This window comes from Schistocerca americana, chromosome 3 (genome assembly GCF_021461395.2).
Source record: "Schistocerca americana isolate TAMUIC-IGC-003095 chromosome 3, iqSchAmer2.1, whole genome shotgun sequence".
Classification (NCBI taxonomy): domain Eukaryota; kingdom Metazoa; phylum Arthropoda; class Insecta; order Orthoptera; family Acrididae; genus Schistocerca; species Schistocerca americana.
The window spans coordinates 402744309-402816397 of record NC_060121.1 but is presented as its reverse complement, the minus strand read 5'-3'; the positions used below and the strand labels follow the sequence as shown (position 1 = coordinate 402816397).

The 72089-nt window shown below is 41.2% G+C and overlaps 1 protein-coding gene across 2 annotated transcripts; it reads right to left on the bottom strand.

Annotated features, from left to right (window-relative positions):
- Nucleotides 1-28059: 28059 nt before the first annotated feature.
- Nucleotides 28060-49860, bottom strand: LOC124605421. 2 transcript variants are annotated; one of them, XM_047137076.1, is made up of 2 exons: nucleotides 49559-49860; nucleotides 28060-28246 (listed from the first exon to the last, which is right to left on the bottom strand). In XM_047137076.1, exons 1-2 carry the CDS (start codon nucleotides 49807-49809, stop codon nucleotides 28174-28176), a joined length of 324 nt encoding a protein of 107 aa, XP_046993032.1. In that variant the 5' UTR covers nucleotides 49810-49860; the 3' UTR covers nucleotides 28060-28173. The 2 variants fall into 2 exon arrangements, with proteins under 2 accessions (XP_046993032.1, XP_046993033.1); XM_047137077.1 differs by lacking the exon at nucleotides 28060-28246 and adding an exon at nucleotides 28556-28781.
- Nucleotides 49861-72089: the final 22229 nt, after the last annotated feature.

Sequence of the window (72089 nt, the reverse complement as noted above, 5' to 3'; positions counted from 1 at the left end):
GTTCTGGAATATATATGGTGTGTTGTTGGTGAACTTTGCTGAAAACGGGACCACTGTGAATTCTGTAGTCTAGATTAAACTTTGATAAAGTTTCGTCGTGCCCTTCGTGACAAGCGCCACAACATAAATACTGACGGTGTCAGATTTCATCATGACAATACTCGTCCCCATGTTGCTGCTCCTGATAGTGAGAAAATCGACAGATTTGGGTGGGAGATGCTCCAGCATCCACCATACGGTCCTGACCTAGCATCGTCGGACTTTTATCTGTTTGCTCCGATGAAGAAATTCCTGACCGGCCAACGTATAGCGACAGATGCGGAGGTGGAATCAGCAGCCCGCAAACGGCTGTACTCCAACCGAATGAACTTCTACGAATAGGGCTTATTGAAAATGGTATCACTATGTTAGAAATGTGTTGAGAACGTTGATGACTATGTAGGAAAGTACGTAAAAGTTGTATGTTCATTTGTGATTTTTTTGTTTTGTTAGCTATAAATCTTTTTGGTAATAAAATTATAGTACTATACTTTCCGATCTTCCCTCGTATTTTATTGTGAATTGAATCTTCATAGGGAGTTAGAGGTGTAGCCATTTTCTTCATGGTAAGATGAAACTAGTAATATAACCCAAAACAAAAATTCCTGAACAGCCCTACAGTATTTATATCGCAAACTACTTCTTCCAAATACATGCGTCCTCATTTTGTTTCTCAGTTTCTATATATTTCTGTTATAACTCTGGATATTTGTACTTTATTTGCACAAACACACTTACACACGCGCACACACATACACAAATACCATCAATGTTTTTGTCACTGTCATGTCTGGCAGTGTCGCTGAACACGGTTAATATACGAAGTATCATCAGCTTTATTAACAGAACTTTGTAAGAGGTAGCTTGTGGTTATCATTTTGTCACGTTGCAAAGATGTTAACGGGTTTGCTTGATAGCTATGTCGACCTATAAGAGAAATATTTTCATGAAGAAATTACACTGTAGGACAATAACCAGACTACTGTTCATTACCATCACAATTAACATCACTGGTATACGATCTGGGGCAACGCGAAAGCTCTCATAGTATCGACACGTGAACTGTATTAAGTACAATAGTATACTTATATTTAAAGTGGTGTCCTGTATTGTTTTTCTACGAAAATCATCGGTAAAGTGTACTCTACAAATACGCAGGTCTCTCTATTGCTAACTGGTGTTTATAAAATGCTACACACGTGGTAGGAATAAAGAGGTGAAAAATATCTGACAGAACTGCTTCAAGACACACAGAAAGAAAATAAAAGAACTTGACACACGTTGAGAACTTGAAATCATTTTGAAGAACGCAAGATTGGTTGGTTTCCATCACATAAAGCACGGTTTCAGGATTTAATTTGATAATTAACTATTTAGTAAATTATTAGCTGGAACGTACGCGCGCTGCAGTATTTTGGATCTTGTTTAAATGCAACGCGCATCGATTGCACTTTGGTACAATATGTTGACTACGCTTCTAAGAGGGAATGGGGACGATGTGAAGGCACGCGTCTTTTCCTTGACACTGTTGTTGTGCAGATGTTCCTGAAACCTCGCTCCAGTCTCTTCTATCGCATGGGGTACCCTTGGACTCAGTTTGCGCACGGAGAGGAAATCTCAATAAAAGGTGACCGGATCTCTGTTTCACCAACAGACCGAGCAGCGCAACTCGTGTACTCAGTCGACAAGATCTCGCCGAGGAAGCTCGTAGTTTTCTGGTCCGGTGAGTAACATACTCAGCAAGGTAGAAATTAAGCCTTTACTGTGTTTGTAGCCGGCTGCCATCAATACCATAAAAAATCCTATTGGAAGTAATTGTTTTTAAGATAAGGCGTTAATACTGTAAGTGAACACGAACTCAATTTGAGGCAGTAGTCTTATGTGCAAAGGAATTCGATAGTAGATGGAGCTGATCTGTCATATTAGATCTTGTGGATATGGCTGAGTAGCAACGGAATTAAGTAATTTGCATGACGGCGGTTTCTTCGGTGAAATTGTTTAGGGGTGTAGCAGATCCGGAAGCTATGAAGAACGACATTCTAAAATTTTGACAGCAGGGTTCCCATTGTCCGAACAGTATTTGTTGTTTGCGATGAGTTGGATTTTTTAAATTTCTAAACAGTACAATACAAACCCGGCGAAGAAGATAATGAAGCTTTTGAGTGAGGGCAGCAAGAACAGCAGACGAATATCGTGTTGCTTCTAAGGACATTTTATGGGAAATATACAACGGCGGAAACGCCGTAATTGCTTCAGCTTAATGTACCCACTAATTTTTAGAGAACGTTACACCAGTATATTGCATCATGAGGTAATAGCGTTTGCACGGTGACAGCATACAAAGTACGCCACGTGCCAAAGGGCAGTACATAATGTATCAGGCAAAACAGAAACTCCGCACCGCACCAAAGACAAATAACTACTCAAGACAATGCTAACATTAATGAGCATCCATCGCCAGTAGTATACACCAAATTCACTCATAGGAAGAGCGTACTGCTACAATTGTTAGTTAGAGCTACGACATTGGTGCTGACATATATTTTCAGTGAAATGAGTGGCATAACGTGTTACTTCACTCCAATCTTCTGGTATCTGTATAACTAAAAGGTTAAATTGGTTCATGCTCAGTCCAAGCTGCCTATCTAACGACTTGCAGGGGCAAAAATATTTGATTTTATTGACCGAAATTAAAAATTGGAAATGCTGTCTCAATCTGCTCATTAAGAGTTATAATATTACATTAAAGGTTTAAGACAGTACGAAATATATCAACGTGTAACTGTGTATACGTATTGACGCAGCGTAACACACAGCGTCCAAATTACCTGGACTCTATTCATATAGTGCTCGCACTAAAGAATTAGAACACTTTGAACAGAATTTGAAACCTTTTCTAAACTTTTTCTCGGTTAAGTGCTTCAAGTCAAATACTTAACCCATTAAGTCATTTACAATGTATTAAGACGTTTGAAGCTGTTTTGTACGTGAGAGTTCTTTCCCTTAAGGAATATTTGAACAAAATAAGTGGGCCTACAAATTGAAAACCTCCTCCACAATCGGGAGACACTACCTAACTACTGAATTACACATCCCATCCATCAACTTTTAGAAACTTAAAGGTATTTTTTACAGCTAATGGCATTTCTCGAGTGAATGAAAGAAAAGACAGAATTACCCAAATGTGAGGAAGAATAAAGCGTTTAAAATTTCTTTGAGTCCATTATTTGAACAATAATGAATAAGTTGTGCATTTTCAGTTGCTCCGTTAGTTGACAGTGCTTGCTCCTTGTTCGTCAATAATCATTTCTAAATTAGATTCTACGACTGCTGTAGGCATTATTACGTGGCACACAGTTGTTTATATTCCATCTCTGGTGTTCTCCTGTAAGCTTATGAAATCTAAAATTTCATTCTAAGCGGGAGAAATTTCTATGCATTAACGACGTGCCTTTGAAAGCTGTTACGAATCCTTAGATATTTCCTACGGACTAATATCAGTACGAAATGTAAAGATACAAGGCATTGAGGTCGAATAACAGCTGATAGCAGGCTTGTAATGGTTTCTGTTGGCTGACCTCAACCGTTTTGCTGCGCCTCTTGCGCTATTTTTGTTTGAAATTTTTGTCGCTTTAGATTAGCAGCCGCTTTCAGATCATTCTCGGAGAATGAGAAATTAATGACTAGGAATGTTCTGATAGCACATTTACATAGTGGCAACTGAGTGTCCTTGACCAATCGGGATTAATACGCAGTAACGTTTATTTGTTCCAGACTAGTACAGCAGAGGAGTGTGTTAAGTATGAATCTTTGCTTTTGGAAAGGAAATGTCCAAATCAACTGCAATAAATGTAATAGTTTTGCAACATTTATTTCGCCATCATTGTCATTCTAAAGCAACCAGCTAATACAGTACTGGTGAGACTATCTAAATATATGGTGGTTGTCCATGTGAATAATTATACATTGGAACTATGCATTGGTACTTACATATAGTTTGATTTGACCTCCATATAGCATCTATAGTAAACTGTCATCATCTAATTCGTAGTGATTACGTGATATGTAGTAATTATAAACGTATGGAATATAATTTGACATATTTTTGATAGTTCGTTTACTTCAAAATACGATTTGACACTTGTTTGACAGTTCGTTTAGTATGATGCTGGAAGTATAATTAGCTAAGTAACGATAATGTTACACATCACCGATCGAATTTTACTGTGAATTATATCTTTGATCCAAGTATACCCAGACCAAAGACATAATTTTCAATCCTGCCGGCCTGTAATTCGATCGATGGTAAAAATCTGGAAATGTGGTTGCGTTACTCGTAGTACTTAGGAAAAAGAACATCCTGGTGACTTGGTCAGCTTCAGTGTACACTATCTGATCAAAAGTATCCGGATGCCCCAATTTAACGTGCAGTTAATCGCAGTATGTCACGAGAAGCGGACCTGACAAAATAAAAGGAGGCCGGGATTATTGTGTTGTCAGTAGAGAAGCAACAGCAGAATGGGTTGATCAGAGGAGCTCAGTGATTTCGAACATGGGCTAGCCACACGGCATTTCTATTTTACCGTTTTCAATAAGGCCTATTCGTAGAAGTGGACTGCTGAATTCACCTCCGCATCTGTCGCTATACGGTGGCCGGTCAGGAATTTCTTCATGGGAGCAAAGAGATGAAAGTCCGAAGGTGCTAGACCCGGACTGTATAGTGAATACTGGAGCATCTCCCACCCAAATCTGGCGATTTTCTCCCGATCAGGAGCATCAGCGTGGGGACGAGTATTGTCATAATGAAATCTGACACCGTCAGTATTTATGTTGTGGCGTTTGTCAGGTTAAATTGGTTCAAATGGCTCTGAGCACTATGGGACTTAACGTCTGAGGTCATCAGTCCCCTAAACTTAGAACTACTTATACCTAACTAACCTAAGGACATCACACACATCCATGCCCGAGACAGGATTCGAGCCTGCAACCGTAGCAGCAGTGCGATTCCGGATTGAAGCGCCTAGAACCCCGCGGCCCCAACGGCCGGCGAAGTGGAAACACGAAGCAACAACCGCAATTGAACCAAATTTCTGTCCATTTACTGGCAGACAGGGACCGTCGTTCATTGTGGAGGAGTGTTGTAAAAAAGTGCATGAAATCAGCTGGAAGAACCATCCATGAGTCCCAGAGTGCTACCAGTAATCCAATCAGCACAGTGGCTGTACGTGGAGATTTACAAAGAATGGGGCAGAATTGTCGAACAGCTCCTGATGAGCCACGTATTTCTATGGTCAATGCTAAGCGCCGCTTGAATGATGTAAAGGGCGACGCGACTGAAAACGGTTGATTTGGTGTAATGAATTACACTACATCCTGTGTCAATCCGATGGATGGGTTTCGCTTTGGCGACTGCCTAGGAAACGTTACTTGCTATTACGTGTAGTGTCAACAGTGATGTAATGTACCGTTTGGATTATATTGTATGTTAACCGGGGACCTAGAAACGACGGAGAGGCTCCGACCCCGCTGCAGCCGCAGTGATCCACAAGCCCACGACGACTACTGCAGTCCACTTCACCCCTCCACCGCCCCACATCGAACGCAGGGTTATTGTGCGGTTCGGCCCCCGGTGGACCCCCCAGGGAACGTCTCACACCAGACGAGTGTAACCCCTATGTTTGCGTAGTAGAGTAATGATGGTGTACGCGTACCTGGAGAACTTGTGTTAGACCGCACGGCCAACCGGGCGGGCTCACAACGATGTATAGTGATGTACAGTGATGGTCGTGTTACGGTATGAGATTGTTTTTCGGGGTTAGGACGTGGTCTCCTTATTGCACATCAGAAAATGCTAAATGCGGAAGGTTGAGGACACATATTACTGCAGGGTGTATTGCGTACAGTAGAGGAATAGTTCGGAGACGACGGTAGTTTTCTTTCTTCAGCAAGAAAATTCACACAGTCACAAAACAGCACCTTTGAGGTATTTGTATGTGGACAGTAGCATTCCTGAAATGGACTGACATGCCAGAGTTCCGACCTGAACCCAATGGAAGCCCTTTTAGGATGACTTAGAACGTAGAGTTCTCTCCAAATCCCAGCGTACAACTGCAACACTTCGCTGGTTTCGATTTGAGGAAGACTGTGGTGCCATTCCTCCACAGAAAGTCGGACACCTCATTGGAAGAGCCCCCAGCAGAGTTCAAGCTGTCATAATGGCGAAGGGTGGACACATACCGTGTTAATATCCACTAACAGGTGTCGAGACACTTTTCGTTAGATAGTGTTTATACGTACCACCTAACTAAGCAGTGGTCCAAAACTTTTTTGACGAGTAAATGATGGAGACAATTATTTCTTGCAAACTATGGTTTGTCCTTGTTAGTTAACTGGGGCTAATAAGTCAATTGCAGTGGTTGGTTCAAATGGCTCTGAGCACTATGGGACTTAACATCTGTGGTCATCAGTCCCGTAGAACTTAGAACCACTTAAACCTAACTATCCTAAGTACATAACACACATCCATGCCAGAGGCAGGATTCGAACCTGCGACCACCGTAGCGGTCACGCTGTTCCAGACTGAAGCGCCTAGAACCGGACGACCACACTGGCCGGCTGCAATGGTTGTTTTCGTGTCACAAGCAATGCTGGTTACGTTGGTAAGGTATTGTTTCAAAATTCAATATGCAAACAATGCCAGCCGTTAAATTAATGGAGTAATGTTATTAATTGTCACCGACAGATGTTCCACTTAAGTAACGTAATTTTATTGTGATATTCATATTCTATTTGCGAGTAATTATTTTTATTTTGAGTCATCAATCTTCTCACTGGTTTGATGCGACCTTCCATGCATTCCTCTCCCCCACTAGCCTCTTCATCTCAGAATAGAACTTACACCCTACGATCTCAATTACTTGTTGGATTTGTTCCAAGCTCGTATTTTCATAAAGTTTTTACCCTCTACAGCTCCCTCTAGTGCCATGTCTTAACTCGTGCCCTATTATCCTGCGGAGAATCTCCTCCCTCACCCCTTATCTTACCAGTCCACCTACTTCTGAACATCCATCTGTAGCACCACATCTGAAAAGCTTCGATTCTCCTCTGCTCCGACTTTCCCACAGTCCTTGCTGCACTACCATACAGGGCTGAGTCCTACATTTACACTCTCAGAAATTCCTGCCTCAAATTACTGTCAATGTTTGATTCCAGTAGACGTCTCCTGCCCAAGAATGCCTTCTTTGCACGTGCTAGCTTGCTTTTTATGTCCTCCTTGCTTGGTCCATCATGTGTTATTTCGTTCCAAGGTAGCAGAATTACTTAACTTCGTCTACTTCCCCATCGCCAACTTTAATAAGTTTCTCACTATTCTCATTTCTCATACTCCTCATTACTTTTCTCTGTTTTCGGGTTACTCTCAATTGATATTTTGTACTTATTACACTGTTAATTCCATTCAACAGATCCTGTAGCTCCTCTTCACTTTCTCTAAGCATAGAAATGTCACCAGGGAATGTTATCATTGATATCCATTCACCTTGAATTTTAATCCCACTCTTGAAACTTTATTTTATGTCCATCATTGCTTCTTCCATGTGTAGATTGAACAGTATTGTCGAATGCTTGTCCTAGGTCGACAAATCCTATGAGCGTGTCCTGACTTTTCTTCAATCTTACTTCCATTATCAAGCGCAACGTCAGGGCTGAATCTCTGGTGCATTTACCTTTCCTAAAGCCAAACTCATCATCATCTAAAATATCTTCAGTTTTTATTTTTCGTTCTGCTACATGTTATTCTTGTAAGCAATTTGGATGCACGACTATTAAGCTGATTGTATGATAGTTCTCGTACTTTTTGCTCTTGATATCTTCGGAATGGCGTGAATGATATTTTCTCGAAAGTTTGATGGTATGACGCCAGAATTATAGATTCTGCACACTAAGTTGAATAGTCGTTTGGTCTCAACTTCCCGCGATGATGTTAGTAAATCTGAGGGAACGTTATCTATTCCTTTTGCCTTATTTGTCTTTAAGTCTTCCAAACCTCTTTTAAACTTTGATTCTAATACTAGATCTTCTGTCTCTTCAACATAGATTCCAATTTTTTCTTCCAACATGTCGTGGGACAAGCCCCCTCTCTTGTGGATGCCCTCAATGTGTTCTTTCCATCCATCCGCTCTCTCCTCTGAGTTTAACATTGAAATCCCCATTGCACTCTTAATGTAACAACCCTTGCTTTTAATTCCACATAAGGTTGTTTTGGTTTTTTATTATACACTTTGAGTTTTCACATTACACTGTACAGTAGTTTGAAAATTATGGATTATTTCACTCTTAATAACTCTTAGTTCCATGAATGGTCCCATTAAAAATGTATTTGCCATTTCATATGGCTTAGCGAAGGGGAAATTTAAAAAATATAAGCTGTAAATTCCGAAGGTTGTTCATTAAAAGGAACCCAACGATATCCTGATAATTTTTTTTGGCTCTAAATAGAAGTCAAGATTTTTAGAAGGGCGTACTTCAGTTTGTCTGTCCGGCTGTTCAAAACCATTTTCTCAGGAACGGGTAGACGTGTCAAGTTGAAATTTATGTCACATACGAAGGCTCAAATGGCTCTGAGCAGTATGCGACTTAACTTCTGAGGTCATGTGTCCCCTAGATCTTAGAACTAGTTAAACCTAACTAACCTAAGGACATCACACACATCCATGCCCGAGGCAGGATTCGAACCTGCGACCGTAGCGGTCGCTCGGTTCCAGACTGTAGCGCCTGGACCCGCCGGCCACTCCGGCCGCCCATACGAAGGCCTATACTTTTTTGGCGATATAATAAACGTTAGTTTTTAAGACAATGCAATCAATAGCTCGGCCATTTATGTCACGTATATTTACAGTTGCAAACTCACTCATCAAAACCTGTAGAGTAATTCTCCTTGGTCTAGAATAGTGAAATTCGGCAAGAAGCAAGGTTTCATAGTACAAACATAGGGAAAAAAATACGAAAATTATGAGTTTTTCATTTTATCACATGAAAGATTGTATTTCCTTTGAAATCTGTCTGTCTGTCCGTACGTCTGTTAAGCCCCCTTTTACTGAGGAACAGGTAAACGGATGAAGTTGAAATTTATGTCATATACTAACGTCATGGTCCTTTGACGGTGTAACAAACATTATTTTCAACATCAATGCAATCAAAAGATACTGCGCCGTGCGGGGTAGCCGCTCGGTCTAGGGCGCCTTGTCGCGGTTCGCGCGGCTCCCCCCTTCAGAGGTTCGAGTCCTCCCTCGAGCATGAATGAGTGTGTTGTCCTTAGCGTAAGTTAGTTTAAGTTAGCTTAAGCACTGTGTAAGCTTAGGGACCGATGACCTCAGCAGTTTGTTCCCAGAAGACCTTACCACAAATTTCCAATTTCCAAAAAGAGACGGCCATTTATGTCACGTATACTGATACTCGCAGACTCACTCATCAAAGCCTACACTTACCTCCCGTTGGTCTAGAATCACGAAATTCGGCAAGAGGTAAGGTTGCACACCACAACCAAAGGACAAAATCCGAAAATTATGAATTTTTAATTACATCAAACGAAAAATTTTTTGCCATTTGTTCTGTGACTGTCTACCTGTCCGTCCGTCTGTTAAGATCTCTTGGGAATTTGAAATTTATATCGCATACTAAGGTTTGCCTTTAGTGGTGTAAAAATGTTACGTTTCTAACTCAGTGCAATCAAAAGACGCGGCTATCTATGTACCATATTTTGATACTCTCACACTCACTTACTAAGACGTATAGATTATTCCCTCTTGATGTAGAGTCATGAAATTTGGCAAAAAGAAAGGTTACACAGTACAAGTATTGGAAAAAAATCAGAACATCGTTAATCTGTAATTACACCACATGAAAAACTTTTTCTTTTGTTATTTGTAATCCTACTTCTAACTTCAAATTAAAGCATTCCCGAAGGCCTTGGAATGGCAGGGGCCCCTGTCTTGCTGGTATCAGTGTCGATAAAAGTCAAAAATCGTCGAAATCCTCGAGTCCCGGAACGGGTGAATTGTCTACAAACATTATTAAGTTTGTACAGAACCCTCAGTGCGCGAGTTCTGTTCGCACCTGCGCAATTTTTTAACTTTTTTTGTTGTATTAGATACTAAGCACGGTAACATAAACGATAGTGTTAACGAAATTGTTGTCGGGTGTGTTGCAGGTTGTTGCCAGAATGGTACAAATGTCCCCCCGGCCGCTGCTCATTGTCCTCTCGCTGGTTCTCCTGGCACACCAGCCTTGCGATGGCGGCATTATCCTAGACAAGATCAGCAGCTTCGTCAACAAGTTCGTGCCGCTCCAGCGAACAACGACCACGGCGCTACCTCCGACTGCCTCCACGTCATCAGAGGGAGCAGCCGCAGCAGCCAGCCACAGCGCCGGCGACAATGCGACTACTGCAGCGCCGCTCTCTGGCACACAGCTCGCAGTGGACAACTCGACGCTGCCAGTGACGTCACTGCCAGATGATGTAACCACGGCCAGTTCGAACAGTTCACAGTCCAAAGGTTTCATCATCGCCCCTAACCTAGTCAAATGCGGCTCCGGTTTTAGAACGGGACATAATGGCCGGTGCCACAGGATTGTGTGAATGAATGATCTGCATCCGTTTCAGGATGTGAAACATCTTGTACATATTTATCATTCATCTGTTCGTCACCATTTCATAAAATAAAATACTGAAAATACTATGTTTCTGGTAATATTTTTTACTTTTTTTGTGTTTTTTTGTTGACATTGGTTTACTGAAAAGTACTGCCAACAGTGTGGTACTAATTTAAAAACACCTATTCAGAGAAACGAGAAGAGTATGAAAAATGATTTCGGATTAATTTGCAGTATCGCCACAGACTTAATACATGTTGCTTGAGAATTAGGTGGTCTGATAAGCTAAGGAATGAAGACGACGTCCGCAGAATCTGCAAGGAAAGGAATACATGGAAAACACTGACAAGAAGAGGAGACAGGATGATAGAACATCCGTCAAGACATCACCGAGTAACTTCCATGGCTGTAGAAGGTAAAAACTGTAGAGGAAAACAGAGACTGGAATACATCCAGCAAATAACTGACGGCGTAGGTCGTAAGTGCTACTCTGAGACGAGGTGGGAACAGGAAATGAATTCGTGGCGATTCTCATGAAATGTTTATGTAGGCAATAATAACAAATTAAATTTCATAATAAAACGGTACTATCTCTCTAACATCAAGAAAGGTTTTTACATTTTCGAACTTTCATTTTGCAGTAAAGCCAGAGCAACTGTGAGACTCTCCTAAGATTTTCGAGTAAGCTATTTCTCTGTGCTTCGGAAAACTGCAGTGAAACAGTAAGTGGATTACATCTCCTTCCATCTTCTGAAAGTCGCAAGAAGGGTTGTACTTGATGGCTAGGTTATGTATTTGTGAAGAACTTGAACTGTGATTAGTACAGATTAGTAGCAGGTAAGCTTCATTTCCCTAGTCGCCTGAAATTTTCGAGACCAGGAGAAGCTGCTAATTATCGGTTGGATCACAGCGTTTCTGGTGGAGCTAAAGTCTCATAAATTATACTGCTTTCATCATTTTTCTGATTTTACTGAAATATAATTTGTATTGTCTCAACGTAATGCTAATAACCTGAAGCTGTCCAACATATATGACGAAAGATTCGACAATACACTACTGGCCATTAAAATTGCTACACCACGAAGATGACGTGCTACAGACGCGAAATATAACCGACAGGAAGAAGATGCTGTGACATGCAAATGATTAGCTTTTCAGAGCATTCACACAAGGTTGGCGCCGGTGGCGACACCTACAACGTGCTGACGTGAGGGAAGTTTCCAACCGATTTCTCATACACAAACAGCAGTTGACCGGCGTTGCCTGGTGAATCTTTGTTGTGATGCCTCTTGTAAGGAGGAGAAATGCGTACCATCACGTTTCCGACTTTGATAAAGGTCGGATTGTAGCCTATCGCGATTGCCGTTTACCGTATCGCGACATTGCTGCTCGCGTTGCTCGAGATCCACTGACTGTTAGCAGAAAATGGAATCGGTGGGTTCAGGAGGGTAATACAGAACGCCTTGCTGGATCCCAACGGCCTCGTATCACTTTCAGTCGAGATGACAGGCATCTTATCCGCATGGCTGTAACGGATCGTGCAGCTACGTCTCGATCCCTGAGTCAACAGATGGGGACGTTTGCAAGACAACAACCATTTGCACGAACAGTTCGGCGACGTTTGCAGCAGCTTGGACTATCAGCTCGGACACCATGGCTGCCGTTGCCCTTGACGCTGCATCACAGACAGGAGAACCTGCGATGGTGTATCCAACGACGAACCTGGGTGCACGAATGGCAAAGCGTCATTTTTTCGGATGAATTCAGGTTCTGTTTACAGCATCATGATGGTCGCATCCGTGTTTGGCGACATCGCGGTAAACGCATATTGGAAGCGTGTATTCGTCATCGCCATACTGGCGTATCACCCGGCGTGATGGTATGGGGTGGCATTGGTTATACGTCTCGGTCACCTATTGTTCGCATTGACGGTACTTTGAACAGTGCACGTTACCATGTCAGATGTGTTACGACCCGTGGCTCTACCCTTCATTCGATCCCTGCAGGATAACGCACGACCGCATGTTGCAGGTCCTGTACGGGTCTTTCTGGATAAAGAAAATGTTCGACTGCTGCCCTGCCAGCACATTCTCCAGGTCTCTCACCAATTGAAAACGTCTGGTCAATGGTGGCCGAGCAACTGGCTCGTCACAATACGCCAGTCACTACTCTTGATGAACTGTGGTATCGTGTTGAAGCTGCATGGGTAGCTGTACCTGTACATGCCATCCAAGCTCTGTTTGACTCAATGCCCGGGCGTATCAAGGCCGTTATTACGGCCAGAGGTGGTTGTTCTGGGTACTGGGTACCGGGTACTGATTTATCAGTATCTATGCACCCAAATTGCGTGAAAATGTAATAACATGCCAGTTCTAGTATAATGTATTTGTCCAGTGAATACCCGTTTATCATCTGCATTCCTTCTTGGTGTAGCAATTTTATTGGTCAGCAGTGTACATTTTCTACAGTTTAAAAAGCAAAATACAGTAGATGGAGAGGTGCAAAATAGTGCATTTTATAAACACATATTTTATAGACTGTGGTGACACAAGTCATGGGATAGCAATATGCACACATACAGACGGCTGTAGTATCGCGTACACGAGGTATAAATGGTCTGTGCATTGGCGGAGCTGTCATTTGGACTCAGGTGATTTGCATGAAAAGGTTTGCGACATGATTTTGGCCGCACGAGGGCAATTAACAGACTCTGAACGCGCAATGATAGTTGCGGCGAGACGCATGGGGCATTCCATTTCTGAAATCGTTAGGGAATTCAGTATTCCGAGATCCACAGTTTCAAGAGCGATCCGAGAGTACCAAATTTCAGCATTACCCCTCACCAAGTACAACGCAGTGGCTGACGGCCTTCAATTAACGACCGTGAGTAGCGGCTTTTACGTGGAGTTGTAAGCGCTAACAGGCAAGGAACATTGCATGAAATAATCGCGGAAATCAATGTGGAACGTACGACGAACGTAGCCATTAGGACAGTGCTGCGAAATTTGGCGTTAATGGGTTGTGGCAGCAACTGCCCGACGTAAGTGCCTTTACTAACAGCACGACATCGCCTGCAGCGCCTTTCCTGGGATCATGACCATATCGGTTGGACCCTGGTGGCCTGGTCAGATGAATCCAGATGTCAGTTGGTAAGAGATGATGCCATAGAGCCAAGTGTCAACAAGGCACTGTGCAAGCAGATGGTGGCTCCGTAATACTGTGGGCTGTGGAATGGACTGGGTCAAAAGGCTCTAAGCGCTATGGGACTTAAATTGTGAGGTCATCAGTCCCCTAGAACTTAGAACTACTTAAACCTAACTAACCTAAGGGCATCACACAAATCCATGCCAGAGGCAAGATTCGAACCTGCGGTCGCTCGGTTCCAGACTAAAGCGCCTAGAACCGCTCGGCCACTCCGGCCGGCGGACTGGGTCCTTAGGTCCAGCAGAAGCGACCATTGACTGGAGGTGGTTATATTCGGCCACTTGGAGGCCATTTGCAGTTTACCCAAACAACGATGGAGTTTTTATGAAAGACAATGCGCCATGTCACCAGTCCGCAATTGTTCATGACTAATTTGAACAACTTTATGGACAATTCTAGCGAATGTTTTGGCCACCCAGGTCGCCCGACGTAAATCACATCAAAAATTTATGGGACATAATCGAGAAGTCAGTTCGTGCACAAAATCCTGCAGCGGCAATTCTTTAACAATTATGAACGGCTGTAGTCCGCAGCTCGTGTTCGTGCGGTAGCGTTCTCGCTTCCCGCGGCCGGGTTCCCGGGTTCGATTCCCGGCGGGGTCAGGGATTTTCTCTGCCTCGTGATGACTGGGTGTTGTGTGATGTCCTTAGGTTAGTTAGGTTTAAGTAGCTCCAAGTTCTAGGGGATTGATGACCATAGATGTTAAGTCCCACAGTGCTCAGAGCCACTTTTTTTTGGACGGCTGTAGAGGCAGCACGGCTCAATATTTCTGCAGGGGCTTCTAACGACTTCTTGAGCCTGTGCTACCCTGGTCAAAAGTAGACCCGGGATGATATTAGGAAGTCCCATGACTTTTGTCGCTCCAGTTTTCTACTGTATGAAGAAATACAGAAATCTGGTGGGCATAGCAAATATTTATTAATTTTTAAGACATTGTCAAACAGGTTTTGACTTTTAATACTTGTTCACCGTCTAAAATGTTAGGCTAATTTTGAAATACAAGTTAGTTTTGTGAGAGATGTAGAATGCAGAATTGTTTCATTTCCATTAGTTTGACTTGACTTTACTGGGAGTACTATAATTGTTTGTTCACTCATTCTTTCCTCGTTTCTAGCCTATGATTATGGTTTGGATTTACTCGCTACGAAGTCTGAATTCGAAAAAAGGGAAGACCCAATGGCCAGATCCCAGTTTTGGAGAAGTCACTGATAGCATTTCGTACGGTCACAATTCTGCCATACGTATCTCTCAAAAGCTGAGCGAACCTTGTCAGACTGACACTGCTGTTACAGTTTGTGGGAAGCAATTGGTCTGCTGTTTGGTTGTAATAGGCTGCAAGTTGCTTAAAATTACAACGACTTCTGACTGTAGCCTATGAGTGGTGTGTGGAGGCAGGCAAAGCACGATTACACCAAAAAGCTGAAGATTTAGCTATAGCAGGCAGGACGTGTACAACTGTTAGATCAATTATATAATGACATCAATTGTTAAAACATCTATAGTGATCATTATTTTAAAATATATCGGTACTATACGTAGAAAATGTGATTATGCAATTTATAAGACAACGTGATACTTTGTTAGCTGTTACTGCACATAGTCTTGGGAGACTGTAAGTGTTTCTTCGCTGTGTCATCGCTTGATAGGTACAGTTATATGCCATATAAATTATAAATACAGAGGATTAGCTTCATAAAGACATATTTTCTTCCTTAGAGAACAAAATAAACCTGAACCACTCGACGCCATAATTATCAATGGTCTGTCGAACTGGTCACGTGCAACGGCTAGATACAACCTAATACATATTCTGTCCAATATGAGGCATCACCACGGAGATAGTTTACTAGTTATGTTTTTATGGTAGAGTTTAATAGGCAGTACACAGTTTGTAAGACTTTACCCTACTCACTACGTATGATTCTCCACGTCAGTGTTTGATTGAGCATCTTTTCTGCTTTAGATTCCGCAGTTTTTCTCTTTGGGCCGCTAGAAGCGGAATCCTCTTAACACACTAACAACAAGTGCAGGTCTGACTATCGACGTATGAAGCTAATTTTTACAATAGAGAAGTCGGCGTGTTGACTAAAGGTCATTCTGTACTTATTGACAAATGATGCCCAAAGCAGAGGCTGAAGCAGCAGCTGATAGCAGGCTATGTTCTGTTCTAGCGACAAAAATGATATGTACTGCGTCCTTACATCGTAACAAGATTGACACTGATGAACGTAAAGATTCTGACAATGGAGTGTGTGTATAACAGATGGCAAGAGATCCAGGTCTATAACTGGATGAATAACGTCTTTATTCTGGTGTAGCATGTTATTAATTTAAACAATATCTAACATACTGGATGGATCATGTATCGAGCAGATCGACAATATTACACAGACGATTCAAGTTTTATTAAGGCCTAAAATATTGTTCTTTTAATTATAAATGGTTCAAATGGCTCTGAGCACTATGGGACTTAAGATCTGAGGTCATCAGTCCCCTAGAACTTAGAACTACTTAAACCTAACTAACCTAAGGACATCACACACATCCATGCCCGAGGCAGGATTCGAACCTACGACCGTAGCGGTCACGCGGTTCCAGACTTAAGCGCCTAGATCCGCTCGGCCACACCGGCCGGCTTTTAATTATAACTTCGAACATTATTAGTTTAATTAACTTACATTGATAGACATTTTTGGGATATGAAAGTCACGAATATAATTTCTTTTAACACATCATTGGAAATCTCTTGAGGAAACTAGCGATATAACACTTATTAAAGTTTAAAGTAGTAGTTAAACAGTGGAACCAAAATATACAAAACGTGGAGGGCAAGACTGTTAAAAGAAATGCTCCACAGCAGTACAAATTGTTTACGTGCAAAGCAGGCGAAACTGTACTGTGCCGAAACTCTTAGCCACGACATTTATCTGACAAGTATTTCGCTGATATTTTATTTTAAAGGTTTTTATTTAACAGGACGTCTATCGTTATATTCGTTCCGAGCATGAAAAATGCATGATTCGTTTTTTTTGGAACATAACACTTTGGGTTGACTACCGATACTTTCTGGTATATCCGCAATCAGCATCCAACAGCACGAAAAATAGTTATATTAAGTAGAGCAAGACTGTAAAGATTTTAGGCATTACCGGACTCCTCACTTTCATATTTTCATTGAATTGTCCGATTACACAACGACACCGTGATTGTTTTCAATATTGTCTCCATGTTTACATATACCACTGCTATCATAACTCCAGCATCTCTGTATATTTACGGCCTCGATAGTTTATCTGTTTTGTTGTATCCGCTTTCAGTGTACTTTGCAATACTGTTGAGGTCAACCTCATTCAATCGACAGATACGTTGACTTCTCATATTCTACTGTATAAAGAAAAACTCTCGAAGTGGGTATTAGTTAATAGAAAACGACAACTAATAGATGATCATACACTGTGAACAGTGCAGCTCACAAAACAATGTGCATGACATAAAAGGTTTTCACGGAACGGAAACATACTGAACACAAAAATATATATTATATCTGTAACTCTGTACTAGCGTACGAAGTTGACTTTTAGCCCAAGAAAAGAAATATTTACAGTCACTAGTTGCAAGATACCGTTCTTATCACCGCTATAGCTGATCTCAATTAAATTGCGAGCAGTTATTATCTTAAAGGTAGTGTAACAAACTTTTCGAAACTTGGTATTAATTGGAAGATACTCGTATTTTAATTACTTTTCGTCTTAATTACTTAGCCTTTTGGAAACTTATAAATCAACTATTTGTTTCAGGGTCGTTTAAGCATTTCCTTCGTCGACAGTAGACTATCACTGCTCCTGGAACCAGATCGTCCTGAATAAAAGTTCTGTGGAGGCAGTTCTTCCTCTTCGTGTTCGTATTAAATAGCTCGGAGCGGTTTTTTTACCGTCACATAGTAGAAGTGGGCGCTGAAAAGGTGCCTTCAGAGCACATATTTGATGCGTATGGATCCTTTTCTACTCTGAAAAAGTCTTCTAAAAATTTGTAAAAAAATCAAGTGTGCTGTTCGAGACATAATTGAATATGCAGTTTAAATCTATTTGCACTCAACATTCTGGGGCTTTAATTTTTGATACAGGTTCTATGTGCGCCAGCCCTATGATTCTAGTAAGGAAGTAGACTGGAAAATCGTTTCTTTGTTTGGGTGCAGGTGAAACTTCGCATGTAACAAGACTGGGAGGCACAGAGTCATTTTGATCACACGGTGTATGCACCTAAACAATTTAAACATCGATCTGCTGAGCTGTAATATTGTATGTGGAAAGTTTCGTTGGAGAATCGCCAAGAAACGTGGTTCTCTGAGATAAGAAGCTATTTTTGTAGGGTCGTACTGCCTGTTACGTAGGGGTATTATTATTTTACTGAAAGACTGCGGCATTTTTTCCCACCTAGGCTGTTATTTATTTAAACTTTTCATTCGCTTGAAACCACGTTTGCACACATAAGGCTGACCAAAGCAGCTGGGTACTCCTCGGTTTACGTGATCAAGTGCTGACGTATCGTTAACATTTTATTTCTTTTATTTATATTTCTAGTTAGGTAGCCGTATATAAGTACTGGTATAATCACTCTTTGTTTTTCAGCTTCTTGACAGGAAAATATGTTATTAGCATCCAGAAAGTTTTGCAATTTGGACAGCGACGGAAGATAACCGCCTCAGATTGTTGTCTATTTTTCTTTTCTGTAGCCGAGCATCATAGATATTTTTTATGCCTTACCGTTTGGTGTTAGAGCGTCAACTAGTGATGAACGTCTGCTCGAGGCTTGGGGTATTATTCAATGTTCAGCCATTAGATAGACAATCTAGCTACAGCAGGTACACTGCATTTCTGCCAGTATATTTTTGTTGATAGATATTTGTTTGTAATGAACAAAGGTGCATCATGTGCTAAGTAATTTTGACAACAGCGCAATTCACTCGTTCAAATGGCTCTGAGCACTATGGGAGTTAACATAGGAAGGTCGTCAGTCCCCTAGACTTAGAACTACTTAACAGTAACTAGCCTAAGGACATCACACACATCCATGTCCGAAGCAGGATTCGAACCTCCGACCGTAGTGGTCGCGCGGTTCCAGACTTAAGCGCCTAGAACTGCTGGCCACAACGGCCGGCAATTCACTCGTACTTTACCTACTATTATACAGGGTGTTTCCGTAAGAGTGTACAAAAATTTCACGGGACACAGAAGATACTCCACTGAACATTTTCAGGTAGGGAACCTGGGGTCGGAGAAGCCAGCTTAAGGAGATAATAGGAACAAAAAGCACATTACTGTGTACTTTTTTATTTACATTAGTTACCGTAAACGGGAAATACCCTCAATGACACAGTGAACGTACCGTTTGTAATGTATCTTACAAAATATACTAAAACTGACGGCTATCATCGTCAATGGAAGGATGAGAACGGCTAACAAGATTCCGACGCACCCTGACAAATATCCTTTGTGTGTTTCGAATCACATCACAGGCAGCTACAATTCTGGCAACTAATTCCATCTCCATATCCACTGGAGTCTCATACACAAGAGACTTTAGATATCCCCATAAGAAATAATGAGGCCGCCCCCGGTAGCTGACTGTTCAGCGTGACAGAATGTCAATCCTATGACCCGGGTTCGATTCCCAGCTGGGTCGGAGATTTTCTCCGCTCAGGGAGTGGGTGTTGTGTTGTCCTAACCATCATCATTTCATCCCCATCGACGTGCAAGTCGCCGAAGTGGCGTCAAATAGAAAGACTTGCACCCAGCGAACGGTCTACCCGACAGGAGGCCCTATTCACACGAAGATGGTTGCGGACATGTTGTATCCTCATGTTGTATCCACATCCTCTCACGAAATGGGGCTGACCCCGCAACACGAGGCAAATGAAGGGACGGGAAAAGTTAGTGTGTTTCAATTAGCGAGCAGTTATGGCCAACTGTGGAGGTGTTCTTCATTACATGGTACGTAGACAACGATTGGATGACTTCACACAGGAAAGAATCGTCAGGAAACTGGAATCAGGACGAAGCGACAAGTGTGGCCGAGGAGTTTGGTATTGCTCACGGCATTGTTTCACGTGCGTGGGAAGCGTTCCGAACCACAGCACTTCTGCCCGAAGGGGAGGGGGTAGTCGACCATGAATAATAACAGCACCAGATTATCATTACGCTGCGAAACAGGCAAGAAGGGACGCACGTCAAACAATGTGTGCAACTGCAACCAAATTTAACAGGAGTGTAGGTGGACTGATAAGCTAGGAAATAAGGAGGTTCTGCACGGAATCGGAGAGGAAAGGAATGTGTGGAAAATATTAGGAGAAGGGACAGGATAATAGAACATCTGTTAAGACATCAGGGTTCAAAATGGCTCTGAGCACTACGGGACTTAACATCTATGGTCATCAGTCCCCTAGAACTTAGAACTACTTAAACCTAACTAACCTAAGGACATCAAACAACTCCCAGCCATCACGAGGCAGAGAAAATCCCTGACCCCGCCGGGAATCGAACCCGGGAACCCGGGCGTGGGAAGCGAGAACGCTACCGCACGACCACGAGATGCGGGCGACATCAGGGAATGACTTCCATGGTACTAGAGGGAGCTGTAGAGGGCAAAAACTGGTTTGCTTCCAAATTATCGGCTAAAAGAGAGGTATTTGAAAATGTGAACGAAGTTTGTTTTTCCACGGAAAACCTCAAAAGACATTGCATATGCGGAAACACAGCAATTACTCAATGCCGCTGGTGCCATTTAACTTTATGTTTTCCATGTTTTTAAGAAAAATACCATCCTGCGACTTGTACTCGTAATGTCGAAAGCGACGATTAATTGTTCATCTTTCGAAATCCGTCTTTGCCGGTCAAAACTTGAAGGCAACAAGTCGTTTTGGGCTCCTTCCAGGTATAAGGGATTTCTCAAATCACGGGCAAGCATACATTTTCCGTATCACTTTATGCATTTTGTTTTTTACTGGACGATAGTTATGAATATTATATTATTTTTGATAATAAAAATTTGCAGACCGCCAAATAACATTGTAGATTTAATAAAAGTTCATCCGATAACACGTACTTTTCTCATTATATCAATTGTTATATAAATAGTAAAGAAAATGACTGTGTTAGAAATAAAAAAAACTGACGAACGGGACTCGATCCAGCGATTACGGGGCTCGGACGCTAACCACTTTTATTTATTTACTTTTTTTAATCTCATTTTGTTTGCTTTCGTTCGTTGCATCTGCTCGGGGCGGACGTCGTAAGACAATAGTTTAAGTTCGTCGTTGATAGGTTAATTCAGATTTTTTATTACAACTAACCCTCTGACCGAACACGCTGAGCTACCGTGCCGGCCCTCGGCTGCCGCCGCTTCATGGCAAAAATGGCCACGCACAGTTATATATTTGACGACCGAAATTATCTTGCGATTTTCTCAGTAACGCTTAAGAAGTACGCGGTACTGCTTACACATTTTGTTGTCCTCATGGAGTACTAAGAGTGTACGAAATTTACAGTAAATCCGCGTTCCAAACGTCGTGGCCTCCCCTTGTAAGTGGACTACGCCTGTCAGTATAGACTGACCACATTGATTCCACACGTCTAAAGCTCAACGCCTGACCTATTGCCCAGGGGAAACAAGCATTAATGGCTTGATAATAATTAGTCAGTAAATGAGGTAAATACTGATGTAATGTTGTTCAGTACGCTGTGCTCAGTAAGCAACAGAAATACCTGCACTTACACGTTTTGCACCCTGTATAAATGTAATCACTGTTATTAGCAACTGTCGGGTGTTTGACAATGGCAACAATCTGAACCAAAAAACAGTCGAAATGATTTGTTCCGATCGGTGTCGACTTCTGTCGATCGCTACTTGGGGACCAGCGGCCAACTTATAACACTTTTACTACGGCTGCTCTATTCGGGGCTCTTAATGTACTACTTTGTGTAGTTTACCAATTAATAATTAGATCGGTACATATACCACACTTGGTGCCGTTCTACAGTATTAGCTCCTTAGCAAAAATGTTTGTCAGTAGTGGCCGAGTGGTTCTAGGCGCTACAGTCTGGAACCGCGCGATCGCTACGGTTGCAGGTTCCAATCCTGCCTCGGGCATGGATGTGTGTGACGTCCTTAGGTTAGTTAGGTTTAAGTAGTTCTAAGTTCTAGGGGACTGATGACCACAGAAGTTAAGTCCCATAGTGCTCAGAGCCATCTGAACCATCTGTTTGTCAGTAATTCGAGCATTATTAACTTAGGGCCCCATATTATATTAATTAAAATATTAGTTTTGAGACGATTATCGGTGTATAGCACTGAAAATACGTTTTTCTGTCATCAGTTTTGACCTCTTTTCTTCAGAAACTTCGGTGTGTCTACCAAAAATTCGAAAAGGCGTCTCTTTCTTTTAAATATAGAACGGCCTAGCAAACCTTGGTCAAAAGCGATGATCCACATGTCAGACCCTCCCCTTATTAGTTGTATCTTCGGTGACATCTTTGTAGGGATCGTGATTACCGCTGAAACAACCGGTTTTCAGGTAAGCGTTTTTCTTTTCACGCCTGGTTAACCTGATTCTTCAAACCGCTCGAAATAATATGTTTCTGAAATAACCGATTTTCGGTTTTTTTGTTCGTGTTATTTCCTGTGAAAACGCGGAAATCTTATAAAGACTGAAAGATTTTGACTCTCTCACATTCAAGATACACGGAATCCAAATATCAAATTAAATAGGCAAATAAAAGAAAAACTTCGTCCGCCAACCATTCAGTGCTCTTCTCGAAAAGTTGTAGGTGGTTGAATACTGCAAAAAATCACCAGTATTCTCATGCTGACTCAAATATTTTGAAACTACGCTCAAAAATCGTGTTGTAATTACGAATAATTTGTTATTTATCATTTGGATTTGCAGCTCTTTGTGTTTACCGTGTTTGCAGATAAAATTATTGGAAGTAAGGTCCGCCAGTTATGCAAAACACCGTTTTGCCCATGTTTCCAAACATGTTTCAGCACCTCTGTGCCATCATCAGCGAGTTTCTGTTTTATTTAATCTGTAATGCGAAGATTTTGCTAAATGATTACAAAATTATGTGGATATTTATTCAAAAAACAATTCGTTTCTTTTTGTTAGTACCATCACACTCGGTTTGCATGGTTTTTCAGGACCACTTGTGTGTTATTTATTACAGGTAGCTTGTCATCTGCAACCAAACGATGTTTATGAGAAATTTTGTTGGGAGCTATCGATTTATGCTCTAAACGTGATTTAGTTAGTCGCGATGTTTCGCGCATCTATTCGTTTTTACTTACGTTTTTTTGGGAAGGCCTTTTTTTCTCAGCATCATGGTGACGTAAACATAAAACGTATTTGCACAAAATGAGGTCGTAAAAGCACGTTGAACTTCACCAAAACACATTGTAATTGTGGTTGTTGTGTGGCCCAGCCCAGTTAGTGTTCATTTGTTCACCAGTGAGTCTGGCGCCAAATTTGAATTTTGTTTACATTTCATCTTTGTGTGTGTGTGTGTGTGTGTGTGTGTATGTTCTGTACGCTTCCTAGCTGTTTGTGTTGTTTTTTACATGGCGTTCCTTTTGTTTGTGTATCCATTTATCATGTGTATGTATGTGTGTGTGTGTGTGTGTGTGTGTGTGTGTGTGTGTAGGTCGACTTTTTGGCTGTTTGTGTTGTCTTTTTTGTAAAGTTCCTTTAATATGTTAAATAGTGTGCCCTTGCAGAGTGTAGTGTATTCATTTATGACCTGTTTTCCTTCTGCTATTGGCTTCTGTATGTGGAAGGTTTCCTCAACAGTCAGTTTGCTGATAAGCTGTGGCTGGGTTTTAGTATCCTTATGTCTCTTTCTATTTTAGTTGGGTGATCACCACCCAGTACGCAATGCAACAGGAACATTATTGTCTCAGCAACCCTCTGTAAGTTCTTATGCCATGTGTTTGTTGCTCGTTTGTGTCGGCATTGTCATTAAAAATGTCGCTGATAGCTTTTCTCATTTTCTGTAACAACACAATATTTTAAAATAACGTTAGTTTTACGTATCAAAATTCTTTTTAAGTAAGGTTTATTTAAAAGCGAAAAATACTAGTACTGTTGCTTTAGCTACTTAATATTTCGGTTTTTCTGCTCGGTTATTAACAAAAATAAAAAAAAAACTTATTGTAACCGAGACCAAACAAATACTGAAAATACCGGTTATTCGGAACTAAAATATCGGTATCGATTTTAACCGATCGGTTTTCACATCCCTACCCCACTGATCGCTTGAGCAGCTGGATCTCTAAGCACCACATGACCTCTAACGGAGACAAATGCCGTATGAATATCAACAGCCAGCGGAGTCATGCTTATGGTACTCCCTTCTCGCTCCTGGTATTATCATTGTGGCTTATGCAAGTGGAACTGCTGACTTTCTATCTCTTGTCATTATTCATTTACATATCTTGTGTCGAAATTCCCATGATGAATGAGAGGCTTAATGAATGCGGAATGAATGTAATTACACATAACAGGCTAAAGCTATCTTTGTAGTCAGTTTCTGTAAAGTATCGTAACAGCAAACCATGACTAACGATAATATACTCGCAGATCATGTGTGTAAATTACGTACCTTACGCACAGTAGAAGAAAAACAGCTAACTACTTGGTAACAAGCAACTGTTCTTCCCTTTCATACTAAGTATCTTTGTAACTTAACTGATTTCAGATAGCAATACAGCTATTCACATGCTGCAGAATTTGACAAACTGTATGTTACGAACATTAATATTCACTATAATTATAATTTACGTCCCCATGTCGAAATGTTCTTATTAATAACACGATTGTCTAATAAGGTACCCTTTTATTACTTCAGTCGCCGATATCTTCCGATTTCCAGTCTGTTGACAAATTGTTACTGACTTTTGCACTAGAATATAAAACTCCGTTGTGAACTTGAGAATGGAGCAAGTAGTCTTTGTGAAAATTAGTTTGTTTTACTTTTAACATAAAAATTTGAATTTCAGAGTTCATACTAAATTCACTCTTATTATTAACTACAAATATCAATAGCTGGTATACGTGATGGCACGTAAGCGTAATAATTTCAGATTCCCTGAAAAGGTTTCCGCTTGATGTTTGTTTATCAGCTTTACGTAATATACTTTTTGCCTGCATCTGAAGCAAAAATATTATTTTGACCAAAGTTGCAAGGAAAGGGGAAAGATGGGTCCCCTGTTAGAGGTCGCTTTCTTATCTACACTTTCGTAAATTGGTGTCGCTAGTATTTACTTTAGTTTTTCAGAAAATTCTTCACTCATCTGCTGGTTGCAAAGGAACCTCAAAGAGGCACTATCAAGTCAGCATCTTGTTTTAGTTCTTTGGATGAAATACTATTAAAACGAAAAGTGTTATGGTTTTCGGTGATCTAATTTTGCAGCACTGCTCGTGGTGCACTTTTAAGTCTTGATTAGATTTTGCCCTACGTATTAATAAATCTCTCTTCCTAATACAGCAGATTTCGATCTCAACCGTTTTAATGGAAAACAGGATTCATAGTTTTTCAAGAATATTTTTAGAAAATAGTTAAATTTTCTCGCCTACTGGATGTCGTAGGTAAATTTCTTTTCATAGTTGTCTCCGAGTAGTGTGACTGTGTCAGCATTTTCGTGATTCTGTGAAACTGTAACTTTTCTGTACTTAGCTAAACCTGATCGATGAGATTACATCATTGTTGGCATTTGACCATGACCAGGTAAACCATTTATTGTGTGGCTGACATATGATTAATAAAAACGATATGGTTCAAAAATAAATTTTCAACTGTTATTTCGCTTTATTCTTCTGTTATTATTCTTAATGTTACTGTGTGAAGAAAACTAAATTTGAAAAGCAGTTACTTTAAATGCCCTCGTCCCGTATTATCCAAGATGAAATCAGTATTGAACTCACCATATGCAACGATTTTTTTTGTGACTGTCTGTAACTGCTTCATGTAACGTAAAACATTTGCTGTTGGCGCTGCTCCACACAGTCAGAACCACTGTCTAGTATGTTTCCAAATCGATTATTGAAGTACAGTACTAAGAGGGCAGTTCAGTGCAGTACCTGTCTAGATCTGTGGCCTGGAACTTCTTTCCACTGTTTGTGTATGTAGCCAACCCCATTTTCCTTATATTATAAATGTATTAATAGAATACTATCCGTTTTGATGCATCTCTTCAATTTCTGTGACTTACGAACCATGCTCTGTAATGCTTAATACATTTCTACAGTCCTACAGTTCGGAGTAGTTCCTATCAAAACTGAGATTCAGTTATGTCCAGTGTGTGGGCTCGATGCCCTGAGATCCGCAGATAGTACGCTTATGGTCAGGTAATTTTCCACGCGGAATACACGAAGATGCCCATGTTGAAAAATGTAATCGGAAACTATGTTTCATTAATGACGAGGTTGTGGAGCAGGTGCATATGGGCGGCACGGAGAACCGTTGCTTTAGGGATTACGGATGCATAAATTATTACGTAGATAAACAAGAAGATGGATTTACTTCTCGCTCGAAAGGTCCATAGCGACAATATCTCGTAGGATGTACAACGTATCATAACAAACGAAAATACATACACCAATTCCCAAAGGAACTGATATTCTAATGTTCCTTATGTAAGTGGAACAGTCCTCAAGAACTGGAATAACCAAAAATCTGAAACTTGTTTTTCTTTAAAAGCTAATACAAAAATAACCACAAAAATATAAATGAATGTACACTAAAAGCAATGTTACAAAACTTACTTATAAATGCCTGTCAAACATGTGTCACTGCAGTTCAACTGTAATCTCACCGAATGTCAAATGTCACCATACCAGTGCAGAATGTGTTGCGATGTAGCTAAGAGACTGCCTTTCTTGGTTATCATTCATCTGACTTAATTGCTGGAGCTTGTAACAATTTTCTTTTGTGTGCTTATCTCTCCTACTTGGTATAGTATCATGGCAGTCATTCAGTGACGTCATGACAAATTTCCCGTCATGAAAATTTCCAATAACTGATTCTGAGGAACTCAACTATGTTTCCTGTCTGTTAACGATTACAGCAAATATTTTTTTTTTCGTAACCCATATATTTTCCTTGTAAACCTACGATGAAACTATATATGTATATATTTTTTGCGAAAAAATGAGGGAAACCATGACATATGCTGATTCTTCTCATGTTGCAACCTGTTGCTCAACGTTTATGGGTAAAACTAAATTATGCTGGATATATTGGCTACAGTGCTGTATAAATATCTGGTGTGCTTTTGTGGCGTTTCATTGCAAACACTAACTTTCCAGGATTCTCTAATGCAGGTAATAATGTGCATATCATCGTTTTTTTTTTAAACATGGGCTTTAGTTTGATGGTAAATAGAAAAAGGGAACGAACTTAACCAGATGTCGAAAGACCTACAGATTTTATTCTCTGCGGCTTCTAAGGGTTCAGATTCAGCATGTTTTAGAGACCTCACGAAGAAAGCGTCTCTTTCGCGTCATCTATAGAAGGTTTGTGATTAAGAAATTCAGTACTGGTGTAACAAGTTGTACGGAAACTGACACAATTTTGTTAGTAAAGTAGGGTAGAACTTTGACGAAACTGTAAATTAAAATGGCGTAGTTGAAGTTAATATTTTATTTTTAACCAATTTCTGGAACTTTATAACTTTACCTCATTCGTGAAATATTTCAGAGGATTCAGAAACAGAATTAATCAGAAGGGCCTTGCACTAGGAAGATGTCACAGTCTTTTTTAATGAGTGTAAGTAAATATTTCTCCATGCCGATCTTCAGTACATGTGTCGAATCAGTGCCGAATGGATCTATCCCTTCGCTGTATCTGTAAGAGATTGTATCAAACAGCTCAAAGTCGATGCACTGCTGTTGTCACTGTACCTAACAGTAACTTAGGATGGTTTTAGACCTTATCAACTACATAAAAGATACAAAAACACAAGTCTAAATCTTCATGGTATTAGAGAAGTTTAGGACAGCAGTATTCGGGCGTTTGTTCAAATAAGAGAGACAACTGAGATTGACGTCGCCTGCAGTATGCATTTGGAGATTTTTAAATGTTTTGTTACCTGTTTTAATTAAAATACTTACAAAATAGATAACAGATTACTAGAAATCAGTTTATTTATACAAGAGGATAACAGTTAAACTATGAACGACAAAATTAGAATGCAAGTTCCAGCTCTGAGACTGTGAATGTTTGTACTACGGAGCTAACGCCTGAAGTCGCTGGAGATCTCGTTGCAACCACCGTTTCTCTCATTGCAGGTCACGTCGTACGTAACGCTGGAAAGGAAATGTCAGGAATTAATGACATTATAATAATTTACAGAAAGGGAATCAAATATAACGCTAAGTCCATCTGCCGAGTCAGTACGGCGTGAGTTTATTCCTTTCTGTCACCCTGGCACACCACCATACACTACTCTTATCATTGTATCAAAAAACGACGTGACGCAGTTTTTGCCTTCGGATTATCAATGGAAGACATAAAAAGGAAATAGTTTGTTATTATGGGATTAGAGGAGATCTGGGTGGGCGGTGTACGGAGGCTGGTTCAAACAGGATAAATGTGCGAGATATTAGATTTCCATGTTAAGATCTTTAAATATTTTTTATTACAAGCACTTACAACATAGATAACTGTATACTAGGTGACAGTCCATCCCTACATGAGTATCATAATTAAAAAGAAAAGAAAAACAAAATCATAAACCAAGTTCCATCTCTGAGAATGTGACTGTTTGTACGGCGGAGTTAGTGTACGATGGTCTGCGAGATCCCGTTGCAAGCACCTTTTCGGTCATCGCAGTCCAGAACGCTGGAAAAGAAACATTCATAAAAAATTATGGGAAGGGAACACACTGCAGTACAAAAGTCTTCTTCTAATACATAGTACTTCCTTTTTTATAAGAAATTACTAAAAGCAATTAGTCAGTAGTTATACGATGGTCAGTATGTGTCCCTTGATCGGTCCATGTAAATATCAATTTCAACTCGTCATTTATAAGACGAACTGATACCAGTACCATAAACGGTTCATAGTTGTCATTCTCCTGATAAGCAACAGTTTGCTTTGTTGTCGTTTACATGTTAGTTTCTGTATCTAATTATTAGAGCTCGTTGGCATGGTTACGTGTTACACGGTGGCGAGGAGTAATGGAGGAGACGCCCATTGTATCAATTACCGTGTTTCCTATCTGGAGACACCAGTGTTATAATACCTTGACGCAGAACTCCCGTCTCTGAGCACAGAAAATCAGTGTGAATGCGTAATACTATAGACTGCATCGTCCGCATAGTTATCCGGAAGTTGTCCACAGTTCTCTACGTCGTAAGGGATTATTTACTTATTTCTGGCTATGAAGCTTATGTCATTTACTGTAAAGGTATTTGAAGCACAGAACTATCAGTCCAGCACAATATTACAATATTTCATTGCAGGACGACTATATAGTCACAATAATTCGTTCCTTTACATAATTTACGAATATCACAATCTGTATAGTGTTTTTACTCCTGTAACTTAAAATAGAAAATCTAGTGCTTCAGATAACTGCCTTGTATTTTTACTGTGTGTATGCTGTAGGAAATTGAAAGGCATATGCGACGTTGTCAACACTTATGTGTGTGTCTCTGTAGCCAAAATCGACCAAATGTGGTACGACGTCGAGTGGTGACGTAACTACTCGTAGGCAATACTTCACTTCAGATACCAAGTAACTGATGTAAAAATGCATTTCGCTTTAGACGTAGCAGTACGTGCCCTTGTACATTTTATAGGAAGAAATCAGTTGCAGACATTCACACTACATTATTTGATGTTGCACTTTAGGAACAGGTGGTCAGCTTTCTGAATGTGTTGGAGATTGATGGATCGCTGTGGGGATAGGCGATTCTGAGGCTGCCTTACAAGAGACGTTCATAATCCACCTTCTGCCAGTACGTGCACCGTGGCGAGTACGTGCGGTGTGGCGCGAGCTATGGACGCAAGGTACTTAACTGCTTACACTCTATAGAGTACTGCAGGGTTACGCCTTACAAGCGTGTACGATCATATGGTGATTCATTTGCTACAGTCACCAGCTTTCTTATATCCTATAGAAATTTTCAAGTGATTTCTTCATCAAAATGTGCATAATTTTGCAACGCAAACAAATTTGAGTAATATTTTATTTGTGCTGGTTTTAACAGTGGAAATAGTCGCACCTGGGACTATAATAACCAATGTGCGATTACTGTTACGTCCCGCCGACGAAGATTTCAAGGAAATTTTGGAGTGGTATCTTCTCGCTATCGTCTGCTACCAACAAGCGTGAATGATGTAGCTTACCGTTTGTTTGTGCATATCACACTTGCAAAACTACTAGGTGCAGAATCGCTTGCTGTGCGCAGCTCTTTCCGATTCCAACATGATGGAATTCGTGCATATTTCCATTGTCGATGTGGAACACAGCCAACTATCGACTTTGAGGATAATTGGGTACGCCGAGCAGAGCTTGTTGGATTGCCACCGCGTTGACCTGATTTAACGCCTTTAATTCCGCGTCATTGGGGTTAGGATAACAATGGTGTGTCCATCGTTCGATGTCAGACCAAAACATAGATGCTAATTGCGCGAATCAATTTCATAGCATGGGATAGAATCACAACATGTCCGGATCAGAGCAGACGGTATGAACATTTACACTTGTTATCTGCAAGCTGCAATTGCTCTGTGATATTTACAAGTGCGAAATGTACGACTGCTTATATTCTTGCAAATGTCTGAACACAATTAACCGTTGCCTCTACTTGCCGACGACTTTACTATACTGTTTTGGCTAAATCTGTCTTCAAAAGCACAAGAAGGTCAGAACTAATAAAAAAAGTAAAAAATAAAGAGGAAGAAAACTGTTGTTACATACAATGCCAGTAACATAGAAGAAGATGTATAGTGAAATTAAGATAAGTGTTCTAAAATTAGGAAGCAGTACAATAATGATGAAGGTATTCGCAGCACCTTAGATAGGTTTCAGCATTACAGTGATTAGAAAAATGAGAAGGAATGTGTAATGTAAATAAAAATGTAACACGTAACCATGCCAAAGAGCTCTAATAAGTAGATTCAGAAACCAACATGTAAACGACAACATAGCAAACTGTTGGATTATCAGAAGAATAACAACTATGAACTGCTTTTGGTACTATGGCGGCATGTCTGTTGCTGCTCCGACAAAAGATGTAACAAAATGAAACGCCTAAAACAGTTGTGGGTTTGATGATATTTATGTTAACATAATTAAAAGTTATTATTATTGATTTTCATTAATTAGTATGAACGAGGAAACAGAAGAATATCGTTTTGAATAAGGCACAGAATGAGTTAAGGAAGATTGAAGCTACCAACAGAGCAGTATTGAACTGAACCAGTAAATTGAGAAGGAAAAGTTAATGGTTTACGTCTTACTAATCAACTGTATGAGCTACAATAATGAAATACAAAATTTGTATAGTCTGATGTGTTCGGCAAAGAAGGCAAGTAATAAAATCGTTTGCGGAAGTCCTAGACCCTTGTGTGGAAGCAAAACACTTATGTAGGTAATACAAGTGTTGCTCTTCATCTAGTAGAATGCGTCATTCGTTAGTTTTGGTGTTGTGATAGCTTCATCTGATCACATACGCGAAGGGAATGTTCATAGCAGTGGTTGCCAGCGTTAAAGTAAATATATACACACTACTCACTAATTACATAAACTGAAATCAAAGGTATATCTAGTTTCCTAATAAATATTTAATCCAGAATATTCAGTTCGTAAATGCAAATACGGCAGCACGGTGGAAAATCAATAGAAGAATATAAATTCCTTAATTCTGGAGACTCAATGCTAACAGAGATCGAAAATTACGAATTCTGATATGTTATGTTTGACAGACATGTTATGGAGGTGTGTCTAATTAAGGTTGGAAATAAGAACATAATGAGGAAAACGCCAAGGCTACTAAATAAGTTCTAATGAACATATGACTATAAATATGTTGTTTTTAGTTCTCTTGTGAAGAATATGCTCTCATTTCCTGGCAAAGTGCGGTACTATTCTTCATGATATGATGAAAAACATGGAATATCATACCCTTCATTAGCACGAGGGGAATGGTTTACCAAGCGACTTACTTCTACATCTAGAACCACATTGAAGCGCGTGGCAGAGGGTCCGTACAACTGTACAATATGTTAGGGTCTCTTTCCGTTACCTTCTCCTATGGACCGCGGAAAGAATAAATGCTTAAATACGACTTTGAGAGTTAGTCTAATTAGTCTAATATAGTCTTCAAGATCCCTATGGTTTCCATGCGGAGGGGCTATAGTATACTTCTAAATTTTTCACACCGGTTCTGTAAACTCTATAGGGGGCTTTCGCAGGGTAATGGGCGGCTATCTTCAAACGTCTGACAGATCAGATTTTTCAGAATATCGGTGACGCTTCCCAGATGGGAAACACAGGCGTTTTGTAAGAGGTCTCTTTTGTAGACAGATTGTATTTCCCCAGAATCCAAGCAACGAATCAAAGTCTGCCACCTGATCTACCTACAACTAAGCCTACGTGATCATTCTATTTCCTCTACCCACACACACTGTTACCCCAGGGGATCTGAATGAGTTAATTGACTCCAATTTTGACTCATTAATATTTTAGTTATAGGATACTATTCTACGTAACTGAAGTCTCACTTTCACATTTATGTTGCCTTTATTCGCACCACTTTTAAATCTTACCTCGATCTACCTCGATATTTGTGCAGATTTTTTCAGATATTACTTCGTTATGAACAGGTGTCTGAGGTTACTATTAATGACGTCTGCCGCGTCGTTAACATTCGACATGAAAAGCAACAGTCTCAGCACCCTGCCCTGGATCACGTCTGATGTTACACTTCTACATGTTCCGATGACACTTCATTCAAGATAATGCGCCGTGTCCTCACTAGCAAGGCAGTATTATTATTATTATTAATTGCGTTATCAGTCTTCTGACTGGTTTCATGCAGCCTGCCACGAATTCTTCTCCTGTGCCAACCTTTTCACCTCAGAGTGGCAATTGCAACCTACGTCCTCAATTATTTCCTACATGTATTTCAATCTTTGTCTTCCTCTGCAGTTTTTACCCTCCATACCTCCCACTAGTACAATGGAAGTTACGATGTGATGTCTCAGCAGATGTCCCTTCTTCGAGTCAGTGTTTTCCGGAAATTCCTTCCCTTGTCGATTCTGTGGAGAACCTCCTCATTCCTTACCTTATCAGTGCACCTAATTTTCAACAATCGTCTGTAGTACTACATTTCAAATGCTTCGATTCTCTTCTGTCACGGTTTTCCTACAGTCCTTGTTTCAGTACTATACAATGCTGTGCTCAAAACGTATGTTCTCACAAATTTCTTCCTGAAATTAAGGGCTATCTTTGATGCTAGTAGACTTTCTTGCCTAGGAATGCCCTTTTTTGCCAGTGCTGGTCTGCTTTTTTGTCCTCCTTGCTCCCTCCATTATGGTTTAATTTGCTATGTAACAGAATTGCTTAACTTCGTCTGCTTCGTGATCACCGATTCTGATGTAAGTTTCTCTCTTTTCTCAATTCTGCTGTTTTTCATTACTTTCTTCTTTCATCTATTTACTCTCAGTCCATATTCTGCACTCTTTGGGTTGTTCATTTCATTCAACAGATTCTGTAATTCTTCTTCGTTTTCACTGAGGATAGCAATGTTATCATAGAAAATCTTATCGCTGATATCCTTTCACCCTTAAATTTAATCCCACTCTTGAACCTTTCTTCTATTTCTGTCACTGCTTCTTCGATGTATAGACCAACAATAGCGTCGAAAGCCTACCTTCCAGTCTTACACCATTTTTAATCGGAGCACTTCGTCTGTGGTCTACCAGTCTTGTTATGCCGTCTTGATTCTTGCACACTTTGTATATTTCCCTGTAGCTTACCACTATTTTACATTGTTGAACGCTTTTTTCAGAAATTTCTACCACGTAAATTACCACCCATAAAAACTCGACAGCCCACAGCAAAGTTTCACTGCTGACGGACTTTCTTCTTATTTTATGATTGGTGTATTCAACAGACAACCACCATATTGGGATTCCTACCAGGTATTATCTTCACCTAACTCACTCATATGCAAATTTTTGCAAGGATCCTTATAGATTCCATGGGACTGAGGATTACTGGTGGTATGTTCTATGGGCCCCATGGTTCTTTCATGCAGCATCACAAATGAGGTGTATGCTCACTCGCTACAGGACACAATTTCTTACCTGACGAAAAAAGTATCTTTGGCCACACGGTCATATGGCTCCTACACAGTCGTTCCTAAGCTGAATTCGGCATTTCGGGGCAGATGCTTCTCGAGGCCCTTTTACGTGGTCGATGGATAGAATGAGGCTGTCCAATTGGCTGGTCCATTCTATCGTCCACCCGATCACGGGCCCACACGCGTTAGGTCTGAGTCTATGGAGTCGTTCTGAGGCATGTAGGTTGTGAAAAAATCATTCGTTTCCATTAGGATGTAGGCTGGTGCGTCTGCACGATTTCGTGTACGTAGATAGCTCGAAATCACTGAGTTTGTTATTTCCTTTCTGGGGGGGGGGGGGGGGGGCACAGTCATATGGAACTTTTTGAGAGAAATTTCCGCCATTTGATTGTTGATTCGCTGACATTGTGTACAATACAGTATGGCATATTTAATTGCTAATATATTACTGTGACCTGCATTCATAACTTCTTTCCATCAACTGACACTGACGGATGTCAATGTCAGTGTGTCAGTGCCAGTTGATGAACAGAAGTGATGAATGTATTGTAGGTCGCAGAAATGGTTTTTCACTTGCATGGTGTGTCTTTGATATGTACTTGTATCTGTAATACAACTGGTCTATAAGACAGAAATATGTTTTTTTGATGATCTGACAGACAGGTCAGAAATTTTTAACATTTGAACATCCACTTGAGAACGGCTACAAATCCGAAATCATGATTGTGTAAGATAAATGAACAACTAAGAGTCGAATGGCGAAGTTTCTTAAAAATGACAGCATATGACGTACATTAATTTACAACAGGGTGCTTCATACTGTGCATACAGTTGCTTTAATTGGCGATGCCTGCCTTTCTTGGCATCATTTGATCTATTTGTTCTCTATGTTAGAGACAATCAATATAAGTTTCTCCATAGACTATTATTCACCAGTTACTGTGCATGTCTGAAGTTAATAAAAGGAGACAAAGCTAAAATTTTAAAATATGAGACCATAATTTTGTGAATACGAAGATGGAATCAATAGGTTTTAAGTAAATTTTTCTAAATCGATTAGAAGGTGCACGAACAATCGTTTACACAGGGTAAGGAAGCAATAATTTCAAAGAACTCGGACTACGGTAAATTTTGTTTCTAAATAATGAAGCTTTGACTAAGTGCTGGTACGAAGCACTAAAATGGTGAGCGGTACATGTTAAATCACTGCTCTGACAAAAAAGAAATCATTCGGAGAGCCATATGTTTAGAATGGAACGAAATATAGGATTTACAGCACAATCTTGAATATAGTAGTGCTACAGTGATGTTGCAAACCCATGAGATATGGTGGTGAAGACGACAGCCGTGGAAAAGATATAGGCAGCTGTAACTAGTTGGATCATGTGTTTAAATGATGATGAGGCTGTTTGCCAAACGATAATAAATAATGTTAGACCTTAACCAAAATACCACCAACGAATGTTTGGGCCAAGCGTTCCGACTGTTCTTCCTATGAGAATGTAATCCAGTACAACGAAACTCTACTAGTATCTCCCACTCATAGCATGGTGTGGGAGTTGTTTTAGAGCAGGGAATGTGTACATCAGATGAAATTTGGCCCATGGTACACACGCCATCATCTCTCGCTGCGGAACACAAAAGGAACTTGATGTCTGACCATGTGCATCGCTTTGTTCGATTACGGCAATTTATAGACGACCTGTGACTGCAACATGACAATGCACCATCCTGTCGCTCTCGAATGCTTTGAGAAAGCACATGATGGGCGCGAGAATGCTACTACGAGCTTCTAGTTTACATGATCGTGATCCTATTGGGTACATATTAGACCCTATGAAGCAAGGTGTATACACCTTGGACCCAACTCCGACCAATTCTCGCGGTTGAGGGGTCATAGATACACCGCACAAAGAATTAGTCAACCACGGGAGATATCACGCTAGCATCGTAGTACACCACTTCTAGTGTTGATAGTGGCCTCGTTTAGTTGAGGATGGGAACGCACAAATGTCTTCAGGTGTGTCATATCCAGCTAAAGCCACTCATTGCTGGAATATTAACTGACATGTGTCACCCGCTGTTCGAAACAGTACTAGGTGTTTTCCATGGGATTCAGGTCGGGTGACGTAGTTGGGCAGCTGAAGTGCTATAGGACGCGTAATAGTTCGTCAGACACGAACGTTGTGTGCAACCCTGTTCACACGGCTGTCGTCATTTTTGAAGACGGGAATGTTCACACCATACTCGTCATTCAGATGCAGAAGACGTAAACTAGGGGCTCGCAGTAGCAGGAGCAGAAGACGTAAACTAGGGGCTCGTAGTATTCGGTAACGACAGGATGATGTCTTGTCATTTTGCAGTCACTGGTCGTCTAAACACTGCCGTAATCGAACAAAGCGGTGCTCATGTTCAGACATCAGGTTCCATTTTCATCGCCGAGAATGCGACATAAACATCCCGGTTTATGTGAGCTTTACCAATAATGGATGAGTTGAATTCCTGGACTGTTTATTTATAGCGTGTAGAATGAGACCCGCTTTACCGCTCACAACTGAAGGTGGTTTGTTTACGACACGATCAGTTTCGCGCTTATGTCCATCGTCAGGTAATTACTCATTCATTTTCATGTTTCTACATTCAGTGTTGGCGTTCACTGTTTAAATAAAAGCCGCGCGGCGTAGCCGTGCGGTCTGATGTCTCTTGCCGGCCGCTGTTCTAGGCACCTCAGTCCGGAATCGTGCTGCTGCTACGGTCGCAGGTTCGAATCCTGCCGCTGGCATGCATGTGTGTGATGTCCTTAGGTTAGTTAGGTTTAAGTAGTACTAAGTCTAGGGGACTGATGACCTCAGATATTAAGTACCATAATGCTTAGAGCCATAGATTTTAAGTTCAAAAATGGTTCAAATGGTTCTGAGCACTATGGGACTTAACATCAAACGTCATCAGTCCCCTAGAACTTAGAACTACTTGAACCTAACTAACCTAAGGAAATCACACACATCCATGCCCGAGGCAGGATTCGAACCTGCGACCGTAGCGGTCGCACGGTTCAAGACTGAAGATGTTAAGTCCCACAGTGCTTAGAGGCATTTGAACCATTTGTGGCGTCTTGCCACAAATTTCCAATTTTTAAATAAAAGGGAAATTATGTGACATTTGCTTACTAGATCCAACTGAAATAATTGGAAGTGGCGAAGTGACATGTGCTGAAATATTTGTATACTTATATAGCTAGTGTGTCCAAATCGTAATTGCACATTGGTCACGTTTTTTACACTGTATGAGAATCTAAATGTGTTTGTAAAAGAAAAGAAAAGACCTCCGACCGAACCGGCTATGAAGGCCGAACGATACCAACCGGCCGCCGTGTCATCTTCAGCCCACAGGCGTCACTGGATGCGGTAATGGAGGGGCATGTGGTCAGCACACCGCTCTCTCGGCCTTTTTGTCAGTTTACGAGATCGGAGCAACTACTTCTCACTCTAGTAGTTCCTCAGTTTGCCTCACAAGGGCTGAGCGACACGCTTGCCAACAACACTCGGCACACTGGATGGTCACCCACCCAAGTGCTAGCCCAGCCCGACAGCGCTTAACTTCGGTGATATGACGGGAACCGGTGTTACCACTGCGGCAAGGCCGTCCGTTGTGTTTGTAAAAAAGATGACAAATGTGCAATTACGAACTGGATGCTCTAGCTAAATACAAGTATACTAATATTATCAACACATGTCACTTCGCCACTTCCAATTTTTTCACTTGTGTCTATTTAGTCAATATCATGTAAGTTGTCTTTTATTTAATCAGTGAACTTCAACAATGAAGGTAGAAACGTGAAGGTGAGGGTATAATGACCTGAAGGTGGGCACAAGCTCGAAAACGGTAAATAAATAAATCACCTTCAATTGAGACTGGTCCCAATTTATGGTACTGAAAGCACTCCCAAAATGTTATAGAGTTACTAAAATAGTCTCAATATATAGTGAGCTTTAGGGCTCACTGAGATGCTGGTGGACTTTGGACCTAGCACTATTTGAAAAGATGCAAGTTTACGACTTGTCGCACCATTCTAAACGAGCCCAGTCCATTACTTTCCAAAGTAATCGTAGGTGCTTTGCGGCCTACCTAAGATGTGAATTTTATTTGCCACTGTGGACAATGGCCTTTTGCGACGTACTCGACATAAAATGTCCACTGCTTGCAGTTACCTTCGCAATGTTCACTCGGAATCTGTTTTGAGATGAAGCTGACAGTAGCAATTCTGATCAATGTTCAGTTAACAGTGAACACCTCAAGATCCTGATGAAGATCTCTGCAGAAGAGTCGCAACGTCGATCTTGTAGAAGAAATACGTCGCGTCTTAACTGTCTACAGGATTCAACTTCTTCCTGGTTTGAGACCGAATGTCATTGGCAAGGCGTGACACTTGCCACGGGTTCCTGTACACTAGGATTTTTCTACGATGATTTTACATGGCTGTGAGTTGTACATTATTCTTTGTAGATACGTCAGACAGCCCTAATTGGTATACCAAACTCTCCAACAAATGGGGAACATCTCGGGGTGATCACGGGAACTTCCAAACAGGGTAGCTCCTTCCTGCCATTCTGTTACACCTTGATTGTGACTTATGTTCCTATACTGACTCCATACAACTAATTTTCACATACATAACATCTCACTGCCATGTTAGGTCAAATGACCACCTGGTACAAGTTTTACATCATGTAATGTGTGTCTGCTCTTTGAATGGATGGATGGGTGGATAGGGTGGTTTTGGCGAACGACATCAAGGTCTTTGGCTGCCAGACGAAAACAGTAATATTTTATACGGTGACGTGATATCACGATGGCATTACAACGCTTTCGATGTCTCGTTGAGTCTATGTCACGATATGACTGCGTCAAGTTTCACTGAGTCATTTGTTCCTGAATGTGTAATATGTTACATGAACACCTATAACATGGGTGTCGAATATTGTAATTTACTTGGATGTTTGGTACAGCAATTGCGCACACAGTATTTGTAATTATCAAAAAAGTATCTGTAACGGTAAGCTCCGTAAGCAAAAATCCCATTGGCCTTGGTACTCACCTACCGCTAACACGTAGGCGAAAGCCACTTCACTACTTCCAGCCCTCGTCGTAAGACGCCAAAAAACTGACGAGGGAGGAAAGCGCCCAACTGTGCTGCTGGGGCGTAACTGAGAACTCTTCTAGCCAGCTTGAAACTATTCCCACCATTCAGCACACAGATCAAGGCATGTCACGAAAAAGAGAAAAAAAAGGTGAAGAATTCAAGAGGGCTGTTATCAGACGACAAGAAAAACATGAAGAAACAGTGATAGGGAAGCAATTGACAGAAGAACAACAATAACCACAAAAGAGGATAGGAAAGAAGTGGGAAGCAAACGAACAACAGAGAAGACCACTTCTGTGGAAGCAGATCTTCATTCAGATTTCATTCCAATTACTATTTGAATGCTAAGAAAGACTAAAAGTAATTCACTAAAGCAAAACACAGCACCAAGATTACAAATAAAAAAGTCGACAATCACGTAGAAAGCTCAAAAAGGCATTGCAGTAGGAACTAATGAAACTATATTGTGCTGATGATTTTTCTCTACCACATTCTGGTGTACGTGTTACGCACATTATTAGTTTCTGCAAACCAGTGGAAACATTGCCATCTATCAGAATAGTATACCCCTGAAAAATGTTTATTGACAAGAATATTACAAATGTTTGGAGAATAATTTTTAAGATAGTAAGTTTTTAAGTATGCTCGGAAACTCTACAGTAAGTAAATTTGTGGCACTTGTTTTATTTTAATTTCTGCTTTTTTTAAAATTAATACGTTTAAGGAGTTCTTGATATAAAACACATACATTAAATTAAACATGTAGATTTAAATGGATGTAAATGAATTCAGGGTGAGTCACTATCTGTTGCCACCTAGAATAACTCCGAAAGTATGATGGAGCTGCATGGGCCAACCTGGGCCGTAATATGACGTTGGCTTTTTGTTGCTAGGTGGGGTCGCTTCGAAGATATGAAGGTCAACTTGTTTTTTTAAATGGTATGCTACAGTTTAATACGTATTTTCTGATAGCGGCTAGCGAGACAAATCCAATGATGTGTAACAGTAAGGTCTTTGAAGGTCAAAGAAGGTCGCAAAGGTGGCATGAACGTCCATTTGCAGAAGGTGTACCAAGTGATGACCACTGGTATCAATGCAGTGCTGCAATACTCTTATCATGGATTGAGTGATATTCCTTATCACATCCGTACTTATCGAAGCACATGCTCTGACAATTCTCTCTCGCATATCTTCAGGCGTAATTGGAACCTCTTTATAAATAATATCTTTTACGAATCCCCACAAGAAAAAAGCCAGAGGCGTCAAGTCTGGCGAATGACCTGGCCACGACACATTTCCTCCGCGTCCAATTAATCGATTTGGGAATTGTCTCTGCAACTCATTTCCAGCCATCAGTGTAAAATGTGCCGGGCACCCATCGTGCTGATACCACATTCTGTTCCTTGTCACTCGAAGTATTTCTTCCAATAACTGACCTAATGTTTCTTGCAGGAATGTGGTATACTTCGCCTACCATTAAGATTTCCTTCCATGAAATAGGGGCCTATAATTATGTCCTCCAGAATCCGACACCATACATTCACCAGCCACGGTTTTTGGTGTGCAACTTTCCGCAGCCAAAATGGATTTTTAGTTGCCCAATAAAGCATGTTATGCAAATAACATTTCCATGGTTCGTGAATGTAGTCTCGTCAGTAAATAAAATCAAGATAATAAATCTGTCATCCCTCTAAATCTCAAGTTCAGCCCATCGGCAGAATTCAGTGCGACACATACAATCCGTACCAGTTAATTCTTGGTGGAGACTGATATGGTAAGGATGATATTTGTGGAGATGCAGAACACGAACAACACTACTCTGGCTCATGCCAGATTCCCTTGCGATTTGACGCGAACTAATACAAGGATCTCGAACCACAGTGGCAAGAGTACCAGTTTCCGTTTCCTCGTTAGTAGCTTTCCGACGCGTTAAAGATCCAGTTGCTCTCAATTTATTATACATATATTTAAAGGTACAACGTGTAGGGCGAGTACGTTGAGGATATCTTTCAGCGTATAAGTCTCTAGCTCTCACTGAATTTCGTTGGCATTCTCCATAACTGAGAAGCATATCGACTTGTTCTTCGAAGGAATACTTCATTCACATTCGCTTAATTTGACGATACTAGTCTTACCGTTGCTATTGGTGCTGTATTGCGAAACCGTCGAATGGCGTTTACATGTCAGTGGCACGTTAGATGGATACGCCGTATTCTTCGAATATTTACTATTTGCACGATATGCGAGGGAGAACTGTCAGAACATGTGCTTAGATGAGTGCAGAGTGATAAGGAATACCACTCAAACCTTGATAAGAAGATTGCAGCACTGCATTGATACCAACGGTCATCACTTCGAACATCTTCTGTAAATGAACGTTCATGCCATCTTTTTGACCTTCGTTGACCTCAAAGACCTTACTGTTACACGTCATTGGACTCGTCTCGATAGCCGCTATCAGAAAATAAGTACCAAACTATAGCATCCCATTTTTAAAAAAACAAAGTTGACCTTCCTATCTCTGATGCGACCCCACCTAGCAACAAAAAAACCAACGTCATATTATGGACTCCGTTGTCCCATGAAGCATTTGTCCCACACACTTTTCAGCTGCTATCATACTTTCGGAGTTATTCTAGGTGGCCATAGTTAGTGACTCACCCTGTATATAAGCACCTGACGATATTGGTGCTATCAGCATTAAAATATGTTTACCATCTAAATTTAGAGAGCAAAAGAATTGTTTTTTTCTTTACTACTGGTAAAGCAATCGAACCCATCAAAGAGTTCTCAAAAATGTTTACATCTTAATTAAACCTACAAGGAAGTGTGTGTGTGTGTGTGTGTGTGTGTGTGTGTGTGTGTGTGTGTGTGTGTGTGTGCGTGTGTGTGTGTGTGCGAGAGCCATTTTAAATAGACTAGTGTTTGTAAATTTACTTATCTGTGAGAAATGCAAAGCTGCGAAGAGCGAATACTATCTTGTCTCCATGCGCTATAATTCAGTAATCATAAATGTGAGACACAACTTCACGTAGGAGGCTAGCAACCATTCTAGTAAATATGCGTAGCTGAACTGCCTGGGTCGCGTTAGAAGTCATACAGCAGGTGAAGAATGACTTTGTGGATCACCAAGTACCCATGAAGCGTTTCGGAATTGTTTCCATCTGGCAACGTTCTTGTCCTTGTGCTACCTTTGCACTTGGATTTATGAAAATGGAAATAATTTCGAAACCTGCCATGTAAACTTTGTGATCAATAAAATTATTCTTCACCTGCTGTATGTCTTTTAATGCGATTCAGCCAGCTTAACTACAGACCTTCGCATATTCAATGATCATCATCATCGTCCACAACAACAGCAACAATAGTCGCAACTGGTCTGTCAGATCTAGGTTTTTTAATGTTTTCGTTAAATCGATGAAGGCGAAAGTAGGTGGGGCTGTTTTAAAAAGGACATGGCTGATTTTCCTCTCGTCATATCAGAGGTGGATCTCCAGTCGTTGACTGGATGTTAAGCCCTATTCTTCTATTTGCAAGATGTTCATGATTAACAACAACACCACAACCACCACCATCACCATCAATCACCACCACCACCACCACCACGACCAACAACAACAACAACAAGAAGATCACCAACAATGAAAAAGATGAAGGTTACCTCTTTGAGCTTTACAACCACCCACTATCGTGAGAGCCCGCGAATTCAGAGATCATCCTGTGGCGTGAGTGCAAAAAACAGGACAGTAAATCTTAAGTAATTTCAAGCCGTATTATTTTCCTCTCGTAAACAGCAACAACAAAACAAAACAAACGAAGACTTTCTATTCAGTCTGCACCATAAGAAGTACGGAATGAACTGTTTTATTCGAGAGAACAACGTTCATTTGGTCGCAATAAAAAAATCTTTCCCTGACGCTCCTCAGGCGTGATTGCGTAGTTGAAGTGGTGAGGTGGAGTGGGCACGGCAAAGTGGGGGACGTGGAGGGGATGATTGATATGAATATCACAGACGGTCTCTCACGCCAACAGTGCAGCATCTCATTGCCGACGAACCGACAGTCGCTAGGTAGAAACGCACACCACAGCACGCAACGAAAGCAGTATGTCAGTACCGGAAGATGTACTTAACACAGGCTGTTTCACAGTTCCTATTACTTGCTTCTACGGTTTACAGAGAGGAATTACTTAATAAAATTTTGATTAGGAATTGAGTTCCGGAAAGGTACCTCATAGATACAACGTAAATTTGCAGATTAGAACGTTTTAAAATCTCCCGCTTCAGTGTACGCATACAAACTGAGATGAGAGTGCCGTCGTCATTCATTGTGATTGTGATATTACATAACATTTCGTCAGGCTAGAGGGGGATTGACTGTGGTACTCCGCGGACGTGCCGCGCTCTCGACATAGAACGCCCTTCGTATTGTAGAAGAGAACCTAAAGACGAGTACTCGAAATATTGCAGGACACACAGGCCCGCTGTGTGTGCACCATAGGGATGGGTAAGGGGGTGGGGGACTTGAGACTTGAGACTTATTTTACATCCGAACGTTATATTTCCGGCCCTAGGTTCCTTGTAAAAACTTTATCTATTAAGTCCGCTCTACAAACATTTGTAGCCTGTAATAGGGATAGTGAAACATCCTTTACGTGCACCTATTTACAGACAATCAATGTCTTCCAGTGACTTCCTCTATGAAAGTAATTCTTTCTTTGGCTACTAATACGGCGTTTAATCTTCAGGGAAACCTTCACTTTAACTCCTGATACGATGAAATTGGAACTTGTTCCGTTCTCACTTTGACATGATTGCTCTTTTTTTTTGTGTGGATTGTGGAAAGGCCTGTCCAGCAAAGAGTGCAATACTATTGAAAACATGATGCCCTGAGCGAAGTGCGGCAGTGGTACGACGAACTACTGTTAAATAATCGAGCGCTGGAAACAATAACCATTATAAAATATCTAGGACTAAGTGTACGGAATGACTCATACTCTTAGCATTGTGACGACTACATGAAACTAGTTTGCCAGAAACGAGATTCCAGACAGACTCGTTGGAAGGATCCCAGGGAAATGTGATTCGCCAGGAAAGAGGAAGCCAAGAAGAGCTATCATTTCATCCATTTCTGGGCATTGTTCGATAGTCTGGAAACCTCACAAAATAGGATTAATGACGGAGATAGAGAAAGGTCAAAGAAAAGCGACACATTTCGTCACGGGTCAGCACGAGAGCGTCACAAATATTGTTATGCAGCCGTCGTGACAGGCGACAGAAGACAAGCCCACTGCATCGTGGAGGGGCGTACTATTTCTGAGTCCGTACTTTGTAAGAATGAAGTGCGTATTGATTGCTGTAATATACACTGACGGAAAAAAATCCAACACCAAAAAATGATTAAGTAGAGTTATGAAATTCCTGCAGATTGGAAAACTGCAATTCTGTGCCCCATACTTAAGAAGAATGATCCACTAGTTTGTGATAACTACAGAGGAATTGCCTTACTGGATGTCACCTACGAAATCTTACCGAGCTGCCAATTAAACAGGCTGATACCAAAAACAGAAGAACTGATTGGGGACTACCAATGCGGTTTCCGCAGGAACAGATCCATATTAGATCACTTATTCACTCTAAGACAAGTAACTGAGAAGGCGTGGGAATTCAATGTAGATGTCCACATATTATTCCTAGATTTTAAAAAAGCCTATGATAGCATACACCGACAGACACTGCTAAATATAATGAAGGAATTTAAAATACCATCAAAATTAAACAGATTAGTTAAAATGTGTATAGGTGAAACTTGGTGTCGCATAAAGACACCGGTAGGAGAAACTGAAGATTTTGATGTGTACACTGGACTGAGACAAGGGTATGCCATTTCACCTATTTTATTTAACCTTGTCCTAGAGAAGATCGATAGAGAATTTTCTAAAACCAGTCCATAAGGGATCCAGCTACAGCATGTGAACATTACAAGACTTGCCTGTGCAGATGCTGTAGCAGTAATAAGTAGTTTCAAAAGAGAATTAATCAGAATGGTGCAAAATTACTACAAAATTGCTGAGAAAAAAGGATTACATGTTAATGAAGAAAAGACAGAATACCTGCCCATAAGTGAGAAAACCAGAAAAGATGCACGTCTGACTGTAGATGTATTCAATTTCAAGACTGTTGACCACTTCAAGTACCTAGGAAGTATTTTAGTAATAACAACAGGACTGATATAGAAATAGATGATGGTTTATCAACAACAAACAAGACACTTTTCAGTTTCTTCAAAATTCTAAGAAAAATATCACTTAGCAGTAACTTCAAAATCCGCTTACATTAATCGACCATTATGCCTGTGATGTTATATGGATGTGAAAAATTAATATTTAGAAAGAAAGATGATAAAATTCTGTTAATATTCGAAAGTACTAAGGAAAATTTTCGGACCTGTATACGACGAAAATAACATGGAATGGAGAATAAGAAGAAATGAAGAATTAAGAGGGCTGTACAAACACCGTAACATCGTCGAAGTGCTCAAGAGGAGAAGGTTGAATTGGGCAGGCCATATAGCAACAATGACAGAGAATAGACTACCTAGAATGGCATTCAGCAGAACAATAGTTGGAACGAGAGGAAGAAGGAGTCCCAGAATCAGATGGCGGGACAACATTAGGGAGGACACAACTAGGATGAACAGCAACGGCAAGTGGACAAACAGCGCATTGGACAGGCAGAAGTGGAAGAGGCTCATAGAGCAGGCGTATGGCCGATAAGGCCCTTGCCACACGTAAAGTAAAAGTAATGAAATATCTGGCTATATCTGTCTAGTAATATATAAAGTGATTTACGTGACAAGTTCACGTAAGCACGATAAAAGACAATGCAAATGTGACATGCTCATTCAGTAATAACAGCTGTAACCGAGAGAATTTTTAATAAAAGCATGCAAACGTGAATGCATTGTGTCGTACAGGTGCCGGATGTCAGTTTGTCGGGTGAAGTCCCATGCCTTTCGCGCTTGGTCTGTCAGTACAGGGACGTTTAATGCTTGTCGTGGATGACGCTGGAGTTAATGTCCGACGATGACCAATACGTGTTCGATTGTAGACAGATCTGATGATCGAGCAGACCAAGACAACTTGGCAACACACTGTTGGGCATGCTGGATTACGACAGCAACATGTGGGCGTGCATTATCCTTCTGGAAAACACCCCTGCAATGCTGTCCATGAATGACAGCACAACTGGTCGGATCACCAGACTGATGTACAGATTTGCAGGCAGGATGGGTGGGATAAACACGAGAGTGCTCCTGCTCTCATACGAAATCGCTCCCCAGACCATAGCTCCAGGCGTAACTCCATTGTCTCTAGAACATAGACAGGTAGGTAGGAGGCGTTCAACTGGCCATCTTCTAACCAACACACGGCCCTCACTGCCACAGACGAAGAAGTAGCTTACATCAGGAAACTAAACAGGTCTCCTCCTTGCCCTCCAGTGGCTCTTACTTGACACCACTGACGTCGCGCCGGCCAGAGTGGCCGTGCGGTTCTACGCGGTACAGTCTGGATCCGAGCGACCGCTACGGTCGCAGGTTCGAATCCTGCCTCGGGCATGGATGTGTGTGATGTCCTTAGGTTAGTTAGGTTTAAGTAGTTCTAAGTTCTAGGCGACTGATGACCTCATAAGTTAAGTCCCTTAGTGCTCAGAGCCACCACTGACGTCGCGAACGTCAGTTGTCTGGGGGTCAGTGGAATGTACGCTTCAAGACGTCTGTCACGGAGCTGTCCTTGAAGAAACCGATTCGTAACAGTTCGTTGTGTCACTGTGGTCCCAATTGCAGCTCAGATTGCTGCTGCAGACGGAATTCGATGAGCCACAGCCATATGCCGAACACAACGGTCTTTCCTTTTGGAGTGGCCGTCCGGAGCCCGGTCTTCTTGCGACCGTACATTCCTGTAATCACCGTTGCCAGCAACCATGTACAGTAGCAACATTCCTGGCAACTCTTTCTGCAATATCGTGGAAGGAACAGCCAGCTACTCGTAGCTCTATTGAACGACCTGGTTCAAAGTTAGTGAGCTGCATATGATGGAATCTTCGTTGTCTCGAAGGCACTCTTGACTGACATCAATTCACCACGTCCAACCTCAAAGGTAAATTATGTTCACTACTGATTTGTGCCCTCATGGTGGCGCTACTAGTGCTACTCTTATCAATTGGTTCAAATGGCTCTGAGCACTATGGGACTCAACTGCTGTGGTCATCAGTCCCCTAGAACTTAGAACTACTTAAACCTAACTAACCTAAGGACATCATACACACCCATGCCCGAGGCAGGATTCGAACCTGCGACCGTAGCAGCAGCGCGGCTCCGGACAGGAGCGCCTAGAACCGCACGGCCATCACGGCCGGCTTCTCTTATCCGCTGGTGCGAAATTGGAAAAGACGTCATCTTTCAGATGTAAAAACACGCCTACCAACTTTCGTTTATCTCGTGCGACTTCTTCTTGGTACTGAGAATTTTTTCCCGTCAGTGTGCATCTTTCGAAATGAGAAGGCGGTAGATCAGAGAACCTAGAGCTTTCTTTCACCATCACAAATGGAATAGGAAAGGGTGAATTTGTAGAAGTACCCGAAATACACTTCACACTTTATAAAGTGATTGTGGAGTAAAGATGCAGATAGAGTTGTAGACACTGGAGTGAACTGAATATTAGTCACAGAATAAGTTCGGAAATTGTAGTTGCATTGCTTGACAAATGGTGATGTAAGAGGGTATTTCGGAAAGTAAAGATACACCGTACGCCAGAGGAACAGAGGAGTTTTGGCGAGCAGGTTGGCAACACTGGTGTTAACTTTGAACCGTTAGCTTTCTCCTCGCGGTCGTTCGGCAGTTAAACGTTGCTTCTGGTTGGAGTAGGTCGTGTTCAAAATGGCTGCGCCCATTCAGAATCCCGCGAAATGCGAAGTGCGCTCCGTCATACGTTTTCTTCATGCAAAAGGTCAGCGACCAGCGGATATTCACAAAGAAATTGTTTCTGTTTATGGGAACATTATGAATCGACAAAATGTAACGAAATGGTGTCGTCATTTCTCTGAAGGTAGGGCCGATGTTCATGACGAACAAATAACAGGTCGGCCATCTGTGATGCCCTTCTTTGGAGAACGGAGGAAGCAATTCGTGCGAATAGACGTCTCACATTGAAAGAATTGCATCAGATCATACCGGAGGTGTCAATGACAACTCTTTATGATGTTGTGACTGTCCAGTTAGGGTACAGGAAATTGTGTGCGCGCTGGGTTCCAAAACTGTTAACGGAAGAACACAAAAAGAAAAGGATGAGCTCCTTGATCACATTGTGACAGGTGACGAGACGTGGGTTTATCACCATACACCTGAATCCAAGCAACAATCGATGCAATGGCGCCATTCCAATTCACCAAAAGCCAAGAAATGCAAATCGTCGATTTCAGCGAAGAAAATCATGGCTTCTGTTATTTCGGACAGACAAGGCATTCTTCTGTTGGAATTTATGCCTCCTGGAACGACAGTTAATGCTGCCAGACTTTGAAACGTCTTCGAAGGGCAATTCAAAACAAACGTAGGGGAATGCTGACAAGTGGAGCCCGCTTGCTTCATGACAACGCTCAGCCTCACACGGCGCTCGTAACCAAAGCACTACTCAAACAATTCAAATGGGACGTAATGGACCATCCGCCATACAGCCCGGACCTTGCGCCCACCGACTTCCATGCCTTCCGTTACCTGAAGTCACATCTTGGTGGAAAATCGTTCCACGACGATGAAGAGATCAAAGATGAAGTTGAAATGTGGTCCCGACAACAGGCGGCAACCCTCTTGACTGTGGGATACAAAAGCTTGTGCACCGACTTAACAAATGTTTGGATAACGGGGGTGATTATGTCGAAAAATAACAAATAAACCAGTTAATATGATTTAACTGACGTTTTCTAAATAAATGTTCTATTTAAGGACTGCCAGCCATTGGATCTTTACTTTTCGAAATGCCCTCGTACTATTGGAATCATACAAAACTCTTCCAATCTTGTTTGGGAGAACTATGTGTAATTTGTCGGTATTCTCTGAGAAGCTTATAAGTAAGAGTGTAAAAGTAGATGATTAGCAAGTATGACCTACACTGCAGGTTTCTTGAACACGATAGACCTCAGCAGGGCGGTGACCTCCGCTTCGCTGTAGCGGTGTCCGTGCTCGACATTGACGTGGCTGTGACTGTGCTTCCTGGAACGGTGCTCACGCGATTCTGAGGAGTCTGAAGACTCTGGAGAGTCCGAAGAGTCGGAGGAGCTGCTGCCGGCGTTCGCACAGCAGGCCACCAACAGGACGAGGCCGAAGACGAGAAGGGGCAGCGCAAGTCTCGATCGTGCCATGTTTGCGCGTCTGAGGCGATCGCGAGGTTCACTGGGTGACACCGGCTGGACAACGTGCCGTTATATAAGGACCGAGGCAGGCGATAACCGATGTCTGAGCGTTGACTCTGGCGCCGTCAGCGTTATCTGCGGAGAAGGACAAGAGCAGCGGGACGTCTTTTTGCAGACGCTTCGCACGCATTCTGGTGGTGGGTGCTGTTATGCGCGGATAGCTCTACAGTAGACCGGAGAGGACAGTTAACGATTTTTTGAAAATTAGCGCCAGAGTGCAAAATCTTAACAAATAAAAATATAAATGTTCGCTCTTCCAAAATCGCATTCGGAACCGCGCGACTGCTACGGTCGCAGGTTCGAATCCTGCCTCGGGCATGGATGTGTGTGATGTCCTTAGGTTAGTTAGGTTTAAGTAGTTCTCAGTTCTAGGGGACTCATGACCACAGATGTTAAGTCCCATAGTGCTCAGAGTCATTTGAACCAGTTGAACCAAAATCGCATATCTCTGAAAGTTCTTCACCGATTCCTTTTAAATTTTGTCGCCACGTTGGATTCGCGTTGGGCGTGTTTTTTATAAACATACTATAGCGCCACATATACACGGTGGTCCATTGATAGTGACCGGGCCAAATCTACATCTATATCTACATGATTACTCTGGAATTCACATTTGCTTGGCAGAGGGTTCATCGAACCACAATCATACTATCTCTCTACCATTCCACTCCCGAACAGCGCGCGGGAAAAACGAATACCTAAACCTTTCTGTTCGAGCTCTGATTTCTCTTATTTTGTTTTGATGATCATTCCTACCTATGTAGGTTGGGCTCAGCAAAATATTTTCGCATTCGGAAGAGAAAGTTGGTGACTGAAATTTCGTAAATAGATCTCGCCGCGACGAAAAATGTCTTTGCTTTAATGACTTTCATCCCAACTCGCGCATCATATCTGCCACACTCTCTCCCCTGTTACGTGATAATACAAAGCGAGCTGCCCTTTTTTGCACCCTTTGTGTGCTCCGTCAATCCCACCTGGTAAGGATCCCACACTGCGCAGCAATATTCTAACAGAGGACAAACGAGTGTAGTGTAAGCTGTCTCTTTAGTAGACTTGTTGCATCTTCTAAGTGTCCTGCCAATGAAACGCAACCTTTGGCTCGCCTTCCCCACAATATTATCTATGTGGTCTTTCCAACTGAAGTTGTTCCTAATTTTAACACCCAGGTACTTAGTTGAATTGACAGCCTTGAGAATTGTAATATTTATCGAGTAATCGAATTCCAACGGATTTCTTTTGGAACTCATGTGGATCACCTCACACTTTTCGATATTTAGCGTCAACTGCCACCTGCCACACCATACAGCAATCTTTTCTAAATAGCTTTGCAACTGATACTGGTCTTCGGATGACCTTACTAGACGGTAAATTACAGCATCATCTGCGAACAACCTAAGAGAACTGCTCAGATTGTCACCGAGGTCATTTATATAGATCAGGAACAGCAGAGGTCCCAGGACGCTTCCCTGGGGAACACCTGATATCACTTCAGTTATACTCGATGATTTGCCGTCTAATACTACGAACTGCGACCTTCCTGACAGGAAATCACGAATCCAGTCGCACAACTGAGACGATACCCCATAGGCCCGCAGCTTGATTAGAAGTCGCTTGTGAGGAACGGTGTCAAAAGCTTTCGGGAAATCTAGAAATACGTAATCAACTTGAGATCCCCTGTCGATAGCGGCCATTACTTCGTGCGAATAAAGAGCTAGCTGCGTTGCACAAGAACGATGTTTTCTGAAACCATGCTGATTATGTATCAATAGATCGTTCCCTTCGAGGTGAATCATAATGTTTGAATACAGTATATGCTACAAAACCCTACTGAAAACCGACGTCAATGATATAGGTCTGTAGTTCCCGGGTTCGATTCCCGGCGGGGGTCAGGGATTTTCTCTGCCTCGTGATGACTGAGTGTTGTGTGATGTCCTTAGGTTAGTTAGGTTTAAGTAGTTCTAAGTTCTAGGGGACTGATGACCATAGATGTTAAGTCCCATAGTGCTAGGAGCCATTTGATATAGGTCTGTAGTTCGATGGATTACTCCTACTACCCTTCTTAAACACTGGTGCGACCTGCGCAATCTGTAGGTACAGATCTATCGGTGAGCGAGCGGTTGTATATGATTGTTAAGTAGGGAGCTATTGTATCAGCGTAATCTGAAAGGAATCTAATCGGTATACAACCTAGACCTGAAGACTTGCCCGTATCAAGCGATTTGAGTTGCTTCGCAACCCCTAAGGTATCTACTTCTAAGAAACTCATGCTAGCACCTGTTCGTGTTTCAAATTCTGGAATATTCCATTCGTCTTCCCTGGTGAAGGAATTTCGGAAAACTGCGTTCAATAACTCCGCTTTAGTGGCCCAGTCGTCGGTAACAGTACCATCGGCACTGCTCAGCGAAGGTAATGACTGCGTCTTGCCGCTTGTGTACTTTACATACGACCAGAATTTCTTCGGATTTTCTACCAAATTTCGAGACAATGTTTCGTAGTGGAACCTATTAAAGGCATCTCGCATTGAATTCCGTGCCAAATTTCGCGCGTCTGTAAATTTAAGCCAATCTTCGGGATTTCACGTTCTTCTGAACTTCGCATGCTTTTTCCGTTGCCTCTGCAACAGCGTTCGGACTTGTTTTGTGTACAATGGCGGATCAGTTTCATCACTTACCAATTTATGAGGTATGAATCTCTCAATTGCTGTTGCTACTATATCTCCGAATTTGAGCCACATCTCGTCTACATTTGCATTGTCAGTTCGGAAGGAATGGAGATTGTCTCTTAGGAAGGCTTCTAGTGACACTTTTCCGCTTTTTTAAATAAAATTATTTTGCGTTTGTTTCTGGTGGATTTGGAAGAAACGGTATTGAGCCTAGCTACAACGACCTTGTGATCATTAATCCCTGTATCAGTCATGATGCTCTCTATTAGCTCTGGATTGTTTGTGGCTAAGAGGTAAAGTGTGTTTTCGCAACCATTTGCAATTCGCGTGGGTTCATGGACTAACTGCTCCAAATAATTTTCGGAGAAAGCGTTTAGGTCAATCTCGGAAGATGTTTTCTGCCTACCACCGGTTTTGAACAAGTATTTTTGCCAACATATCGAGGGAAGGTTGAAGTCCCCACCAACTATAACCATATGAGTGGGGTATTTATTTGTTACGAGACTCAAATTTTCTCTGAACTGTTCAGCAACTATATCATAGGAGTCTGGGGGTCGGTAGAAGGAGCCAATTATTAACATAGTTCGGCTGTTAAGTATAACCTCCACACATACCAATTCGCACGGAGTATCTACTTCAACTTCACTACAAGATAAACCACTACTGTTAGACACAAACAATCCACCACCAATTCTGCCTAATCTATATTTCCTGAACACCGTCTGAGACTTCGTAAAAATTTCTGCTGCCGGCGTTCGCACAGCAGGCCACCAACAGGACGAGGCCGAAGACGAGAATAAGCGTCAAATGAAAAAACTACAAAGAACGAAACTTGTCTAGCTTGAAGGGGGAAATCAGATGGCGCTATGGCTGGCCCGCTAGATGGCGCTGCCACAGGTCAAACGGATATCAACTGCGTTTTTAAAAAAATAGGAACCCCAATTTTTTATTACATATTCGTGTAATACATAAAGAAATGTGAATGTTTTAGTTAGACCACTTTTTTCGCTTTGTGGTAGATGGCGCTGTAATAGTCACAAGCGTATAAGTACGTGGTATCACATAACATTACGCCAGTACGGACGGTATTTGCTTCGTGATACATTGCCCGTGTTAAAATGGACCGTTTACCAATTGCGAAAAAGATCCATATCGTGTTGGTGTATGGCTATTGTGATCAAAATGCCCAACGGGCGTGTGCTATGTATGCTGCTCGGTATCCTGGACGACATCATCCGGGAGTCCGGACCGTTCCCCAGATGGTTACGTTATTTAAGGAAACAGGAAGTGTTCAGCCACATGTGAAACGTCAACCACGACCTGCAACAAATGATGATGCGCAAGTAGGTGTTTTAGCTGCTGTCACGGCTAATCCGCACATCAGTAGCAGACAAATTGCGCGAGTATCGGAAATCTCAGAAACGTCAGTGTTGAGAGGAATGTCGTTACACGTATTGCCAAATGCATTGAGGTTGACGGACATCATTTTGAGCATTTATTGCATTAATGTGGTATTTACAGGTAATTACGCTGTAACAGCGTGCGTTCTCAGAAATGATAAGTTCACAAAGGTACATATACCCCACTGGAACAACCGAAATAAAATGTTCAAAGGTACCTACATTCTGTATTTTAATTTAAAAAACCTACCTGTTACCAACTGTTCGTCTGAAATTGTGAGCCATATGTTTGTGACTATTACAGCACCATCTATCACAAAGCGAAAAAAGTGGCCCAACTACGACATTCATATTTCTATACGTACTACACGAATGTGTAATAAAAATGGGTGTTCCTATTTTAAAAAAACGCGGTTGATATTCATTTGATCTGTGGCAGCGCCATATAGCGGGCCAACCATAGCGCCATCTGGTTTCCCCCTTCAAGCTAGACGAATTTCGTTCTTTGTAGTTTTTTCGTTTGACGCTTATTTCGTGAGATATTTGGTCCGGTCACTATCAATGGACCAACCTGTATATATGATGAAATAAGTATGTCGATACGTACTTTTGCTTTCTCGTAACAGTAGCTTGAGCGGAGGCCATTAATTTCATTTTTTATGTCGTCAGTTGTGCACCTCACCCGGGCCGTATCTCACGACTAATGACCTCCACATTTTTTTTTTGTAGCTAGAGAGCTCAGAAATATATATTCACGAAGAGATGCAAATATTTAAATATGTTACTCTACAAGTAAAACTAAATAAAAAAGGTCATTTCAAAAATAGGCCCGCAAATGTTTAGTTGCGAAGTTACGTGATAATAAGAGATTTTGTCTGTAATTTAGCAACTTCGTTAATATGAAGCCATCGCAGAACTGTACGAGGTTAAAGTAAAGCACGATTTCCATTTATTTCGTTGTTATTGGTCTGGTGAATCTAATAAAACATGTCCCAGACGTGTATCTGCAGTAGTTTTCCAGAAAATTCAGAGAAGCAATGACGTAATTTCGTAAAATTTTTAATTTATTAATTACTTGGTACAATTTTTTTTTTTTTTAATATTCCAGACAATTGCACAAAATTTGCAACAGAAGTTGTAGAGAATTTAATTTTGGAAAAATGTTGGTAATAACGTTAACTGAAATTGTATGAATGTGTCAGATAATCTGCTTTTATTAATACCATTTTACGAAATTACGCCTTTGCTTCTCTAGATGTTCTGGAAAACCACAGCAGGTACACACCTGGGACATATTTTATTAGATTCACCAGACCAATAACAACAAAATAAATGGAAATCGTTCTTTACTTTAACCTCCTACAGTTTTGCGATGGCTTTATTAGCGAAGTTGCTAAATTTCAGGCAAAATCTTTTATTAGCACGTAACTTCGCAACTAAACATTTGCGGACCTATGTTTACATGAACTTTTTTCTTTAGATTTGCTTGTCGAATAACGTATTCAAATATTTGCAAACACGCGCATTCGAATGAAACGTTGCGTTAGAATTTCAAAGAAATCGGTGAAGAGCTTAGAGACATAAGATTTTCAACTAACGAATATGAGGTTTTTGATAACAATCTAAAATAACATTTACATCCATATAAGCGAAAGTTCTTTGACGATTGATTTGAAATTTTTATACAACGTAGTATTCGAATACGAGCGTGTTTTTATATGCCTCTTTTTAAATATATATAATATATAAATAAATATGTTATATGGAAAGGGGAATCGTTGTTATCAAAAATCCCGAAAAGTTCTTGATCTATTTATTTCAAATTTTTGCGCAATACTTTAATGAACATTCGGGTGGACATACGGTATATACGTTTAATATACGTAATATAATAATACATCTATAAAACATATAATAGTGAAAGTTTTATTTATGGCTTATTGGCTTACGATCTGAATACTACTACAGAATCTGAATTTGCAGCAACTGTGGCTCAAGATTAGCTAGAGGAGGGAAGAGAAAATGGGCAGAGGGGTAGAAGGAAATGTACATAGAAATCAGAAAGGAGGAGATGGAAGTAGAGAGAGGGCTTGAGAAGATCGAGAGAGGTGGAGAGGAGTTGAAGGACAGAGAGAGAGAGAGAGAAAGAGAGAGAGAGAGAGGGCAGGAGGTGATGAAGGGAGGGAGGGAAGAAAAGATTGACAGAGAAATGGGGGAGCAGCTGAAGAACAGAGGGAGAAGGAGTAGATGGAGAGAGAGAGTGAGAGAGGATGGAGAAGATGGACAGCGAAAGGGGGAGACGGTGAAGGACGGGATAGGAGGGAAGGGTGAGAAGATCGACAAAGAGAGAGGAGACGGAACGTATATCCAATTCCCTTGCATATTAGAAACGTACGATTTCTCTTTTCTTTCTTTTCCATTTAATCAGACTGAGCCACAACAATGTGTGGCCGGGAACAGCTGGAACAAAATATAATTCTCAGCCACTCTGTTACACTCTCTCCACTAGCACTGATACCTTCACACAGAAGACCAAACTTTTATTGTTAAAAGAGACAATAACAGCACAACAGCTAAAATAATGTAACAGGGAACTAGTCAGCCTGGAAACGCATTAAAATTTTCTACCTAATAAACTACGCAGAAGCTCGGACATCACACAGAATCTTAAAATTCTGTGACGCCGTGTAGTATGTTGTAGCGCTGTGAGGTATCGTTCCGGAATGAGAAGTGTTTAGCTGATTCGTGTAAGAATTTTTTCTTACTAAACACCAGAGTATGGAATCATGCAGCCATCAACGTGCATTCGTATAGGTTGATCCCGAACAACACTAAAGAAATTGCGGAACATGTTCAGCGATATTTTCTGAGTATTTTTGTGCAGGAGTCGCTCACCAGTGGCTCATTACAGCATAATCGAATTTCGTTTGATTTCTTACCCTTGTTTGTCTTCGTACGTGTCCTACTGTGTTTCCTATAGCATTTATCCCACCTAGTAAGAGGTTTACTCTTTCAGAATTTGACAAATTTTATTTTATTCGTTAACTTTGTGGCCGGATGCTCTCCCTAACGCCATTGTCGTCAACGTAACGCCAAGGTGGGAAGCCGACTGTGAATCGTGTAAACTTTGCTCTGTGTGCTGCGGTATTTTAACCTTTTTGTATCGTATTCTCTGAGGCGTAATTTTTGCACCAGCCTAGAATTTTCCTGAACGAGCGTGAACAACAGAGAAGACCAAACTCTCGACAAACCATAATTTTGTGGAATCAGGTCTTCATTCAGATTATTTTCCACTCAGTACTGAATGGTAAGAAAGGTTGAAAGTAAACCATTAGAGCAAAAGTAAACCTGAGGGACGAATTGTTAGCGTGCTTTACGAAAATCAGCACAAAGATTACAAATAAAGAAGGCTTCAATCACGAAAAAAGTTCCAACATTTGCTGCCGTATGTCGTGGAAACTAATTAAACTTTATTGTGCTCATTATGTTTGTCAGTTTACGGAGAACTAAAATGTGCGGACGTGTGTGCGTGAACAGATTTACTCCATCTTTTGAACGCTGTCACACTGTGGTACATTCGCTTCTCTTTCTTTGACACGTTCTACGACGCAATGGACACATTGGTTAAAGAAGGAAGGAGCAACACAGGGCATATGCTGCAATAGGGGACAAAGATAAAGGGTTAACGGCTGAACAAAAGTGTTCCGAAAAAGACCTAACAGAAAAACGCGGACGTTATACTTTCTTTGAATGCTTTTGCAAAATGACTGCTACCAAAAGGACGGTTTGTTTTAAGGTGCAGAACGCTAAGCCTTATCTCTGCAGCCACAGCTTCCTCTCTTCAGCTCTTCATATACGTGTATGAAGAATATCCTATCTAACTGATCATATTTTTTTAAACAGGGTGTTCTCGGTCGTTCCCTCGTTTTCTTACATATAAATTTGCTTTCGAAAATGTTTTACAGAATAATGCCGTGTCTGGTTGAATGTCAACAAGTTTTACTTGGCGTTGACCTGTAACTTATTGTAGTCCTTTCTTCTCTCCTGTTTCCTGTAGAACCATCTCACTCTTTTGTCTGTCAGGCCAGGTAGTTCCTGTAATTCTCCTTCAGAAGCACGTTTCTGCAGCTTCAAGGCGAGTTTTCTCCTCCTTATCTAATGTCCAGCTTTCTTTTCCACATGTCGCGACATTCCACATACACTATGTGATCAAAGGTACCCGGACACCCCTAAAAACATACGTTTTTCATAGAGGGCGCTCCTGTCCTACTACTGTCCTGATAGCTGCTTCTTCCTTACTATCATTAACATCCAGTTCAGTACTTTTGCATAATGTAAATTAACAGCCAGTCCTTCCAGTCAAGTATTACCCTGCACATTGATTTAAACAATGTCTTGCCATCACCAATATCAAAGGTTTCACATCTGTATGTTAGGACATTCACATAAATGTCTTTAAAAATATTTTATTAGTGTGGAAGCTATAGAGTGACGCCAGCAAAGTCTGGAAATCCAACGTATCTGGTTTAACTTAAATGAAATTATAAACTTAAATAATACCATAATTAAGCACATAACAAATTCAAAAGCACCTAATAATGATATGTCTTTTGGAAGTAATTTGAAAATCTGGATCTTAACGATTAGCTTTCGGCAGCATGACTGCTTCTGTCGTACATGAATTTAAGCTCAGTATAAATGGTTAATTGTTGTTGTATCAAATAATAACAGGTCCATAGTACATAGCAATCAGTAACTGGTTATGATCGGATCGCAGATGTTGCCTCTTCTCCACAGTATACACGACATTCTATCAAAGTATTAGCAGTTGCATAAAACAAAACAGATTGGCTTTTCAGGAAGGTATAACAAAACAGATCAGTTATTAATCGTGACCAATATTATAGAACTGAGAGATGAATATGTGTTATAACTTTTCCTAGAACTAAGACGTTTCTATTAAAAAAAAGCTTTTTTTTCTTTAATTTCAACATAATCTTTACTCACACCACTTGAGAAAGAGGACAACTGCTTCAGAACTACAATGAGGTGACAAAAGTCATGGGATAAAGACATGCACACATACTGCTGGCGGTAGTATTGCATACATAAGGTATAGAAGGCCCGTGCGTTTGCGGAGCTGTCTTTTGCACTCAGGTGATTCACTTCAAAAGGTTTCCCATGTGATTATGGCCGCCCGACGGGAATTAAAAGACTCTGAACGCGGAATGGTAACTGGAGCCAGATGCATGGCCCATTCCATTTCGGAAGTCGTTAGGGAGTTCAATATTCCCAGATCCACAATGTTGACATTTTGCCCAAATTACCAAATTTCAGGCATTATCTATCACTATGGACACCACAGTAGCCGATGGCCTTCACGTAACGACGAAGAGCAGCGGCGTTTGCGTAGACAGACGAACAACACTGCGTGTAACAACCACAGAAATAAATGTGGGACGTACGAAGAACGTATCCGTTAGGACAATGCGTTAATGGACCATGGTAACAGACGACCGACGCAAGAGCCATTGCTAACAGCACATCTCCTACAGCGCCTCTCCTGGGCTAGCCATCATATGGTTTGGACCTTAGACGACCGGAGAACCTCGGTCTTGTCAGGTGAGTACTGATTTCGTTGGTAAGAGATGATTGTGGCTTTAGAGTGTGGCGCAGACTCCACGAAACCAGGGACCAGGTTGTCAACAAGACACAGTGAAGCTGGTGGTGACTCCATAATGATGTGGGCTGTGTTTACGTAGAATGGACTGGGTCCTCTGGATGTTCGGCTAGTTGGAGACCACTTGCAGCCATTCGTGGACGTCTTATTCCCAAATATCTACGGAATTTTTATGGATGACGATGCGACATGTCGGAGCGGGTCAAAGTTGTTCGCGACTGGTTTGAAGAACATTCTGGCCAACTCGAGTGAAAGATTTGTCCACCCAGATTGCCCGACATGAGTCCCACCGGACATTGATGGGACATAATCGAGTGGTAAGTTCGTGCACAACATCCTGTACCAGCAACATTTTCGCAATTATGGACGTCTATAGAGGCAGCATGGCTCAATATTTCTGCAGGGGACTTCCAACCGCTTGCTGAGTCTATGCAACGACGAGCTGCTGCACTATGCCTTGCAAAGGGTCCTACACGATCTTAAGAGGTATCCCATGGCTTTTGTCACCTTTTTTTTTTGTCATCAGTCTACTGACTGGTTTGATGCGGCCCGACACGAATTCCTTTCCTGTGCTAACCTCTTCATCTCAGAGTAGCACTTGCAACCTACGTCCTCAATTATTTGTTTCACGTATTCCAATCTCTGTCTTCCTCTACAGTTTTTGCCCTCTACAGCTCCCTCTAGTACCATGGAAGTCTTTTCCTCATGTCTTAGCAGATGTCCTATCATCCTGTCCCTTCTCCTTATCAGTGTTTTCCACATATTCCTTTCCTCTCCGAATCTGCGTAGAACCTCCTCATTCCTTACCTTACGAGTCCACCTAATTTTCAACATTCGTCTATAGCACCACATCTCAAATGCTTCGATTCTCTTCTGTTCCGGTTTTCCCACAGTCCATGTTTCACTACCATACAATGCTGTACTCCAAACGTACATCCTCAGAAATTTCTTCCTCAAATTAAGGCCGGTATTTGATATTAGTAGACTTCTCTTGGCCAGAAATGCCTTTTTTGCCATAGCTAGTCTGCTTTTGATGTCCTCCTTGCTCCGTCCGTCATTGGTTATTTTACTGCCTAGGTAGCAGAATTCCTTAACTTCATTGACTTCGTGACCATCAATCCTGATGTTAAGTTTCTCGCTGTTCTCATTTCTACTACTTCTCATTACCTCCTTCTTTCTCCGATTTACTCTCAAACCATACTGTGTACTCATTAGACTGTTCATTCCGTTCAGCAGATCATTTAATTCTTCTTCACTTTCACTCAGGATAGCAATGTCATCAGCGAATCGTATCATTGATATCCTTTCACCTTGTATTTTAATTCCACTCCTGAACCTTTCTTTTATTTCCATCATTGCTTCCTCGATGTACAGATTGAAGAGTAGGGGCGAAAGGCTACAGCCTTGTCTTACACCCTTCTTAATACGAGCACTTCGTTCTTGATCGTCCACTCTTATTATTCCCTCTTGGTTGTTGTACATATTGTATATGACCCGTCTCTCCCTATAGCTTACCCCTACTTTTTTCAGAATCTCGAACAGCTTGCACCATTTTATATTGTCGAACGCTTTTTCCAGGTCGACAAATCCTATGAAACTGTCTTGATTTTTCTTTAGCCTTGCTTCCATTATTAGCCGTAACGTCAGAATTGCCTCTCTCGTCCCTTTACTTTTCCTAAAGCCAAACTGATCGTCACCTAGCGCATTCTAAATTTTCGTTTCCATTCTTCTGTATATTATTCTTGTAAGCAGCTTCGATGCATGAGCTGTTAAGCTGATTGTGCGATAATTCTCGCACTTGTCAGCTCTTGCCGTCTTCGGAATTGTGGGGATGATGCTTTTCCGAAAGTCAGATGGTATGTTGCCAGACTCATATATTCTACACACCAACGTGAACAGTCGTTTTGTTGCCACTTCCCCCCATGATTTTAGAAAATCTGATGGAATGTTATCTATCCCTTCTGCCTTATTTGACCGTAAGTCCTCCAAAGCTCTTTTAAATTCCGATTCTAACACTGGATCCCCTATCTCTTCTAAATCGACTCCTGTTTCTTCTTCTATCACATCAGACAAATCTTCACCCTCATAGAGGCTTTCAATGTATTCTCTCCACCTATCTGCTCTCTCCTCTGCATTTAACAGTGGAATTACCGTTGCACTCTTAATGTTACCACCGTTGCTTTTAATGTCACCAAAGGTTGTTTTGACTTTCCTGTACGCTGAGTCTGTCCTTCCGACAATCATATCTTTTTCGATGTCTTCACATTTTTCCTGCAGCCATTTCGTCTTAGCTTCCCTGCACTTCCTATTTATTTCATTCCTCAGCGACTTGTATTTCTGTATTCCTGATTTTCCCGGAACATGTTTGTACTTCCTCCTTTCATCAATCAACTGAAGTATTTCTTCTGTTACCCATGGTTTCTTCGCAGCTACCTTCTTTGTACCTATGTTTCCCTTCCCAACTTCTGTGATGGCCCTTTTTAGAGATGTCCATTCCTCTTCAACTGTACTGCCTACTGCGTTATTCCTTATTGCTGTATCCATAGCGTTAGAGAACTTCAAACGTATCTCGTCATTCGTTAGTACTTCCGTATCCCACTTCTTTGCGTATTGGTTCTTCCTGACTAATGTCTTGAACTTCAGCCTACTCTTCATCACTACTATATTGTGATCTGAGTCTATATCTGCTCCTGGGTACGCCTTACAATCCAGTATCTGATTTCGGAATCTCTGTCTGACCATGATGTAATCTAACTGAAATCTTCCCGTATCTCCCGGACTTTTCCAAGTATACCTCCTCCTCTTGTGATTCTTGAACAGGGTATTCGCTATTACTAGCTTTCTCCTCTTTCATTCCTTTTCCCAAGCCCATATTCTCCTGTAACCTTTTCTTCTACTCCTTCCCCTACAACTGCATTCCAGTCGCCCATGACTATTAGATTTTCGTCCCCCTTTACATACTGCATTACCCTTTCAATATCCTCATACACTTTTGTATCTGTTCATCTTCAGCTTGCGACGTCGGCATGTTTACCTGAACTATCGTTGTCGGTGTTGGTCTGCTGTCGATTCTGATTAGAACAACCCGGTCACTGAACTGTTCACACTAACACACCCTCTGCCCTACCTTCCTATTCATAACGAATCCTACACCTGTTATACCATTTTCTGCTGCTGTTGATATTACCCGATACTCATCTGACCAGAAACCCTTGTCTTCCTTCCACTTCACTTCACTGACCCCTACTATATCTAGATTGAGCCTTTGCATTTCCCTTTTCAGATTTTCTAGTTTCCCTACCACGTTCAAGCTTCTGACATTCCATTCCCCGACTCGTAGAACGTTATCCTTTCGTTGATTATTCAATCTTTTTCTCACGGTAACCTCCCCCTTGGCAGTCCCCTCCCGGAGATCCGAATGGGGGACTATTCCAGAATCTTTTTTCAATGGAGAGATCATCATGATACGTCTTAAATTACAGGCCACATGTCCTGTGGATACACGTTACGTGTCTTTAATGCAGTGGTTTCCATTGCCTTCTGCGTCCTCGTGTCGTTCATCATTGCTGATTCTTCCGCCTTTAGGGGCAATTTCCCACCCGTAGGACAAGATAGTGTCCTGAACCTCTATCCGCTCCTCCGCCCTCTTTGACAAGGCCGTTGGCAGAATGAGGCTGACTTCTTATGCCGGAAGTCTTCGGCCGCCGATGCTGATTATTTATCGAAATTTAGGCAGTGGCGGGGATCGAACCCGGGACCGAAGACGTTTTGATTATGAATCAAAGACGCTACCCCTAGACCACGGGCCAATACCTTAGTGTTCGTTGGTGTGCTGAAAGAAATGATCATCAAGGCTGCAGTAGCTATCAGACGTCACGAGGATATTGCATGAGATTGCGGGATGGCAGCCGGGTGACGTCGACATCTTGCCGCGATATTTCGGCTGACAGCCATTCAGTTATCTTCGCGTGAGGTTTACACTGTCGGATGACCGAAAGGCTGAATGGATTTCAAGCTAGAATATCGTGGCAAGATATCGACGTCATCCGGTTGCAGTTCCGAAATTTCATACAGTACCCAATCCACCGAGAAAAGTTCAAGAATCACATAATCAGGACAGCGGGAGTCTTAGAACAGAAAGAGACATCATACAAGGAAACACCGTATCGTAGAAACTACTCCCAGTACACAACGTAGAACTTTGATGATATTTAAGATGGTAAAACGATAAATGAATTCATGTTAACGGAAGAAGCTCCTTGCTGTTACTGGCAGCATTGTGCTGTTAGCCTCTAGCGCAGATGAACTTCAATGTTTATTTAATTCTCCTTTGGGTTTTATTAAAACACTAATACCGAATGCTGTGACAAATTCTCACCCGCCTGGAACCAGATGTGGTACGCCCAATTACTAATGCTGACTGTTATCGTCAATAATTAAGCTATGAGTCAAAGTTAATTTTTGGTAATTTAAAAGAAAAATACGACCAAGGTTGCGTAATAAAAAAGTAATGTGCAGCATGCAGAAGGCGTTCTTCTTTTAAATAACTGCAATCTGCATACAGCTGCTGCGAAAACGGCCACCACAAAAAATTTTGTTAACTTTTTGGTAATCAGACGCTAAAGACTACGTATATGGCCTTAACAATCAGCTAGTCATTCTACGAAAATTAAAACTAAAATCAGTACGATCTTTACAATCCATACAGTGAAATGCGACACTATAACATGGCACTCTAATGATAAACAATCGTGAATATAAGCACGGGGCAAAAGCTGCGAGCATTTAAGAATTAGTGCATAAAAAACATCAATCTAAATAAAATAAAACGTTCCCAGAAGAATTTTAAATGTGAAAATGACGTACACATATGATGTGTGTACAGAATTGCACATTATAACAAGAATAATACCTCATCAACATTAAGCTGATTTCGAAGAAATGGATGTTGTCAGAATCAGTCATATTTTTCGAAAAGCAAAGAAATTCAATCAATGTAAACAAACGTCCAAAGACATTCCAATACTGTAATTGTTTATTTCGAATATGCAAATGACTCACCTAAAACTTCAAACAGCCAGCTATTAACTATGAATTGCGATCAAGATAATGAAAGTTTGTTCTTAAACAGTTAAGGCTCATAAACAAAGGAGGCAATTAGTACCCTGAAATCAGTCCCTGTTATTTTTCCCGTCATTGAATGTTATTATAGTCTACGACACTTTCGAACTTTTTTTTTGTGGAAGACGGCGACTGTTTATATAAATAAAGGAAACTAACATCACACAGCCGTATCCTCAAAGACATTTATTGCAAACAATTAGTTTCGGCACAGTGCTTCCGCCATATTCAGGTCCACTACAAACCATTCCTTGGGCCTTATATCGCAGAACTCATATAGTACTAGTTGTAGTGAATTGCATACATCAGGAGCGCATACTCTACAACGTTTCTTTCACTTTAGGACGATTCTGTGACCACTGTTTTTAGCTCGCCAAGCGACCATGAGTTTTCTTTAGGGCGGATAAGTTGCAATCTGAACTAAGACGTCTTTCGATCAGGACCTGTTATCAGTTCATGCTTGTTTAACTTTTGCTTTTTGATTATTCATACATATTGTGGTGTGAAACTTAACTATCATGGGAGCCCTATGCCAATTGATGTTTCAAGACAGATTTGTCGGATTTATATTTGAACCGTATTGATCCAAATCCAGTTTAGCACCTCGTAAAAGTTTTACATTTTTATTTCCTTTTGAAGGTCTCGTAATGTGGTCAGACGGTGTATGTGGATCGCTCCAAAGATTGGGTTCAACAGATATTCATACCATCTGTTTAGTATAAAGGATGGCTGAAATCTGAGTACTTAATAAATAGTCTCAAATTTTTAGACATTCCACCAATGATTGTCCTTTACGATTTGTTCGTTTTTGCGCTAGAGAGCCTACTGTGATTCTGTATCCTCGCCTTTCAGGAAGAGATATTAGAGTGGTCAATACTAAATATTAATGTTAGTTGAATGTAAATACACTGTACTTTAATGTCATAGTATAGTTTGCTCACGCTGTACAGTAAGTACGTTGTTGCCTATCGGCTAATTTGCACTGTCCTGCCTGATGGAAGCTGTTTAATAAGCAACCATAATTTTGTGCCAATGTTTACTATAAAGTATGGGATATCGTTAATACGTGTGTGATAGGAACGTAACTTTGTAGGTTGATTTGAGTTGAACTATGAATAGCAGTATGTTGTCCAGTAGAGTACTAGCACTCGTTTTGCGTGTCTGTATATTTTGAAACTGAAGAAAGCACTTACAAATATTAATCTATGTTGGGAACATTTCAACTCCGTGGGTCATTCTGTCAAAAATGATATATTACTGTATTTAACTGTCCAATAGTTCCAAGAGATTTGCATAGACCTTAGCTCTCAGAAGTTTCTGGAGAGCAAAAAATCACCTCACATCAGGTGATTGAATGAGTCAGTTCTATGTAGCATCCAAAAAGGCCAGATGACCACGAAGCATTATGAGAAGTGAAAGACAAGTGTTGGTCATGAAAGTACCCCACCAAAACGATACGTTCATTTCAAATTATTGAAACAAAATTTCCATAATACGGCTCAATATCGATGTGAAGAAACAGTTACTGTCACGCGTTACGTTTTTAACAATACGTACCTCACAGCTCACATGAGACTGTCAAATCAAGGAACTGCAACAGTTTACTGTCTGTCAGTAAAGGAAGTTTAATTTTGACTGTACTATGCCACGAGAATGAGACAGCTTCATGACGTTAACCACCGTCACAAACTGCATCTGTACTTATTTTTACATAAAAAGGTTTTCATTGTATTCTTTTCTGTATTATCTTGCATCATGGGATAGAGAAAGAAAATCTCGAGAGAAATTAGTAAACTCTGGAAATGTATTCGGACTGAGTGGTATTAGAAATAAGATCTAGCCACGAACGACTTTAGTTGGCTATGGAAGACCTCAATTGCTTCTTCTGACACAGTGACACCAAATCGTTACCCCTTGCTTGTCGAAAGTCAGCCATTGTTCTGCATCTGCAGGCTACGTCACCGAACCCGTCAAGAAATTTAAACGTTTTCAAAAGTATAAGGACACTGTAAATACTATAAAGCAAGTGGGTGAAGGTCACGGTTAAAGCAGGCTCAAACATGGTAACTGGATGTCTCTATAGGCCCCCTGGCTCAGCAGCTGTTGTGGCAGAACATCTGAAGAAAAATTTGGAAAATATTTCACGTAGATTTCCCGACCATGTTATAGTTCTGGGTGGAGATTTTAATTTATCAGATATAGACTGGGAGACTCAAACGTTTATAAAGGGGGGCAGGGATAAATAATCCAGTGAAATTTTTTTAAGTGCATTATCTGAAAACTACCTTGAGCAGTTAAACAGAGAACCGACTCGTGGCGATAACATATTAGACCTTCTGGTGAGAAACAGACCCGAACTATTTGAAACAGTTAACGCACAACAGGGAATCAGCGATCATAAAGCGGTTACTGTATCAATGATTTCAACCGTAAACAGAAATATTAAAAAAAGGTAGGAAGATTATTCTGTTTAGCAAAAGTGACAAAAAGCAGATTTCAGAGTACTTGACAGCTCAACACAAAAGTTTTATCTCAAGTACAGATAGTGTTGAGGATCAGTGGACAAAGTTCAAAACCATCGTACAATATGCATTAGATGAATATGTGCCAAACAAGATCGTAAGAGATGGAAAAGAGCCACCGTGGTACAACAACTGAGTTAGAAAACTGCTGCGGAAGCAAAGGGAACTTCACAGCAAACGTAAACAGAGCCAAAGCCTTTCAGACAAACAAAAATTACATGAAGCGAAATGTAGCGTGAGGATGGCTATGCGAGAGGCATTCAATGAATTCGAAAATAAAGTTCTATGTACTCACTTGGCAGAAAATCCTAAGAAATTTTGGTCTTATGTCAAAGCGGTAGGTGGATCAAAACCAAATGTCCAGACACTCTGTGACCAAAATGGTACTGAAACAGAGGATGACAGACTAAAGGCCGAAATACTAAATGTCATTTTCCAAGCTGCACTGTAGTTCCTTCTCTAGATTGTCGCACAGATGACAAAATGGTAGATATCGAAATACACGACAGAGGGATAGAAAAACAATTAAAATCGCTCAAAAGAGGAAAGGCCGCTGGACCTGATGGAATACCAGTTCGATTTTACACAGAGCACGCAAAGGAACTTGTCCCCCTTCTTGCAGCGGTGTGCCGCAGGTCTCTAGAAGAGCGTAGCGTTCCAAAAGATTGTAAAAGGGCACAGGTCATCCCCGTTTTCAAGAAGGGACGTCGAACAGATGTGCAGAACTATAGACCTATATCTCTAAAGTCGATCAGTTGTAGAATTTTGGAACACATATTATATTCGAGTATAATGACTTTTCTGGAGACTAGAAATCTACTCGGTAGGAATCAGCATGGGTTTCGAAAAAGACGCTTGTGTGAAACCCAGCTCGCGCTATTCGTCCACGAGACTCAGAGGGCCATAGAAACGAGTTCCCAGGTAGATGCCGTGTTTCTTAACTTCCGCAAGGGGTTTGATACAGTCCCCCACAGTCGTCTAATGAACAAAGTAAGAGCATATGGTCTATCAGACCAATTGTGTGATTGGATTGAAGAGTTCCTAGATAACAGAACGCAGCATGTCATTCTCAATGGAGAGAAGTCTTCCGAAGTAAGAGTGATTTCAGGTGTGCCGCAGGGGAGTGTCGCAGGACCGTTGCTATTCACAATATATATAAATGACCTTGTGGATAACAACGGAAGTTCACTGAGGCTTTTTGCGGATGATGCTGTGGTATATCGAGAGGTTGCAACAATGGGAAATTCTGCTGAAATGCAGGAGGATCTGCAACGAACTGACGCATGGTGCAGGGAATGGCAATTGAATCTGAATGTAGACAAGTGTAATGTGCTGCGAATACACAGAAAGAAAGATACTTTATCATTTAGCTGCAATATAGCAGGTCAGCAACTGGAAGCAGTTAGTTCCATAAATTATCTGGGAGTAGGCATTAGGAGTGATTTAAAATTGAATGACCATATAAAATTAATCGTCGGTAAAGCAAATGCCAGACAGATTCATTGGAAGGAAATGCAGTCCAAAAACAAAGGAAGTAGGTTACAATACACTTGTTCGGCCACTGCTTGAATACTGCTCACTGGTGTGGGATCCATACTAGATAGTGTTGATGGAAGAGATAGAGAAGATCCAACGGAGAGCAGCGCGCTTCGTTACAGGATCATTTCGTAATCGCGAAAGCGTTACGGAGATGATAGATAAACTCCAGTGGAAGACTTTGCAGGAGAGACGCTCAGTAGCTCGGTACGGGCTTTTGTTGAGGTTTGGAGAACATACCTTCACCGAGGAGTCAAGCAGTATATTGCTCCCTCCTACGTATATCTCGCGAAGAGACCATGAGGATAAAATCAGAGAGATTAGAGCCCACACAGAGGCATACCGACAATCTTTCTTTCCACGAACAATACGAGACTGGAATAGAAGGGAGAACCGATAGAGGTACTGAAGGTACCCTCCGCCACACATCGTCAGGTGACTTGCGGAGTATGGATGTAGATGTAGATGTAAGATCTTTTAGAAAAATTCATTGTAGTATTTATATAACAAAAAACTAGCTTAAAAAGAACTTCTTTGGTTTCTCCGCCATAACCAAGATTTAAAAAATCCCAACGTGAGCAGATGTAGCTACACTCGTATTTGCGTGTTTTTATTCCATCATAGGCATGGCAATTTACTATGCGACATGATATGTCTTCCCTACCTTCCTCCGGTTCATCACATCTCTTTATAAACGGCGAGACAGCTAAGACAGGCCACCAAAACGTACCCACACCTACCTAATACCCGGGGGTGCTATTTTCGCTGAGCTACAATGGGAAATATGGCGAATTTTCCAACGTCAGTATTTTGCTGCCCAAAATAGGAAAATTGGTATCCTACTAATGAAATTCCTTCAGGATTATCTGATTTTACCTCACAAAACTCCGTTACCCAAGCTTTATTTTTATGTTCATCTTATAAAGTGTTTTCAAGATACCGTCCATTCCTTTCAACTGAACCTGCAAATCCTTTGCCGTCTTTGACGGAATCACAGTGTCTTGACACTAACATCACCCGTTTACGACAGTTTCTACATTTTAAAACCCTTATGAGAGCCTCATCACAGCAGTTTTCTCCAGTCAGTAAGTGAATCAGATTTGGTTAAAATTACTCATCAGATTCCAATCCCCATCCCATCCTCTCTTCTAGGTGTGATGGCAATGGCTCACCTTCCAGTCTTTTATCCAGAAAAAAGTTACTTGTGAACCTAGCTGTTGCATGCGCTCCACATTTGCCACTCGCACCCCTATGGCCACACACACACACACACACACACACACACACACACACACACACACAAAGCGTAAGATTTTCCCGGTAGGCTAATATGTGTACCAACTCTTGGTGACATTTCTCCATCTGGTCCACAATTATGCTGGAAGAAATCTAGCTACCTTTTTTGTGAGTACTGAACGTGGGACTGAGCAGAAAGTGCATGTCACGTACAGGGGTTGTACAAAAATGTAGATACACCGCAAGTAATGCATGCTTGAACATAAAAGCAGATGTTAGTCAAACGTGCAAGTTTCACTGTGGTGTTTGACCACGAACGGCACCTGTACGAAGTTATAAAGAAGTTTCAAGTGTCAGCCATGGTCATAACAGTGTTCTGTGTAGTTACGAATGCATTGTGTTGGAGCTACCGTATTCTAAGAGCTATAAGACGCTACGAACTGTGAGACGCACCTTAAATTTTAAACAATTTTTTTAAAAAGTAAGATTTTTACCATTTTTGTTATTAGAATGCCAAGACAGACTAAAAAAATCTTAATTTATAAAACCCAGCTGACCTTAAAAATCCCTGAAATTCATCGTCTGAACTTTCTTCTTCTTTTTCGTCATCATTTTTTTCTGCTCTTCATCGTCATCGTTGTCCTATTAATATACAAGATGATATTCACTGTCTTTGAGAGAGTTACTTATGCTGCGCTTCTTAAAGATTTAACAATAAATTCTTCTCCCACTCTAGACCACGACTGTTTTATGCACTGACACACTTGTTTGATTGTAGGTCATTTTAAACTCCCTTCGGAATGAATTCATGTTGCGTTTCATCCATCACTAATTTGTTCCATTCTTCTCTCATAAATACGCTGAATGTTTTATTTATCGAGATAGCTGGAGGTTGCAGTTGTGAAGTAAGTCCGCACGGAAAACAGCAAGCTCTGTATTTCCCTGTTTCAGTTTCTCCTTGAGAGAATTTTTCAAATGGCTACTAAAGTGATCTGGCACAGGAAGATCATTCTTCTTCAATAGAGCATCCTTTCTTCTCTTCCATACTCTGTTAATCCGTAATTTCATACCAGCTTCTACCATTCAACCCTTGTCATGCACGTGAACAACACCACCTGGCGCTATTTCAAAATGTTTTGGCACTATTTTGCGCTTGGAAATGATCACTGGATTAAGATTAGTACCGTCAGAATAACGTGAAGGACAAAAGTGTAGTGCTTTTTTTTCATGTCCACTTGTTGTTACAGTTACAGTTTTAGCAACTTTCGTGGCAACCGTTCTGTTACTCGGCACATCAGATGTCAGAGGAGTTTCATCCACATTCGCTATTTGGCTTACTTCCACACTGGTTTTATTTCGATGGTGAATAATAGAGCGATGGAAATATTTTCTCTGCATACTCTTGTCGCATTTCTGAGATATTTTGGTTTTGGTTCACATCCTAAATCCGTTTCATAAACCTGTAGCACCAACCAACGGCAACCTTAAGCTCTCTTAAGTTTCAGTGTACCACTAGCTTACGAGCGTGTATTTGAATCATTTTTGTAGTAATCCCAATGCCATTTTGACGGTGTTCAAATGGTTGGCTCTGAGCACTATGCGACTTAACTTCTGAGGTCATCAGTCGCCTAGAACTTAGAACTGCTTAAACCTAACTAACCTAAGGACATCACACACATCCATGCCCGAGGCAGGATTCGAACCTGCGACCGTAGCGGTCACGCGGTTCCAGACTGAAGCGCCTTTAACCGCACGGCCACACCGGCCGGCGTTCAAATGGTTCAAATAGCTCTGAGCACTATGGGACTTAACAGCTGTGGTCATCAGTCCCCTAGAACTTAGAACTACTTAAACCTAACTAATCCTGCCTCCTGCCCGAGGCAGGATTCGAACCTGCGACCGTAGCAGTCGCACGGTTCCGGACTGCGCGCCTAGAACCGCGAGACCACCGCGGCCGGCTTTTGACGGTGTCCTTGAATCCATTTCAATACGTCATTTTCTACTTTTGGCCATTCTGCATTCAGTCCTCCATTAGCGCATTTAGTCTTCCTCATTTTTTCCAGTTTTTCTTG

What these genes read in the sequence shown, in the direction of transcription:
- LOC124605421 (XM_047137076.1), bottom strand. Translation starts at nt 49,809, where the DNA reads ATGGCACGATCGAGACTTGCGCTGCCCCTTCTCGTCTTCGGCCTCGTC. An exon ending in GTGTTCAAGAAACCTGCAGT is followed by an intron (nt 28,247 to 49,558) that starts GTAGGTCATACT and finishes TTTCCTTTCCAG; the next exon opens with CGTTACGTACGACGTGACCT.